The sequence below is a fragment of the Saccostrea cucullata genome, unplaced genomic scaffold (genome assembly GCF_032062105.1).
Source record: "Saccostrea cucullata isolate Sc308-1 unplaced genomic scaffold, CSIRO_AGI_Scuc_v1 ctg2346, whole genome shotgun sequence".
NCBI lineage: Eukaryota > Metazoa > Mollusca > Bivalvia > Ostreida > Ostreidae > Saccostrea > Saccostrea cuccullata.
The window spans coordinates 2,977-75,065 of record NW_026938685.1 but is presented as its reverse complement, the minus strand read 5'-3'; the positions used below and the strand labels follow the sequence as shown (position 1 = coordinate 75,065).

Here is a 72,089-nt window from a genome sequence, read left to right as displayed (position 1 = left end):
TGGGATGTCATGTTCCTCTGTGTATTGCATTAAATCAGTTATTTTAATCTTGTATTCTCACCAATATATCTACCCGGTATAAAGCCTGTTTGATCTGAACTAATTATTGTTCGAGAACAGTTTTTATTCTTTGAGCAATACACCCAGAACCTATTTTATAAGCTACATTTAAAAGTGTTATTGGTCTCCAATTTTTCAAGAAAATTTACTTCTTCCCTCTTTTGGAATACAGGTGATAATACCTTGTTTCTGTGTTACCGAAAATTGACCGCTACTGTATCCAAAATTTAAGGACCTAACCACAAAATGTCCAATTTTGTTCCAAAAAACTTTATAAAATTCTGTAGTAAAGCTATTTCGCCCCCGGGGCTTTTATTATTTGACATATTAGTTAGAACAGATGTTGCTTCGGTGTCAGGTTCCTCTAATGAGACTCTTTGAATATCATTCAACTTTTTAATGTCTGTGTCTGATAAAATTTCATTTAAATCATAGTCTCTCTTGCTTTTCATCATTTGCCTTATAAAGATTCTTATAGAAACTTTCTATTTATTTTAAAATTTCATTTTGATCCGTTATTTCTTCCAGAGTTTCTTCATCTTTAATTAATTTAGGAATTATTTTATTTGTATAATGTCTGTTTTCTAAATTCAAAAAGTAGTTTGTAGGTTTCTCTCCTTCATCTGTCCATTTAGCTCTTGATCTCACTATGTTTCCCATTAATCTATGATTTCTTATATTCTCCTTGCTTGTTTAAATGGATGAGGCTTGTGCCAAGTATATCTTTGTTTTTCTGGGTGAATTTCTCTGAATACATCTGACAAATTTTGGCCAGAAATAACTTCTAATAGCCTTTCTCTTGCTTTCGAATTATTAGTATGAAGATAATTATGATAGTCCTTATCTGGGTTAATAACTAAATTAAAGTCCCCAACTAAAATAACATGATCATTGTTCATATTATCTATTGATTCTGAAACCATATTATAAAACCCAGGATCATCGTCATTTGGACCATAAATGGCAATAAGACTTGTACGTACATCCCCAAGGCTAATATCAAGTGCTAAAAAATTACCTGAGTTATCTTTCACATTGTTGTGAACTTTATATTCAAAATTATTATTTAAAAAAATTGCTATACCTCTGGACTGAGACGAGAAAGAACTAAAATATACATCATATCCCCATTCATTCCTTATATCTTCCTCCATATCTATAGTAAAATGAGTATCTTGTAAACAGAGTATATTACACTTCAATAGAACAGCTTAACTTCATTCAAAATATCAAATTGGTCAGTAATTATAGTTCCATCTTCCTTTTCAATTTTAGGTATAACTTTACTCTGATAGTTTCTAGACTCAAGGCTGGTAAAATATTTTGAAGGTTTTTCTCCCTCTTCTATCCATTTCACTTTTGCTCTAATACATTGGCCTTTAAATTTTATTTTTCTAATATTCTCTAATTCTTCATGTTTTTTTTCTAATTCTTCAGCATGTTCTTGCAACAAATTCTGTTCCAGTATAAAGATTTCTTTTTCTAGTTGCAATTCTTTTTCAGTTATTTTCTTTTTCTTAAAAGTTGAATAAGAAATTGATTTTCCTCTTATTTCCATCAATAATGTATCTAGAAATAATTGATCACTTAGCATAAATTGAATTTTATCATTTTCAATAGAGTCAATGTTATTAAAATTGTAGATAGGACAGGCGTATTGTAATTTAATATTTTTAATTTTTTCTTTTATCAAATTTACATATTCTTTATCTGCTAATAAAGAGTTATTTAATTTCCAAAACCCTCTTCCTTTCAGAAATTCATTTGTTTTAACACCCATTACAACTGGACAGTGATCTGAACGATAACTATTTTCAAATTTTACATAAGGGGCCAAATTTAGTAACGATTCTGATATTAGGAAATAATCAAGTCTTGCCTGTTTTATTGGATTTTTCTTTCTCCAAGTGAATCTTTTTAAATTTGGATTGTTTTCACGAAAAATATCTTTTAAATTTAGTATCTCTATCATCTTTAATACTTCCATTCTTGATTTAGGGTTATTTAGGTTTTTATAGTTCATTGAATCCAAATCCTTATCTAAAATTAAATTAAAGTCACCACCTATAATCATATATTGTGATGAGTAATATTCTTGTATCATATTTAAAATCTTTGTATAGAAGGCTGGTGTATCCTGATTTGGTCCATATATATTCACTAACAAAAAGGAAGATTGTCTATTACTACATCTAGAATAAGATAATTGCCATTGTCATCTTTATATTCATTAATCAATGTCAAGTCACAGTTATTATTGATAAGTGTAGCAACTCCCCGTGAGTTTGATTTGTATGAACTAAAAAAAGCCTTATATCCCCATAATGCTTTTATCATGCTTTCATCTTTTGTGACAAAGTGTGTGTCTCGAAGGAAATAAACATTTAATTTTTTTTCTTTTTAAAATTTTAAAGACATCCCTCCTTTTATTCATGTCCCCTAAACCTTGGCAATTTAATGTAAGTATTTGTAGGAAATTTTCACATGGATAGTCATCCATTCCACAGCAAATGCATAAAAAAGTTTACTGTTCCCCAACAGCAAGAAAAAAGAGTTGATAAAAAAAGTAAAAATCTATATACACTACAGAACAGTAGTTTTTAAGCTCGAGACACACCTGCTGTCATTTTGAAAATGTGCAAAACTAGACCCAAAAAACCTAACTTTAAGTTTATATTTGAAATGAAAATGTTAAAAATATACAAAATTAATTTCAGTTGAGAGGAACTCTATATACTCAATTTCTTTCCTATTCAGTTCCTTTTTTCTAATTACAATTTGTTGTAGTTACCATGTTTGTTTTTTTTTCTATTAAAGAAATATATCTGAAATGTAATTACAACAAAAATTTATCCATATCAAAATGTCGCACTTTGCACTGTATTAAAATTGAAATTATGCACACAGACTCCTCTCTGAGTTGAGTGATAGAATAGAAATTGATCAAAAACTTACAAGTTTACACGATCCATGCTGTACGATATCTATACCGGAAATTGAGTCTTTGAAAAAACACAAAAATAGTGACGTATACACTTGCAAATTCCGGAAAGTATCAAAACCTAAACATAATTTATAATTAATCCAGATATCATGTGCAGCATGAATATAGTCATATCGAAAACCACTAAACCACTAGAATAAATATTTTAGTTTATGCAGAATTACCGTAATAGTCAAATTCGATGAAAGTACACAAATACTAACTAATTGAAAAAGTTATTTACTGTAAGTTTGTATTTTTTGCTAGTGACTTTTCATAATTTACATTTTGAAGCGTCAGACGGGAACCGGCATATTTCTCGCCGCACTCATCCCAACCTCTGTGATGTGCGTGAACCGTCTAGGACCGATCTTACTACCACACCACCGCGAAACGACCACTAGTGCGTTATTTATGTCATTATCAGTCAGTGTCTTTAGTAGCATTCTCCCGGCTCCGTGCTCGCCGTCATCTTCCGATCCCTCGTGTATCGTGCCGTCGTTACTGGTGAACCGAAACGCATAAATGTTATGACTTGCACTGGTAGTGTTATCTGTCCGCATAACTTCCACAAGCGATCGTCTCACCTGTTTATAGGAATCTACTGGCGTTGCGTGGGCAGCAAACCGGTTTCCATTGTCTTCTGTTGTCTTCCCCGTACTGATCGCGATCTTTACCTCTTCTCCACTGATGATCTCATCGGCCATTGGTCTGCTACCAATTTTTTCCCTGTACACCGTCTTGCTCTGCGTGAAAATGAGCTTCTGACCTTTTAGCACCGTTTCTATGTTACGGTCCGCATATTTCATCATATCAATGCTTCCTTTTTTCACGGACTTCTTCAGGTTGGTGTTGAGACACTCTTATTGGGGACTTCTTATCCTTGAGAATTTTAATGTGTCTCATCACAATGTCCTTATGTGATTTATTTACAAACTGGACACAGACTGGCCGAGGATATTTCCTATGTTTGTCGTATATTCCCCCATTCGGAACACTTTATATATCTGTAGGCTATCAACAGTCTCTGCCGGTATCTCCATCTCTACTGCAAACACATTACTAATGATCTTCACAAGGTTTTCAGGATTTTTTATTTCGGGCGCCTTTTCGTCTACTCCACTCACAATGATATTGTCTTCAATTGCTCTAGATCTTAGCTCTAGAATCTGTTCAACTTTGAATCTTTACACAATACTCCAGTCGAACTATGTAATCTTTCATTCGGCTAAGTTCTCTTTCCATCTTCTTCTGTTTTTCCTGCAGTTCAGTGGTTATATATATCGTATCGTTCGCCTGTTCTTGTACGTTTTCTAATCTCTCCTGAATGCCATGTTTTCCTCTAATGTCCTTGGTAACTTCGTCTAGATGGCGACCTTGTCCATCAATCCTTAGTAGAAGGTTTGCAAGAGTATTTTGTATATTAGTTATACCGTGCATGACATCTCTCATCTGAAAATTTTCACATTCCTTTGAAATTTCTTCATCACTAGTACTGGTGTTAATGGTGTTAGTGTCCATATCATCGAGCGCTCTCTTTTTAGACTGGGTCAATTGACTAGCCATATTTCACAATGTAACAGTGGAACGTATGAGTATCGCTCACTAGTGTTCACAAACAGATATGTTTACAGATTTTGTTTACCTTCTCGTTCCTCGCTTCTATTGCATTTTTTTTGGTTAAAACACACTTCAACACACTTTAAAACATCTTTGAATATCAGCAATGCATTTTTCAAGATCTTGAAATTAATTAAATTCGAGGTTTTTGGACTACACTTTGCTCTCGATAAAAACTTACGTCTACATGTCGAGCATGCGCACCTCCGCCCCGGATCTGAATATTGATTCTGTGCCTACTTTTCTACTTTATTTTAACATATTGAATATATATTTTAAATAAAATTTGTATGTTTTCTTTATTTCAGGAGTTATTTCAATTTTTGATTTCAGTTTACGGTTTATCGTTTGATCGCGATCTAATTTAACTTGAACGTTGTTGAAATGTCTCATTGTGAATTTGTAAAATATTCACACATGCAATTGATTTAATATTTGATAAAATTTGGATGTAAATCTTTAGTAAGTAAGTCTGAAACAAAATAGTAATCGAAATTGGGGTATTGTAATCTTTTTAAGATGCGTTCAATTATGGATGTTGTTTTCTTGTCAAAATATCACTAAAACAAATATTTGAAACAAATATTGCAATATAAGTCTATAATAATGTTTTCAAGTTGTGCATACATAAATAAACACTTTAATTGCATTAAATAACATAATTTTTCTAGCGTACTCTAAAGTACTCTATCGTACTCTAGCGTACTCTGTTTCATCAGTACCAGTAATTACACATTCATGTAGGGAAAAAAACGCTCCTACACTAGTCCTACGACCCGGCTTGTGGTATTGACTTGTCCCGAGACACAGTTAGAATACTCTTCATATAACTAGAAACATGTACTGACGTCTTTGTACTTTGAAAATAGAACATTTTCAATGAAAAAACATAAACGAATACTGATAAACCGACAAACCTGTCACTCTTCATGGTCATGCAAGTAAAGAAGCACAAGTAGCGTAAACCGAAAGTGAAACTAAGTTTTAAAAAAATGGGAATTTGGACATGAAAATATTCGATCCACTTGTACATGTAGTTTTATTTTTGAAATATACATTGATAAACTAATTCACCATGATAACACATAAGAAATTTTGTCCTCTTTTAAGGCTTCACGATATTTATATTGATTTTTTAATTGTTCAAATCTGTCGGTTTTTCTTCTTCTTTGTTGAGAAGGGGGGGGGGGGGGTATTTGGGTGGTGTTTATGATTTCACTACGACAATGTAGTACTTAAATTTTCTTAAGTAATTTAAAATTATCCAAATGCTGAATGAGTTATTGTGCTTCATACCTTTTAGACCAAATTAAATTCAAATGATGTCGAATTTTTTTTTTTACCTTTATTTGGTTCCTAGTTTAGATTGAAAATTTACTTTTAAAATAACACGCTATGTATACTAATAGATATATGAACATGATAAACTTACTTGTCAAGCCGAGAAAGGAACTCTTTATAATAAGTAAGACAGTTGACAACGCCTCTACTTATAAGAGTAGTTGTGTACCATACGAACACAGGAAGCCATACTGAAGAAGGGTGACACCAATGTTTCCTACCAGTACACCGTCTACCTGTCTACCTGCCACTTCCACCTGTGTATTTACCATCTACATACTGCCCCCTTTTACCCTTTCACGTAGTGGTTATCGCCAGGGGTACTTAATCATTTCAGGGCTACCCGGGCCCCTGCATCTTAGTCTGGGATTTTAATAAAATTCAGTTCCTAAAAATCTTAATTTTATTGATTATTAAGTATCTTTTGGGAAAACAATTTCTACATGTAATACCATTAGAAACAGATAAAGTTCACAGGCACGTAGCATCGTTTTTGAAAGTGGGGGGGGGGGCCAACCTGAGAAATTTTTTTTCACTCACCTGAAAAAGTTGACAAGCAAAAAAAAACAAAAAAAAAAAAAAACGAAAATTTAAAATTGAAACTCGTGCGGGGGGGGGGGGGGGGGGGGGGGGGGGGGGGGGGGTGGCCACCTTTTTCAAAGCCAATTTAATATCACTTCTAACTTTTCCTTAAAATCCTTCCTATCACTATACTATCATTATGGTTATAAAGTGGGGGGCCAACCATCCTATGAATGAACATTTACTGTAGTACATGTCATGTTGGGGGCAAAGTGGGCCCCCCCCGATGTACGTCCCTGGTTCATATTCAATACATTTGAATACAACTTATTATAATTGATATATTGAAAACCAAGTAAAAAAAAAATGTGTAAAAAAAAAAATATTTATATATAAATCGTGAAATCAACTTACGTGTTCTTCTGTATTGACTGCTTTAAAAGTGTCTGCTGCCTTTTCCTTTTCAAAATGTCTTGTGTTTGTAATGCTATTTTCAAAGCATTTATAAATTAATCTATTTATTTTTTTAAAACAAACCGACGTCGGTAATTACACTATCTGTAATTTAGAGTTAGGACGGGCAATCTGGAAACATAATTAATGATACGATTATTTACCAGGAATTAAAAACTGATTAATTGTACGTAAATAGTTTATATTTAGATCTATATTAGTCGAAAATTAAACTAAATTATGTTAAATGGAAATTTATTGTTTCAGTCATAAAACGTTCTGTATTTTATAACAATCCTATCGTGTTTTGCGTGTATCCTATCGTGAAAACCGTTTATCAGGTCTATCGTGTTTTGCGTTTATCGTGTTTTGCGTTTATCGTGTTTTCCGTTTATCCTGATTGTGCGTGTATCCTGTCCTGTCGTGCGTGTACTCCATCGTATCGTGCGTGTATCCTATCGTATCGTGCGTGTATCCTATCGTATCGTGTATCCTGTAAAGAATAACGATGCGGGTACTGTATAGGGCCAAAATGACTTTTTAAAATTTTACATAGAAATATATTTGAAACGTCTTTAAAATTGTCTTCTCAAGAATAACAAAGGCATGAATGGTAAATTATTTATATGAAGCATCCTCAGGTGTTATAGATTCCGGTTTGTGAAAAAATTATGACCCCGGGAGATAGGGTAGGAACACAATGGCTGATCAGAGTTTTACCTAGAAATTTATAGGGGAATTCTTTCAAAATGTTTTTTTTTTCAAGAAAAATAGACATTAAGTGGAAGCCTCTCCAGGAGCGAAGATTAAAATTTGTTCAAAACATGACCCACAGGGGTAGGGTAGGACCACAATATGGGCAGATCAAAGTTTTTCATATAAATATATAAAAATCTTTTAAAATATTCTAAATAATAACAAAGGCATGAATGGTCATATTTATATGGAAGCTTGATGACCTTAGGTAGTGTAGATTCAAGTTTGTCCAAATCATGACCCCTTGGGGTAGGGGCGGAGCCACAGCAAAGAATCTAAGTTTTACGTAGAAATATATAGATTTTAAAAAATCTTTTCAAGAATGGTAAAGTCATGACAAATCATATTCATATGGAAGCATTATCATGTATTGTAGATTCAAGTCTGTTTAAGTCATGATCCCTGGGGAGGGCGGGGCCACACAATGTTTGTTCAAATGTAAAGGACAGAAAAGCCACAGTTAGTCAAAGAAATATGCAAGCATCCATAGTTAGTGTAGGTTCAAGCCCATGGGTTCTTGCTCTGGATTACAATCACTTAAGAAAACACTTACATGCATAGATAGAGAATGATTGGTAAAAAAAAATCTACAAAACCTCTTCACAGAAACTTTCCAATATTAAAATGGAAACTTTTGGTTTACTAAACATTTAGCACAATTAATGTTACTTATTTTCATTTTTAAAAGATATACCTATAGCTAATTAATATAATCCAAACATCCCCGACAACTTGAATATTTTATATGTCAGTCACATCAACATATTTTTTTTCGCTTGCAACTTCCTGAAATTAATTTTCTGATATTATATTATATTAAGGTCAGTCTTGAGAGGTCTAAATCTTGCATGTACGAACAATGCAACCAAAGATCTAGGTTTGTTTAACATACGAATACAGTAAAAATCTTTCGAGATATCCACATTTTTCGTAGGGTAAATGCATTTCAAAAGTATGCTTGTAGACTTAATTTCAAGCAACTGTGACGGTTATTAATTTTTCCAGATGCAGTGATATTCAAACTGTGACATGGAATGTATTGTTCAGCTATGCCTGCTTATCATTACTGTAAGTATTACTTTATAAGAATTTTCGTTACATTGACTGCTTGATGATTAAACGTTATCTTAGAGATAGTTCATTAAGTTTAAATTTCGATCTATTTCACAAGAATATGGTTGAAATTTTGTAGCTCACTACCTCAGCTGCTCAGCGCTGTCCTTTGTCTGCCAGGACAGAAACAATTGTTATACAATGTCCAGAAAGCGAAGAAAGTACCAAAATAAGAGCACAAACAAAAGCTTGTTATAGGCTTGCACAAGAGCAGACTTGTACAAATTCATCGAAATTCAAGTATCACTGTCTTCCTACTGATCTTTCTGGAAATCTAGTGGAAGTGTGTGCTGCTGAAACATACATTTATGGTAAGTATAGAAATGAATATGTGATGGTAGAGAGAGACATAAATTGCTAACTTTTTTCTCTTTTAGATTGCATTCAGTAAATAAGTTTAGAGAAAAATATACCACTATGTAGAAATGGCGTTTAATATGAGCATGAATTCTGCTTGTTTTCGTCGTATTTCATGGTAATCTTACTTGTACGAGGGGTGATCAAAAAGTTCGCGAACTAATTGAATAACTTTCAAAAAAAAAAGATATGAAATAGGGTTTCAGTGTTAAAAAAGTTTCAACGACGTACTCTCCGAGTTCAATGCACATTTGCAACCATTCTGTCCATGCGCAGATCACGTGATATTGGCGGTCACGTTACATCCTCTATAGCCTTCTGTCACAGAAGCTTTAATTTTTTCAGACCCTTATATTTCTGCCCATGGTAGTTATTTTTTCTAACAAATACAGCCCATTTGTCAGAAATTGCCGTAATCTCAACGATAGTATGGGTAAATTATGATAGTTTTTTGCAGATTGAGCATGGTAACTATCAAAACCCAAGTCTTCTGTCTTTTGAGCGTCATTTATTTCATGTGGATAAATTTTGGGCGCCTTCACTTGATCATATCTGATATGTTTAAATTCTAAAGTAAGCGATCTTTTAAATATTAATTTGATAATCATAAATTGATGTAGAGATATTCATCTATTTCTCTAACTGTAAGTTGGCAATCTTTCTTATAAAATCGCTTAACAAATGACACGCCTCTCTCCCAGTTTGCATTTACTGAACAACAGAACAAATATTATTTTTGAATGTCTCCATTCCTTTACTTAATCAATCAATCTAAATTAATGATAATACGTCTGGAAAGTCTGTTATCTCAATAAACCGTATACAAATTATTATAAACTTCTACAAAGGAATTTTCAAGATATGCATTTAACTTTATAGCTGTTCGTTTCTCGAATACGACTGAGTTAACCATTTTTGTCAGAAGTGATCTACCTTATGACGTCATTTACAAATTGAAACGTCGCAAACACGGGAAAAATGTTCCATTACATATGCTTTTTTAATGAACATGTTTATGAATTTATCTGTGTCAAATTTCATTTTGATCTAAATTTTGGTTTTGTAAATTTAGAAGTAGTTCGCGAGCTTTTTGATCACCCCTCGTAAATGTAGAATTCAAATAATAAAATTACGAATGTTAACAAAAAAAGAAAATAATGCAATCAACTTGAACTTCATAATAATTTAAAAATACAATACAATACGTATTTTCTGGAAGGCTAAATCAAATTTTGAAAATAATTTAAGCTATGAAAACCATTCATTTCATTGAAAAAAATATAGTTTAAACATAGGCACCACTTCTACTTCGATCAAAGTATGGCTGAAAACGTAGCTGATCGTGAAAAATCGCGGGAGAAACGTTGTTGAGTCTTCATAAACGAAGCATGATCGCTGTAGGATCTTTACGGTTGGAAAACACGACGCTCTAGTCACGCCTATTTTGGAATGTTCAAAACAAGCTTATTTTTATTAGCGGGTGGTGGCAAACAAGATTCGGGGTTAATTCTTAAAATGAGCGTAGTCGGAGCGCCTTGAGAGTACAAGCAGCGTAGATGCATCGAGGAGATTTTTTCCTGACCGAAATAAATTAAGGCACAATGTAACAAGTATCTCCGGAACCTTTTGAAATGAAATTTTACACAGCAACTCCCATTGGCCTAAAAAAGACGCTCGTTGATTTTGAGGCACAATGTCAAAGGTTAAAATTATGTATAGATCTCAATTTTCTTGATGTAGTTTAGGTCCTTAGTTTACAAACACAAATCACATATTTTTTTGCATTAGTACGGATTTTAAAAAAAAGATACTACAGAAATATTTATTCTTTTAAAACTATCACCCAAAGGTGCGGTGATAAAGTTTAAACCATGCATTACGGGTTTCAGAACACAATTGGTACATTTATAATGTTCGAATTTCCCACAAAATAATAAAGTAAAAGTTCGCGATCAAATTGAATAATTTCCAAAAAAGAGATGATATTGGAGTTTGTGAATAACGTCAACAAATCTTAGTGATCATAACGGAAATTTGTCTACGATCCTTTTATTTTCTATAGGTATAATTCATTTCTTTTAACGACAACATCGTCATTAAATAAAAATTTGTTATATAGGGACGTTAATAAACAAAGAAACAACAAAGCAAAAAAAAAAAAACTAATTTTAGTTGAAAGGTTGATTTAAGTAAAAATATTTTAGGTCTTTTTCAGCTCAAAAGTCATTTCATTTCTATTACAGGCGTATGTGTGCTTTATAACAACACGGAACTTCAAATAAATGAAAGTATAAATTGTAGCCAGTCTTCTACATGTCCTCACAGATTTCTATCATCAGAAGCACACTTGTGTGAGTAATAGTGATGTAATTTCAATGCTCTTATTTGTAGAAATAAAATATTATTCCTGATCAATGATGTTTAATGTATTACATTTTTAGATAAACCTTGCGAATCAGCCAATCTCACATCAACAACTTATAAAAGAGTGACAACGGTACCCGAGGATGACTCGAAACTGCATACTAGTGTGTATATGTAAGTTCAACTTAAAACATCTGACATCTTTTCTTGGTATTTCAATTTACGTACTAAACAAATTGATTGATTGCTTTTTTTAGATTAGTGGCAGTGACAGGTACAATTTATTTTTCCATTGGAATACTTGTTTTCATAATTATGAGATGGACAAAAATACAGAGAAAGAATAAAAAAGGTTGGTAAAATGCTGCAATATATTTTATACACAAATAAAGTTGAGCATCGAGATAAAAGATACCACAGAGTATGACACATCTGTTTCATACTTGGATATATTACTTAAAAAAGACACAAATGGTAATCTAACAACCAAGCTGTATGATAAAAGTGATGACTTTTACTTTTCTATCGTCAACTTCCCTTACTTATGCAGCAATATACCTTCATCACCTGCATACGGAGTATATATATCTCAGTTGATTCGGTACCCAAGAACATGCTCTACGTATGAAAATTTCTAAAATGAGGTAAATTATTGACAAGCAAGTTGATGAAACAAAAATATCAGCAATGTCTCTTTTAAAGTCATCATTTCGTATGTTCTATGGTCGATGCAATGACCTTGTCAGCAAATACAATTTATCATCAAGTCAAATGCTGACTGACGTTTTTCATACTAATTGTTATTCAATTTTTTATGCACTGAATTGACGACGAATATTTTCCGTTATTTTCTGATCATGACAAGGCGCTCACGGCAGGGGTAACCGGTTGATCTTTAAATTATTCCTATATTTTTCTTCAAACGAAATCACTAAGATCTAGAGTAGAGCTAAATGCCATTACAGACAGCATGATACATTGATCATCTTTCAATAAAATGGACATACATACTATGTATTTCTATTACAAAATTGCCGACCATTTTGAATTTCTAACTTTTAAATAAGTAACCTTGAACTTGCCTAAATAGACTTTGCTGAAGTATGGATATCTGAAATATTATGTTAATAGATGAAGAGTAAGAGTTGTACAGGTATTTAATTTCACTTAGATTTCATTAAAACCACAAAAAAGGAACTGATCTCTTAAATTAGGAATTAGTAGCCCTTAAAAGTTTTTGCCTCATAAAATAAAACTGCAACTATTTGAAAATAACTTCCACTAGAACAGTTGTCCCTTCATATCATTTAATGTAAAGAATTTAATATATTTTCCTATCTTGTGTAGTAAATAGCCAAGAAACTTGTCCATATATATGTAGCCATATTCAGTCAGCAAGAAAACGATTGCTTGTCATGCTATATTTAATAAATTCCGCCACTTTAGATGCTTTTTAATATTTTTTTTTTATTAATGGCATATATAAATTTTTCACTGCTCAATGGCCCTGAGTGCCGAGTATAGGTCAAATTTTGAAGCCCTTCACCGGTACACTGTGACGTCTCCATATGAGTGAAATATTCTTAAGAGAAACGTTAAACAATATACCATCAATCAATCAATTGCTAAACATGCAAGTTTAAATCTTTTGAAACCAATTGATAAAAATATCGAGAGCGTGAGGATGAATCTCTCTCTCTCTCTCTCTCTCTCTCTCTCTCTCTCTCTCTCTCTCTCTCTCTCTCTCTCTCTGTGTGTCTGTGTGTGTGTGTATTGATACAATTTTGTGATAAAAAAAATTTTCCGACGAAAAATTTGTATAACATTAAAGAAAGAAGACTTGTACATGCAATCATATCTAGCATTATTTCCTGAATTAAACAGTCTAAATTCACAAATGAAAATATCAATATAATCGTATATTGTCACTTTCAATATTGAGATCAGTTACGTGTATAAAGTATAAAAAAATAAAACATTGCATATACATGTTCAGACTTTACATATGAAAATAATAAAGTGTGTGTAACGACGTCTTTACCAGTTTACAACAATCTTGTATCATTTAAGAATCAGAGAATTGATTTCAACATTTTCTCAATATTTTCATTAAATTCATTACAGAAGTTAACGACGAAGAAGACATTCTTTTGGATGAGAACGATGAGCCTTTTTGTATATAAATTTATTTTTCTTTTATTACGTAAGCCCTTACTTGTTTTATTTAACGATATACGAGAACAATCAAACAGGAATTACAAAATTATTATATGGCAAATTAAAAACGTACTTTTCTGCTTTTAGTTTACTTTAAAATCACTTTTCAGTTTGTACATTTTGTATACTTCGGTATTTATATGAAGTAATAATATACTAGGATCCGACATTACTCACCAATTACACAGACGGCAATACATGTATATCCTTTCAATTGCAAGTTCGTAGTAATATCCTTGACTTTTTTCAAATATATTTGGGTATTGATAATAAAAATCATAATTTTTTTTATTGTAAGAATAAAATTAATTAAATAAGCATTATTGAAGCAAAAATTAAAAAAACGCATAATATATATATATATATATATGTTTTTATTTTCAAGCTATAGATTTTTCTACAAAATGGGGGAAATTCTCTCATTTTAATTTAATGAAGAATATGTCCAACATACTTAATATCTGTTTTGAATTAAGAAAAGTTTACAAATTTTTATGACTTTTTATTATCTGTTAAAGGTAGTCAAAGAAAAATAAATTTTGATAAAATAATGATAATATCCGACAAAAGATAAAAATACAAGTAATTATTTAAAAAATGTATACACCACTCTGCTTGGAATGGTATATTTTCCATTCAGGGGGATCGCTTCTAAAAATACCTTTGAAAATAGATAAAAAAAAATTTACTATGTATTTTTTTTTAAATCTGTATATTTGCTCCTTAGACGAAAATGCTTTCAAACAGTGTACGACATTATATCTTCACGTACATAAATAATTATCAAAGATATTTTAGTTTGAATTTCATACGAACCCATTTTTCGAAATTTTGGACCAGCCCCAATTTGAATAGATTATCTTTGCCTCCTACATAAATGATTGCATTGAAACTAATTCTTCTTTTTTTTTTTAAACTCACCTTAACATTTATTTGGGGACGACTATTAGCTACTGAAAAGAAAAGGGGTTCTATTTTCATGTTTTCTCGAAACAGAATACTTTTTTTGGGGGGGGGGTGATTTCAAAGATAAGGAAATGTAAATAATTATGTTTGTAATAATATACATTTCGTGGTGGTCTTAAAGTCGTTTGTCTATTCAAACCTCGAAAACACGACAATAAAGCACCCGAAAAAAATGTAATTGTACAGTTTTCAAATCTACATTATCTGAAGATGCCGCTTTATTAATATGACTTATTTTTGCTTTGTTGATTTGAGTGGAGAGAATTGTAAAGACATTTCTATTGTATTCTTTTGCAAAACTTTATCCTCTTGTTTCCTAACCCTTTCTCGGGGGTGTAATATATTGGATAAACCAAGTAGGGTAACCTATGTGAAAATGTCTGCTCTGACTTCAGGCGGAAATCAAAAGACAGAGTCCACCTTTCATCTATAAAGAACTCAGTAAGACTGTTAGACGGAATCCGGACGGAATCATGATGAAATAGGACTCGAAATATCTTTCACTGTAAAAGAAATTTCTTGAAGTGCCTTTCACAGCACATTAAATATATATATCGTCATTACCAAAATGACTTCATGTCTACAAGTTAGTTTGGATCAGTGATTTGTTAATAACGTGCATGCTGTGTAGGACTTAACTAGCAACTATTTTTAATGCATTGGTATGTTTCTTGTTGTTTATCTTGCTACAATAGTTTTAAGTTGTTAAATATTTAATTTTATGGTATTATGATGAATAACAATTTTTGAGCGTCAGAGTAACCATTTCCCACATAAACCAGTAATTAGACCACAACCTCTTTATGCAGACTTATCGATGCTAGATACGGCGTTACATGTACTTATGACTGATTGTAGTCTCAACGCAAAATTGTTAAATTTTACTTCCGACTAACCTTTTGTTTTTCCGGTTTAAAAAAGAACGGGCTAATTTGATACATGTAACCTATAATGGCTGGGACTTGACACCTGTTCCGGATTGATATACTATCATGGGAAAATAGATCTGACGGTACATGTTTAGCATAGCTCTGAAGTACACAGATTTTTTTGTCAAAGCCCGACCCCCAACCCCCACCACAACTTCTATCAAACGGTATTTGGATTGGGGAAATATCATATTATTTTGCAAGCCTTAATCCACAAAACTTATGCCGGTGAAAACTTGTTCTATCTTTCAAAAGATAAAACTTATCGTTGACTGACTTTTTTTATTCAAGTTTTTAAGTTAATGTTTCTATATACTGTAAGTTCTCCCTACTTTTTTGCTTGTGCCATAGAATCAATGTTTAGTTTGTATATAAAAGTATATGTATAAGAATGAAATTCGGATCCGCCAATGAATATATAAATACGATATGCGGATTTAAAAGCGCGATTTGCTAAAAAAAAAAAAATGGTATACTCTCATTCGAAAAGGGCGAATTATTCTACGGGCAATTTGCCTAATTGGCGAACTCTCTAGCATTCTTGCTCTTGCCTAACCTGTCGTTTGCCCCTGGCATTCGGTTTAACCTGGCTTATATATTCACTCCGTGGACCTCAAGGTCCACGCAATTACAGGGTTTTACCAGGTGTCCGTTGCCCTGTTTAATATATCTTTAGCACAATCAATTTCCAGTGGGCATCAGGTTATTCCATGTAATGTGAGTGTTCTATAACGTTGCTATTACGTTTCAGTCATATATGAAAAACTTTTAGTTTTTGTCGTGTTCGTCCGTCTGACTAGCTGTGTGTCTAGCTGTCTGTCAAGTATCTGTCTGTCTAGCTGTCTGTTTGTCTTTAATAACGTCAGTTAAGTCACTCCAGGAAACATGGCTCACAGAAGTCGAAGGTTTATTGTCTGCCTGTCTGTGTCTCTCTGTTTGTCCGAAAAACGTTATTAACCTTACCCATAACTTTTGATTAAGTAGACTATAGAGGTATGGCCTTCATACCGTAGATACTTTTTTTCTTTTCGAGTACTTTTTATCGCGTATTAGCTCTTCAACGTCAATGCGCGAGAATAATAAATCACGAATCGACGGTGGATCAAGAGATTTTTCATAGATTTCAAAGCCATAAAAATAAAGGCGAGTAATTTTATTTCGCGTGTAGTGCTTCGCACGAAATTACGCGATAATTAATTATACGCGCATATTTAAGAATCTACAGTATTTCACATGTGTATTCCTTGTGACAAGAACTTTTTGGACTCTAAGTCCGAGCAGTACAAGCTGTCCCCGGGACTGCTTTGGTCACTCATGTGTGATGAAAGCTCTGAGTGACATGTATTCTGAACTTGCAGGCTCTCAGTTGTTTTGTTTACTTGCAACAAAACTATCATATACACGAAATGTTACAGCATGTGACTACTTTAAATTTTCCATTCTTTCGCATTTTCAAAAAGCTTGAAAAACTCCATTGATTATGTGTTTAACTTTTATGCAAAATTGAGTCTCTGTTAGTATAATAATTCTAAATAAATTACAACTGTAAAGGAACTTTAATTCGCGAACCAAAATTTTCCTCTATATTCATGTTCTTCCTTTTCTTGCGATTTTTTTCCTTCTACAAGCTCATTATTAGTTTGCGTATACAGAAGGAACTATAAACTTAAGTTATCAAAATGAGTCGTTGAAGGGAGATTTAGAATTGACATACAGTACCGACCAGACCCAATCTGACACAAAGCAGTCCCAGAGCAGTCCTTGGGACAGCTAAAGCAGTCCCACAGCGGTCCTAGAGCAGTCCCACAGCAGTCCCAGCAGTCTCAGCGGTCCCAAAGAGCAGTCCCAGCAGTCTCATAGGGCGGAGTTTATTAATTTAATGGGAGGAGCGAATTCAGAAATGAGATTTCCAATAAACAATGGGACTATAAAAGGCAGTAGAAATTGATTCTGGGTAGTATGCCAGGAATCCTTACATGTACGCGAAGGTCATTTATGAACAGAACATGTACGCGCATAAAAATTGGAATAATTTAATAAAATATTTATTGGAGGAAGAAAGCTTTCACACTTACATGTGCATATATGAATTACACTGAACAATGAATATTTAACCACAATGCTTGGGTATATTAATAATTCTTCTGTGATTGATACTGGTTCACATATTTATTTTTTATAACGAAAATTAAGCTTTAAATAGATCTTATCATTATATGGCCTATTTAGACTATCGGGATACTCTAAAGTAAGAGTTTTTTTTAAGTATTGGGGCTTTAAAAAAAAATTCTTTGTTAATTTTGCCAAGTATTATTTTTCAGTCATGATTATTTTTACTGACATGTCAATTTAATTATCGTTAATGCCTAGCTCTATAAAGCTCAGTTTTAAGTGTTTTATTTGTAAATGTTAGAGTGTACATCTGTAATTCACCAGAATGGAAGCTTCAGATTATGTTCAAAATTAATAAATCTCGAAAGAAATTTTTACACATTTTATTTATCACATTTTTTTCGCATTAAATAAATTGAAATTATGGTCATTGTTTACCAGCATGTTCAATGATGTGTCACACTGATACAAATACCCAAATAACATGACTGTGTATCAATTTTTTCTGCCCAAAGGCGATTGAAAAAATTATGGGTGTTGATACCATCTTATTTACATTAATCGGCCAGGTAAACACTAGTAAAACAAAAAGAAAGAAATCACAATTCCCGGTATTTTCATTTTTTTTTTAAATAAATATACGCTTTTAATAACTTGTTTATAAATTAAAAGCTACCGGTAATTCATTAATTCCCCAATAATTATTCACATAGTTTATGTTATGGGAGAATGGTAGCATAATCTTATTTCATGGTCATTTAATAAATTGTTGGGTTTTATTTGAGGGTAGCATGGAATACTCTCTTTAGCGAGGTCCTTATAAAATGTGTAGCATTTTTAATCCAAAAAAAATCTTATATCTAACTGTAATTATAATTTTTAAATAGTACCAATGCAAATTTTGAATATATTTTTGAATTTAACATTAAATAATTAAAAAGGCCCACATGTAGCTATTTTTTTTTTCTCATAAACTTGTAGTTTTTTTAGGGATAAAATTTTTCTCATGAATTCCTTATTTATCAACTTTATTTTTTTTTTTAATTTATTCTAAATACATATTAATTTGTGTAAGTATACAGTCCCTGAAAATATAAATTAACCATAATAGTCTCTACTTATTAAAAGAATGTAAGAAATCCTTGCTTATTAAACAGTTTAATCTCCTCTCTGCTGCAAGTAAACAAAACAACAGAGAGCCTGCAAATTCAGAATACACAAGGGGGCGGAACTATCATGTCACTCAGAACCTTTTGCACACATTAGTGTACAAAGCAGTCTCAGAAAGCAGTCCCATGAAAGCTGGGACTGCTTTTCATAGCAGTCCCAGAACAGTCCAATAGCGGTCCCAGAGCAGTCTCACAGCGGTCCCACAGCAGTCCCAGAGCTAGTCCTCAGTGTCGCTCTTAATAGAATATATAGGGAAAAGAGCGACACTGAGCACTGGCCTCTGCGCATGCCTAGGGATTTCGGTAGCTTCAAATCGAAGCGGTGTCCCACTGAATTTAATTCCATGGTAATAGTATCCAAAGTCGTAGATTTTTATGTTTTATTTGTTTATTTTAATCTTAAAAGAAGGCAAGACAAATAAAATTTTAAAATTTTAGAACTTTTCATTTTTTTTTTACCTCGTATAGAATTATTAAATGATCTTTTAAATTTCTATATTATAGAGAATAAACGGCTACACATTTAATCGCGGTAAATTGAACAGATACTTGTATTTAAAAAAAAGAAGAAAAAACATGCCACAGTCCCTCAGTCATTTCTTAATAGGTTTGAACCACGCCGTGGGCGTTATCTCAGACAGGTGTAAAAAATTACCGTATGTTAATAACTATTCTACCACGATTATTCAAAACATCAAAGGGAACCGCCGGACATTATTCTCCAATAAATCACGAACGTCATCAAAAAATTATCAGATCAGAAACACGTATCAAATATGAACAATTCAAATGCATTTTGGCTGTAGAATAAAATACTTTTTAGACTACATCGATGTGTCGTCTTTTGCAGTATAAACACTGTAAATTGCATCAAGTTGCTGATGAATGTCGGTTTTTAAAGCTAAGCGGGGCTATTCCGAGGACCTCCCTACACATTAAACAACGTGATTTTAGTAGTAAAACAGGAACATGATTTTGTTATTGTATATTCATTCTAACTGATCAATACATATAACGAACAAATTTGTAATCTAAAAAGGCTATTTTTAATGTAACGAAAGCGCAAATCGTCTGCATTCTATACACAGGTAAGCAAACAAATTTGACCTCTGGTGTTAAATGGAAAAGCATAATCGAGACATGGTGACCTAATTCGTTTCTTATAGAGCAAACGATCAGCCGTATTAATCGTTCTTGGTAGAATAGAAATAACGTCCTTGTTGTCGTGAATGATGCAGAATAACCTCCTCGGTCTCGAAATGTTGTTTGAAATATAAAAGCCTCGGCTAACGCCTCGGCTTTTATCTTTCAAACAACATTTCTCGACCTCGGAGGTTATTCAGCAACATTCACGAAAACGCGGACTTTATTTCTTAAACAAACACAGCTCCCTATGGTCGATTGATAATTTGATACCAATTAAAGGTGTGAACGGAGGTGAACCGAGAACTGAGGACTAGTAACGAACCTTAAATATCTGTAATTTATCAAAATATAAGTTGAAAAAAAAATATAAGTTCTATCAACCAGTTTTTATTAAACAGATAAATAACGAGAAACACGCATAATTATGAAGAAGGAGCATCAGTGAAAAGTGTCGCTCTTCAAAATGACAGTTTCACATTTTCTCAGACGTGACTTACATGTGTATATATCGTCTATAAAACAATTATACAGTAAAATTTCTCGCCGGTTTCAGTTTATATAGATGATTTAGGTATAATTTAAGAATTCTAGAAGGAAAAAATGTAGAAAATAATTATTTTGAATTAGTTATAAGCGTCAGTGCTGAGTATCGCTGTTAAAAATGGCAGTTTCCTATTTTCTCACACCAGACTTATATATCGTCTGTAAAAACAGGTATACAGTAAAATTTTAAGCCAGTCTTAGTTGATATAGATGATTTAGGTATGATTAATAATTCTAGAGGAAAAAATCGTAGAAAATAATTATTTTGAATTAGTTACGGGCATCAGGGAAAACTGTCGCTCTCTAAAATGGCAGTTTCCTATTTTCTCACACCTGACTTATATATCGTCTATAAAACAGGTATACAGTAAAATTTTAAGCCGGTTTCAGTTGATATAGATGATTTAGGATGTGTTTATGAAACACTGATGCCCCCATGTGGCAACATTGTGAAGATTAAACTTTTCTTTGATTCAAATTTAATATATTGGTACCCAAAGTAGGGTCTCCTAACTGGAAATACAATTGTAAAACATGAAAGCCCTATCACCATCTGTTCCCAAGTTATGGCAAGGCTAAAATTTTTTCATGAGTACAGAAATCTTCAAGATCAAGGTCAGAAGGTCAAGGTTTTTGGTATTGAATGAAAGGTCTTGTCAAAAGAATTACATATGAAAAATATGAAAGCCCTAGCACTTACACTTCAAAAGTTATTGCTAAGGTTAATGTTTTTCAAAAGTCAGGAAATCTCCATGGTCAAGGTCAAAAGGTTAAGGTTATTGGTATCCAATAAATGGTCTTGCTACAAAGAATATATATGTGAAGTATGAAAGCTCTAGCCCTAACGTTTAAAAGTTATGGCCAAGGTTAAGATTTTTAAAAAGTAGGTAAAAATCTAAGGTCAAGGTCAAAGGGTCAAAGATCTTGATATCAAATGAAAGGTCTTGTCACAAGAATTAAACATGTAAAGTATGAATGCACTAGCTCTTACCCTTTAAAAGATATGATCAAGGTTTATTTTTTAAAGTAGGTCAAAATCCAAGGTCATGGTCAACGATCTTATAATCCTATGAAGCGTCTTCTTACAATGATTACATATGTGAAATATGAAAGCTTAAGCCCTAACCGTTCAAAAGTTATTGCCAAGGTTAAATTTGTTTCGTTATTACGTTAATCTCCAAGGTCAAGGTCAAACGGTCAAGGTTGGTGGTATCTAGTAAAAGGTCTTGCCACAAAGAATATATATTTGAAGTATAAATGTCCTGGTATCAACTGTTCAAAAGTTATGGCCAATACAAAAAAATGAATTTGTTGTGTAAAAGTCGGTCAAATTCCAAGGTCAAGGTTAAAAGGTCAAATTTGGTGGTACCAAAAGAAATCTTGTCAAAAGGAATACACTTGAGAAATATGAAAGTCACAGTCCTACTAAATCAAAAGTTATTGACAAGGTTAAAGTTTTTGCGGACAAACAGACAAACAGAGAGACAGAAAGACAGACAGACAGACACGACAAAAACTATATACCCCCGGAACTCCGTTTATTGAGGCATAAAAATGTATTTTAAGAGAAATTTTATTTGAATGTCAGGTTAAAATTTCTCGAATATCTTAAACAATTGTCAATCTATCGTTAAACACTTACAAAATGTATACAAACTGATGAATTATTTGAATTTCATAGTACATGTGTGTAATTCAAAAGGGATTTCAAATTTAATTTAAGGTGGTACAAAATTGATAGGTCAATTTCTTCCCCAAATTCAATTTTTCTGAAACTTTGATCTTTTGCTCTAGGATACAAAATCTCGACTTTATGATATGAAAGAAATTTAATCACACATTTGAGCTTGAAAGATGGCCTTTCAGACACCTGTAAGAAAATTGTGAAATCAGACATTCAAATTTTATCAACATTATCAATTAATTTATTGAAAACTTGGATGATGCTGTTTATAAAGACAACATTTTTGTTACTGGTACATGAATTCAATAAGTTTAGTTACATATAATAATACTGGTAAATTTGAATAAGATATTACTGTATGTAAAAATAGAATATACATTGTCTCAGAATTGAAAGAAGATGGGCGAACAAGGCGGGCAGAATGCCTATAGTGACAGATATTAAGAAGTCATATTAAAGATGTGAATTGATTATTTAAATTAACTTATAATTATTGAAATTTTTGAAATTATGAGAGAAAAAAACTTTTCTGAGAGTGAAAAAAATCTCGTAAAAAATGTCTTTCATTAAATTATTAGATGGTATTTGTGGGATTCGAACCCTAGCAATAAAAATCCGACGTATCAATAGCATACTGCTTTGAGACTAATGTGTTAACCACTATACTGATGATTGTTGATTTAAGATGATTTAACATGATATGTTTTTTGTTGATTTAACATGATATGTTGATTTAAGGCATTTAGATCATGTTTGTGATATGACCCGCAACTTAATGGACTTAAAAGTATTTCTCGGAAAGATGCTAATGTTGTGTCATAAAAGTGTACTTTTAAGGTATGGTGGGTCTTCTCTCCATGTTTTTGAAAACCAAAAAATGTGAATTTAGAGCACACTTTTAGGATCATCTTTCAAAAAAATGGAGAGAAGACCCACCCATATTGAAAAATTTTGTTTAAGTATGAGAAAATGATCGTTTTTGTTCTTTTTAGTGTGTGTACGCTTTTTCATAGGCAAATATTTTCAGTCCTTGTAAGATTTTTGTAAATTGTAGAGATTTTACATAAAGTATACTTTAATATTAGATGAGATATGACATAAAATTTGGATATAATTGATATTAATTTTTTCCCCTCTTATCTGTCGCGCTATAGGCATTCTGCTCGCCTTATACGCCCATCTTCTTATTCACAAGTAACTATGCTACACGTAAAGTTATCTCATGAGAAATTGTATAATTCAATTTTTACAAAAAATTAACAGAATGATTCCAATGGGTTCCAGAATAATTTGTGTCAAAATAAGAAAAACTGAACTCATTTGATAGTTTCAGATATTTCATGACAATACTTTATTTCTAACTTTTAACTACTTGATATGACCTTGACTTTTACAGTACATTAAACATCTCCTAATATATGTGTTCAAATATCAGCCCTCTACTATATATGGAACATAAGTTACACTGCATTTCGTAACAGACTAACACATGTCTGTACTGCATTTAAGCAGCATTAAGCCATTCTAAAATGTAAGCTACCAAGTGAGTAATATATAGAATTCTCTGATTTTTTTCCACAAAATATGATGTCAAAATTTGCTTAAGTAGCGCATAAAATATCTACTAAACTAAGCGATTTTGTCTTCAAATACTGGGCAAGTTCTTTTAATTGAGAATTGTCTTACAGGTAGCTTGTCTAGCATTGTAGTGCATATGTAAGATGATTTTTTTTCACCGTACTATCTGGTTTCATCTTTTTGTATGATGTATAATTATTGTGTATGGACTCTAGACACTGATAGATGTCTCAAGTTTAAAATCTAAGTTTATTATCACTGTAATGAAAATGAACTGTCCATCTTAACCTTAACAATATTTCAGTGACATTGAATCTTACTGAACGGCACGTTGATTTACCCAAATGGACCCAAATGGACTTCTGTAGACTTTATATAAAAACTAAAATGCATCTATACATTTTAAAATAAAACTATTTATTTTTGCATTTAAATATTTGTTGAATCTTCAGAATAATAGCTATTTAAATAAATGCTATTTCATTTGTTCTATGTTTATGACTAACATTCAAATTTATTACTGGATCAAAAAAGTGTACTTTATTCATTACATCTAAGCAAATTATTTTAAAATATATGAGTTTACCAATCTGAAAATTTCACAAAGTTATATTCTTTTTGAGTAAATCAGGCACGTAGCAACAGGGGGACCGAGGGGCCTGGGCTTGCTCCTCCTACTATTTTCCAGACATAACTTTTTACTATAATATAGAAAATGTTTATTTAAAGGCTGGTTGCCCCCCCCCCCCCAACACACACACACTTTCAAAAAAAAAGATGCTACATCACTATAAATGACATTACTATTTTATCATAATTAAGTCCATTTGTTAATCAACGCATCTTACTGAATGTCACATATCACTGAACATATTATAAAGTAATCTGAACACAACCTTCTAACCAAAAACTACATGTATGATGAAAATTGATTGAAAACTGCTCAATTTTTAATTTATGACAGAGAATATTACCACCTAAACATTCATAGGGAAAATGGGATTCATAGGGAAATCCACATTAGTCTTTGTTTACAAGAAAAAAAGACCAAATTTTCGACACTTTAACAGGTTGGGGACACATCCCCTTTAGCGAGATCATCTCGCTAAAGCGCGATTATCCCTCTCTAGCGGGAGAAAATACATCTCGGAAAACCGAGATTTGTACATGATTCAAACTGTAATCGTGTTAACTTCTGAAAAAGGAAAATTCGGGAGTATGTTAACCCATTCGTCAGAGTTTCCAGGATCTTCTAACAGATACATGTATATTAATTTTTCTGTATATTTTACCCTTGAAAATAATACGTTCAGTGTCATTTTTAAACTCTCGTCCTACGTATGTTAATTAACCCTAAAAATCATTTATCCTATACTATTGCACTGTCTCAAACTTTGAAAGTTATTTTGGAAACGTGATATTTTAGACGACTAGCGATGGTACATGTAGATGGACGGAGGGGGGGGAGGGGTACTAGAAACAAATACAGTAGGTAGGTTCTGCGACTCGATTTCTTTAAATGTATCATATACCAAGACTCTTATCAGGCATGGTAAAAGCTATCAACATAACCATTTTAATTGAAAGTCTTATCGGTGATCAATTAAGACTCGATTTTCTAATAAGGAAGCTATTAAGGTGACAATAGCCTCTCTTATTAACTGAATAAAACAATTACAAGGTATAATAAAATGTAACATTCGAAGTATTCCATGCAATGTTCGTAGATATTCATTCAAAATAAAGATATTCATCTGCCGCCAAAATACGGCTGAAATTTTGCCGACTCGGCATTTAACAATAACAATCAACACTTTTACTTTTTTTTTTTTATTTATTTGAATTTTAAGGGCAGATTTTTCAGAAACCCCCCTTTTTAACAATTATATAAAAATCCCACCTGGTCTGTGTGCTTTCATGTAGCCTATGTTTTGGAAAGTATCTGATTCCCTATTAAAATTTACACATTTTAACTTATGCAGGATCCCAACATATGATTCCAACGCAATTAAAGTGTCCTCAAACGAAGAACTGTTCATTGCTACAGGTAAAAACATTAAGAATTTATGTCATTAAAATACAAATAACTAGGGAATACTTCTTTTAATTATAATAAACAACACGCAAGTAGCAGCAATTTCAACAATGCAATTTCGCATTTCTATTTCTCTTATTTCGTATAGTTATTAAATTTAATTCAAGGTAACATGTTTACATATTCAACAGGCACGTTTCTGTGTTAATGAAAAGACGGGTAAGTGGTAACTGAAAACAAGAGGCCCAGGGGCCACAGCGCTCACCTGAGCACATCAGGCTTGAAATTACTCCAGCCCCCCCCCCTTCCAGGCGTTCATCATTTGAACAAACTAGAATCTACACTACCTGAGGATGATTCCATATAAATAACACTAATCATAGCTTTGAAGTACTTGAAAAGAAGATTTTAAAAGTTTTCCCTATATATCCCTATGTAAAACTTGGGTCGGCCATTTTGGCCCCACCCTAGCCCCGGGGGTCATGATTTGAACAAACTTGAATCTACACTACCTGAGGATGATTCCACATGAGTTTCACCTTTCCTGGCCCATTGGTTCTTGAGAAGAAGATTTTTAAAGATTTTTCCTATATATTCCTATGTAAAACTTGGGTCGTCCATTTCGGCCCCACCCTAGCCCCGGGGGTCATGATTTGAACAAACTTGAATCTGCACTACCTGAGGATGATTCCACATGAGTTTCATCTTTCCTGGCCCAGTGGTTCTGGAGAAGAAGAATTTTAAAGGAACAATTCATCCTAAGTTGCGCTTGTTTGTATTTTATATTTTCTCTGTCTTTTTAACTCTCTTGAGGGCGAGAAGTATTTAGTAAATGATCGTATATTCTTAGATAATCTTTAATTAATCGAAAGTGTTTATTATTCAATTGTATATCATAACCAACTAAGTATGTTCAGACAATGTATATTGGAAAGGGAAATGAAAAATTTAACAATCGTGTGTTCATAAATCAGCTGTAAATTATCGGTTCATGTAGACAGTATATTACAATCGCAAAGTGAGCTGAGATGATGATAAATGGGATAATTGACAACAACTAAATAATTGTATGTAAGTTTATCTCATCTGATATGTAACTTAAGAGACTCATTGAATTACTGAAAAACTTTCAGTCAAAACAGTGCTTCTTTCTGTCTTTGATTTTGAGTGTCTGCTTTATTTTGATTTTTTTGAAATTATTGTTTTTTTCATTTGTTTTAATTAATTTAAAACAATACGGAAATTGATATAGGGCTACTATAACTATTTCACATGATGGGTGTGTAATTAGCATCGCGCTACACGCGGGACTTCCATTTTTGAGGATGGGGCTAGTGGTTTTCTGCACTGAGGAATCCCCTTGGGCTATTAAGAATTTTAAAATACACATGTAATACATGAAAAGCACCACCAGTATTTTCACTCTTTTTTTTGCTATTAAATTCCTTAATATGGAAATATTCCATACAGCATGCTCATATTATCCATAAATCTCCACAACTGCATCCATTTTGCAGTACTACAAGACTGATTTACTTAAAAATGATCTTTTATTTCCTAATTTGAATTCCCCCCCCCCCCTTTTCCTTTGTTTAATATAGCAATATTTGCTTGTACATATATGCTTCACAGATATCTCATTATTAAATTATATACATTCACTCAATCAGGTCAATGATAAGTGTCATGCAATTATGTAGCTTTTTTAAAGCCATATATGGCGTAACTGATCAAAAAATATATTTTTGAAAAATACAAAATTAAGTAAAGAAATATAGTTAATACATTTAAATTAAAGCTTTTCATACAATTCGGAGCACGGAGAACACCTCAATTTATCTAATAATACGATTTTATCTTCTCTGTATTATGTGTTATTTAAATCTTTTGTATTTTCTTCCAAGTCGGAGAAAATTCCGAGAATCCAAATTAAATTTTGATATCTTTATAATGCAATTGACTTAGACTTTGTAATTTACGGAAAATTTCTATCTTTATCGTGTTTATATAAAGTAATAATACAAATGATAAGTTCTTATAATTTTAGTCTAATAATTTTCATTGTACATATGCCATGATATGGCTTTAAATGATTCAAGATGAAACAAAATGATTTTTGCTTCGTTACAATTAGAAGAACTAGTGAATGACCAGAAAAGGAATATTTAAAATCTTTTTTTTTTTAAATCATTAATTTATATATATGATTAAATTTTACTAGCGAAAATTAAATTAAACTTTAATTTTAAAAAGAATCATCTGTAGTTAATACCCTGACTTTTTTCACAATGAACTTTTTTCAATGTTGCTTTTTAATTTTTGCCTCTATATTTGGGCTTGTCACTTTTTACTCGGGGAAAGTAACTTTATTGCCACAAAGCTGTGGATTAGTACTTAATTTCCTTTATTGCACAGCGATGACTATGATTTAATAGAACAAAAAGCTAATGGCTTTACGTATGTGAATTTATGATTAATGCTTACTTGTGAATCTAGGATAATTGGAGATAATGATTCCTTTTTTCCATTGATATTACATAAATATTTTCCTAAGTATTATGTTACAATAAATTGGTTTAGATTTTTTTAAATAAAAGTAATCAATAATTGCAATGGAAATTAAAACCATAATCATGTTCATTGAGGATTTTCAATATGTAACAGGTCAAACAGGAACTTAAATTGTGAACATTGCAGAGAACACACTGAGTCTCATCAGAAGATGACCCTCAGAAATAGGACAATTGTAAGTAATCAGTAAAATGAACAGGAATACTTCATGCCAACCATAAGACATTTTCGCTTCTTAAATTAAAAGAGATAGAGGGAAAAACTTGTACATACTACATAACTACTAGGCAACCAACCTTTAACTGCAGGAAAGCTTTTGGTATGTGAAATACAGCTACATAAAAACTCTTTAGTATTCATGTTAAGTTTGAGAAAGTACCTTAGTATTTTTTCTAGTGTTTGCCAACATTTTCATGCACACTGTTTGCTTGTCTGTACTATCCTTTTATTTTGAATTCTTCAAATGCCCTTTACCTTTGACAGTTTTGAATCATTTGTTTTAAGGGCATCTGAGGGTTGGTTCCAGAACTTAATTAATTGTAAAGTAAATACTGGGGTACTATACGGTCATACTAGGTTATGTTAATACATGTATAACGTTTTGTTCTGATAGAGGTGGCATACAGGAAAAGAAACAATACTAGATATCACTTCAAAGGAATAAAACAGATTCATCTTGTAGGTGTATTTTATTTAAGGATCACTACTTCATGTCTGATGTGCTGAAAGTTATTCAAAATCTGTTTGACTGTTATTTTTCATATTTTCAACTTCTATCCAGCTTAGTTAATTTTAATTAAATTTTGTGCAAAGCATACCCCAGGAAGGGGGGATGGAGTTTCAAGTGTGTCTCTGTCCCTGTCAATATAATTTCAAAGCAGTTAGTAAGGTTTGGGTCAATTTTGAATCCTCTTTAGCAGAACCATTGGGCTAAAAACAATACTAATGTGAAAGCTTTATCATTAAGTGTAGAGATGTTTTTGAAGATTATGTACCCCTAATGTACTGATAGTGTTACATTAGAAGTCTAAAATTTGCGAGGTGCAAAATCTTTTTAAAATCTCCTTCTTAACAATCAGAAACTAACATACTGTCTAATTAATATGCAACATCGTTTTGTGTGTTGAATGATGATTCCATTTTGATAAAATTATGGCGGATGGGGGGTAGGATGAAGATGCAGTTAGACAAAGAAGAAAAAAAAAAGAGTTGATAGAATTTAGTTTTTATTCCGTTTTATTTATCAATACATATTTCTGAATAAGAAATATACTTCTACTTCTTGGTTGGGTTTGATCAACATAAAGGGTGATCTTGCTGTAGTCAAGAAAAACATGTTTTATACGGCAAAGAAATACCTTTATCTAATTGCAGAATGAATAAAATGGACAGAGGCAGAACTGAAGGAGATGCATGAAATGGGGAATATTTCAAAGATCGCCTGAGCATAACCACTGCTACTGGATAAACATATGGCAATATAAAAGAGCAGGGTCAATGGAGGTGTCATACAGTATAGGCCATGAGAGACCCTGAAAAAGAAAGTATTGAACAGAAACAAAAATAAAATCATTTTGACATTTATTGAAATATAGAATAGAGTCTTACATGTAAAATTTGGGCATGTAATGACTTTTCTCTAGCTCTAAGACTTATAACAGTGATGATTTGATTTAATATCTTTATCCTGATTTGTCGAAAAGATTTGGACATAGTGCATCAATTATTTTAAAGTTTTCATACAACGAATTTATTCATTGTACTTGTAACTGAGTTTTCTGGTGCGACACTGTTTTATCGGCTTCAAAACCAAGTTTGTGATTTCCAAACCAGATTAATGAGATCATGCAATATCTTTTAACATCGGTGACTATTTAATCCATTCTTTTACACCTCAGAAGTATTTTTATTATTTCAGGGAAAATATGCATTGTACGAGGGCCGTTCAAAAATTACGCGGACTGTGCTGTTATTTACTCTTATAGACATCATATAGTTATGAAATTTCACAGAAATATGTATCTTAAAGATTCCAATAAATTTTGGGCAAAATTTTTGTATTTTAGAAAAATTCTACTAAAATTATCGCTATGTTGATATCGCGGATGGAGAGGTACGGAGCACGACAAAAAATTTGAAGCAAAAGCATGCGGAATTCAAAATTCAACTCATTAATTTTCTATAATTCGCGATATTTTTCGTCAATTTTCTCAAATGTATCTTTAAATTGCTCTGTTATTATGTATTTAGATTTCTGACATGATATTTGAAGTACTTACAGAAATATAGTGATTTTTTTCTGATGCGATTCCCGTGAAAACGACTGTGAAAATGACGTCTCCGGAATTGACGGCGCACCATACTTTTGTTAAATTATGTGTAGTGCTCGAGATATCGCCAACATAGATCCAAAATATGCATAATAAAACATGTAGTAAACTAGGGTATTCGTGACATTCGTCACAAATAGCTTATTGAAATTTTAGACCGTTAGACCTCTGTAAAAAGGCTATACGGGAGGACGGGAAGAAGATTATCGACGAAAACTTTATCCGGACTATAAAGAACGTGATTGAGAGTGATGAATGTCACACTATATCTCATAAATACCTGCAATTTTTGGTTTTACAACAAAAAAGAGTATTTTTTACTTGTTTAATAGATTTTAAGCTTGACAAGAAATGGTGTTTGGATGTTGATTAGATAGGGTAACTCAAACTGTACTGCTACTCTTGGGAAAATGTTGAGAAAATGAAAGCTCAATCACATATTTTTTTTTATAATGCCCGTGACGTCGAAGATTTTGCTGCTCCGTGACTTAATGATATGTCCTGAAAAATCACTCAAAATTGATACCAATTCACAACATTTTGATATGAAATTTTGAAGACCACATAAGTCAAGTTTCTTTTATATTATGTGTGACATTTTGCCCGATTATGTCGTCAAATATTTTTTCTGTGCAACAAGTCCGCGTAATTTTTGAACGGCCCTCGTACATGTATCTGTAATAAACAGGATTATAGAAATTTTCCATATAATACAACACAATCTTAGCAACTGAAGGCAAATATTTTATCAAGGGTGTGATCTATTTATCAATATGGCTTTCAGCATCTTGCTCTACCTGTAATGACTTGCTTCAAGTTCCAATATTTAAATTTAAATTTTGCAAACATGGTTATAAAATTCTTTAAAAGCCAAATAGTTTAGGCAGAAAATGCTTATATATTTCGTATCATTTGTAAAGTGTACACTGAATGAGATGTGGAATATTAGAATTAAAGTATTAAATATGTTTTGGACTTATGTATGCTTATGCAGATAAATTTGAATTCAACTAGGGAAGGTAAATGTCATACTTATTGGGTTTGCAATCTATTGCAAGAGTATAAATATCCAAGACAAATTTGACAATTTTAATGAAGGGTATAAGTAACCCAAGAAGAATTGGACAGGTAAACATCACCTGTTGGGTTTTATTCTAATGTTGGGATGTAATATTCAAGAAGAGTTGAACCAATGTCCAATACCTATTGGGTTTTCTTTCTTATGAAAAAAAAAATTGAGTAACCCAAGAAGAATGTCCAATACCTTATAGTTTATATACTATTGAAGGAATAAAATATCCAAAAGGAAATGGACAGGTGTCCATTACATGTTGGGTAGTATTCTGATGAGGGGATTCTCAAGAAACCCAAGAATTAGACAAGTGTCCATTGCCTGTTGGGTGGGATGTAGATATCCAAGAGGAGTTGGACGGATGTCCATTACCTGTTGGATGGTATTCTGATGAAACAATTAAAGAAACCCAAGAAGAGTTGGACATGTGTCCATTACCTGTTGGGTGGGATGTAGATATCCAAGAGGAGTTGGACAGGTGTCCATTACCTGTTGGGTTGTATTTTATAAGGAGATTCAAGAAACCAAAGAATTGGACAAGTGTCCATTTCCTGTTGGGTGGGATGTAGATATCCAAGAGGAGTTGGACGGATGTCCATTACCTGTTGGGTGGTATTCTGATGAAACAATTCAAGAAACCCAAGAAGAATTGGACAAGTGTCCATTGCCTGTTGGGTGGGATGTAGATATCCAAGAGGAGTTGGACAGATGTCCATTACCTGTTGGGTGGTATTCTGATGAAACAATTCAAGAAACCCGAGAAGAATTGGACAAGTGTCATTTACCTGTTGGGTGGTATTCTGATAAAACAATTCAAGAAACCCAAGAAGAATTGGATAAGTGTCAATTACCTGTTGGGTGGGATGTAGATATCCAAGAGGAGTTGGACAGGTGTCCATTACCTGTTGGGTTGTATTTTATGAGGAATTTCAAGAAACCAAAGAATTAGACAAGTGTCCATTTCCTGTTGGGTGGGAGGTAGATATCCAAGAGGAGTTGGACGGATGTCCATTACCTGTTGGGTGGTATTCTGATGAAACAATTAAAGAAACCCAAGAAGAATTGGACAAGTGTCCAATGCCTGTTGGGTGGGATGTAGATATCCAAGAGGAGTTGGACAGGTGTCCATTACCTGTTTGGTGGTATTCTGATAAAACAATTCAAGAAACCCAAGAAGAATTGGACAAGTGTCCATTACCTGTTGGGTGGGATGTAGATATCCAAGAGGAGTTGGACAGGTGTCCATTACCTGTTGGGTTGTATTTTGATTATGCATTTCAAGAAACCCAAGAATTAGACAAGTGTCCATTTCCTGATGGTTGGGATGTAGATATCCAAGAGGAGTTGGACAGATGTCCATTACCTGTTGGGTGGTATTCTGATGAAACAATTCAAGAAACCCAGGAAGAATTGGACAAGTGTCCATTACCTGTTGGGTGGGATGTAGATATCCAAGAGGAGTTGGACAGGTGTCCATTACCTATTGGGTTGTATTTTATGAGGAGATTCAAGAAACCAAAGAATTAGACAAGTGTCCATTTCCTGTTGGGTGGGATGTAAATATCCAATAGGAGTTGGACGGATGTCCATTACCTGTTGGGTGGTATTCTGATGAAACAATTCAAGAAACCCAAGAAGAATTGGACAGGTGTCCATTGCCTGTTGGGTGGGATGTAGATATCCAAGAGGAGTTGGACGGATGTCCATTACCTGTTGGGTGGTATTCTGATGAAACAATTCAAGAAACTCAAGAAGAATTGGACAAGTGTCCCTTATCTGTTGGGTGGGATGTAGATATCCAAGAGGAGTTGGACAGGTGTCCATTACATGTTGGGTTTTATTTTGATGAGGAGATTCAAGAAACCCAAATAGAATTGGACAATGTACACATGTTCAATTGTTCTTGGGTTGTTTAATCCCTTCAACATAATGCAACCCAACAGGTATTGGACACCTGTCAAATGACTGTTGGATACTTTCATTCTGTCCAACATGTAATGGGCATTTGCTTATTATTAATTGGTCATGACTCAAAAAGGTTTCTCCTTAAATACTTAATTTTTTTTTATTCAAGAAAGGTTGAACAGAGTCTGAGATGTGTAGAGTTGTGTTATCACAATTCAGTTTTTTTGCACTTAGGTATTCATATATTTTAGTATTAAATATTTTGAAATATACAGGTGTGTATCCTTATTGCTAAGAACAAATTAGTTAGGTGTTACAATAAAAGAGCTATATCACAGAAATTGACAAAAATATGGGTTCAAAAGGTTTTCAGCCTTGTCTGAATTTACCAGCAAATATTAAATATATGATAAATTTGAAATGAATAAAAAACAATAAGAAAAAAACCCAATAAAATACGGACACGAGGATTAATATCCAATAAGATTTGAACAGTAACTACCCAAATAATGCTCTCTCGTGTGTACACTTTTTTGTATCCAATAAGCAGTATCCAATAGGACTTGGACTTGATGCACCCAATATATAACCAAATGTGTGTCCGTCCGTCTGTCTGTCTGTCTGCAAACTTTTCACATTTTCGACTTCTTCTCAAGAACCGCTGTGCCAATTTCAACCAAACTTGACACAAAGTATTTTTTGGTGAAAGGGATTCAAGTTTGTTCAAATGAAGGGCCACGCCCTCATTCAACAGGAGATAATTGGGAATTAATGAAAATTTGGCGGCATATTTTAAAAATCTTCTTCTCAAGAACCACTGTGCCAGGAAAGATGAAACTTATGGGGAAACATCCTCAGGTAGTGTAGATTCAAATTTGTTCAAATCATGACACCCTGGGGTAGGGCGGGGCCAAAATGGCCGACCAAAGTTTTACATAGAAATATATAGGAAAATTCTTTAAAAATCTTCTTCCCAAGAATGACAAAGCCATAATTCATCATATTTATATGGAAACATGTTCAGGCAGTGTAGATTCAAGTTTGTTCAAATCATGACCCCCGGATGTAGAGCGGGGCCAGTATGGCCGACTAAAGTTTTACATAGAAATGTATAGGAAAATTCTTTAAAAATCTTCTTCTCAAGAATGACAAAGCCATATTTCATCATCTTATAATTTATATATGGAAGCATGCTCAAGTATTGTAGATTCAAGTTTGTTCAAATCATGGCCCCCGGGGGTAGGGTGGGGCCAATATGGTCGACCAAAGTTTTCAAAGATATATACAGGAAAATTCTTTAAAAATCATTTTCTGAAAAAAAAGCAAATCCATGATTGGTCATGGGACTGCTTTTTGATTTAAACTTTACAATAAAAAGCCATTTTCTACTTTTTCCTACCCCTAGTGCTCAGGTGAGCGATGTGGCCCATGGGCCTCTTGTTTTTTTTTTTTTGTTTTTTGTTTTTTTTTTTTTTTTGCTTGACAAGAAATTTCTGGGATTTGATAATTTTTCTTTGATTTTTTTTTTTTTATTTCTGGATCTGCGCCCTGAACACTACGAGCTATACCAACGAAGACGACAAACAACAAACTTTGGTCAGAAGAGCTACTGGTGTCATGATATATCTAACCTCTATTAAATTTTTTTTAATAGTTGGCGTCCCTAGTGAAGTACTACAATGGGACCAGGAGGCCAGAGAGCGGTATGTGGAGTACGCTAAGAGAGGAACACAGAAAGTCCACCACGCCCGGGGGATGATTGTAGGATGTGCTGGGGCGGGGAAAAGCACGTTACTTAAACGGCTGCTTGGTTGTAGTGAAGAAGAGATTAAGAAAGTAAAATCTACTGAGGGATTGGAGGTGCATGAGGAAATATTTGAATTATGCGACGAAACAAAGTCGCTAAAAGGTAAGATGCCAAGGCTACTGATAATTGAAATATCATAAAGCTTTTTATCATTGTAAAATATATGAAAAAATTAAACCATTTTTAGCTCACCTGAGCTGAAGGCTCAAGTGAGCTTTACTGCTTACATTTTGTCCGGCGTCCGTCTGTCTAGCTGTCTGTCCGTGCATCTGTCTTCTTCTCAAGAACCACTGAGACAATTTCAACCAAACTTGCCACAAAGTATCCTTGGGTGAAGGGGATTCAAGTTTGGCCACGCCCTCATTCAAGGGGAGATAATTGGGAATTAATTAAAATTTGGTGGTATGTTTTAAAAAATCTTCTTCTCAAGAAACACCGTGCCAGGAAATATGAAACTTATAGGGAAACATCCTCAGGTAGTGTACATTAAAGTTTGTTCAAATCATGACCCCCAGCGGTAGGGCGGGGCCACAATGGCCGACCAAATTTTTATATAGAAATATATAGGAAAATTATAACCTCGATTGACGTTAATCAAACTTTAAATATCAAATGTTAAGGGGGGACCTATGTCGTTCTACGTCAAAGCAGCGTTATGTGACGTCACAATAGCGACCTTTGTTTTTACCTGTTGACTTTTGCAACTGTGATATATGCATAACATTGTTATAATAGATAACGTACACAATTAATACAAAGAAAATTATTCATCAGTAATAACAGTTTTACTTGATTTATAGAGTTTGTGAATATTAGAATTCTCTTCCTTTGGTTGATAATTCATAGCAATTTCAGTTGTGAAGAAATACCTCGATGAATATAATATGAAATGCTGATATATCAGTGTAAAAAGATAAGATAAAATTCAGCAAAGAAAGAAGCGGCTTAAATAAGGATTATATATTTAATTTTATGTTTACCATTAATTGTATTTTCTGGATAAAACTAAATAAATTAAGAAATGCACTTGTACCTATATTTGCTTATTGATTTATAGTACAAGTAGATTTTATTGTACAAAGTCATTCCTAGGTTCTGATAGGTGTTAGTTGTTGACGGGGAAATGTGAGGGGGGGGGGCAGAATGATTGGAATGAAGAAGAAAAGAATTAATTTGTTTAAATTATTTCTAATCAAAACAAAATTCTCGTTTTTGGCAAAATAGTATAATATTCAGATGTTTGCTAGTGCTTACTTACTTTTGTCTTGGTGAAGAAAGGTCAATGATTAGGACACAAGAGTACGAAAATAAAAGGGAACTTCATATTTCTCGTTTATTTTATCATAAAGATATACTTTTTTCTTTGCTAAAATACAGAGACGAATCATTTCTTTAAAAAAATATGAATTACAACATTTTCACACAAAGACTTTTAAAGATATTACCTGTTATGCATGGCGGAATTGTAAAAAAAAAAAAAAAATACGACAAAACGGGGTGATACCTACATTGTGCTACATTATAATTTTTCATGCGAGGTCAATTACAATGAATTTGCCTTCATTTCAAAGATACAAGTCATATAAATTAGATACATGTTGAATTAGAAAGTGATTTGACATTTTGAGTTCTTTTTAGCGCATATTTAGGGTGGAACAATAATGTCTGAAAAAAATCTATTTTTAGCATTTCACACTGTTTTTGCACGTGCTCCTGTGTAAAAATAAGCATATAAAGGTATTGTTTTTAATATCTAAAAATTAGAAGCAAGTGGTCAGGAAAGAAATGTCAAAGTTTTGAAAATTTCACACAAAGACTTTTCGGACATAGGTCCCCCCTTAAATTAACGTTATTATCATGTTAAATTACCGTTAGGCACAATTGGCTGTGTATAGAAATGAAACGTAGACTGTGACTTCAAAAACCAATTTAATTTCCAGTTATTCGTTTGCAAAAATACTTCTCTCTTACATTTTGAATTTTACGGTAAAACTTCATAGGTAACTTTTCTATAGCTAGGATCAAAGAAAAGTAAAAGAAAACTTTGTAAATAAAATTAAAGTTCTACTGATCCGTACTTTTAGTTTTATAATCAAATTACATCAAGCCTAGAATTGTCTTCTTGTTTTACTGTTGGCATTGCTAGTAATATGCTTTGAATTCTAGTTACATTTCGTAACTAATTCTATTATGCATTTTAGCAATACTGATTGCTTCCCAGTTTATTTTTCAAAAGCTAATAATTTTTAAAATAACAATTTATTAGACATATGAATATGCTTTCAGTAAGACATGCGGATCACAGAAGTAAGAAAAAGAAGGCAACAAATATTGAACCAAAGACTCTAACTTTATTTGACTTTGGGGGACAATGTGCGTACTACGCCTGTCACCAGATTTACCTGACCAGGAGAGCTTTCTATGTTGTGGTGGTGGACGCCTCTAAACGTCTTGACCAGAAGGTGGATAAGGAAGTATGTGATCAAGATGGTAGTGTGTTCTCTGGATGGACCTATGGAGGTATAACTCTACTAAACTGCATATCTTTCTTTACATTTGTTACATATTTATATCTAAAGAGATATTTCTTGCAATAATTTCCTTAATTTAACCAACATCTAAACACTCGGTTAATCGGTTAATCCTTTTACAACCGGTCAAGAGAGAGATGCATATACAACTTGAGGTGGAACGAAACAGAAGAAATGTGTACTCATTTTTAGCGAAGTCCTAGGGCAGTCCCAGAGCGGTCCCACAGCGGTCCCAGAGCAGTCCCAGTCCAGGGGACTGCTTTCTGAGACTGCTTGGATGTCAGGTTGGGTCTGGTCGGTACTGTATATAATGTTCTACATTTCTACCGTTGCCATGGAAACGAGCAATAAGTGAGAATTCTTTGACAATAAGTGACAATTTCTCTCAGTAAGCATAAATTTTAAAGCTATATTTGTTCTACAGTTTCAAAGTGGTTTCCTGATAAAAAAAAATGAATTCGAATACAGCAGGTCTAACACTTCTGCCATCAGAACAAAGCTGTATTTTGGATAATCAAAGTTTTGTATTCGAGTGTTCTCGTACATCGCTCTCAAAATCTTTCTGATACTGGACAGATATAACAAAATGTGTTCATTAAAAGCTACGCACCCGGTGGGTAGAAAAATCGAAAAACTATTTTTAGCATGAAGGTCATAGTCGAGGTCATAAGGCCATTGCCTTGGTGACATTTGGAAAAATTTATAAATTCTGTACGAATACTAAATATGAAGTCTATATCTCTAATGGTTATAGAATTATGGCAAAAGTTATTTCAGGTATGGTTAGTTTACAGCGTTCGGCGCGTTTTCTCGACATGCATCAACTGCATAAAAACATGCAAATCAAAGACGCTGCTTGTTCCATTCAAATGATAAATAATTTCGAGATGTATTACATGTAACAAGTTTTTTCTTGCTTTTTTAAAGTTTATTTTAAATATATTGACAAATTGTTAAAATAGGTACTCGCTCAACAATATTTTTCTTCCAAACTTGCATTTTCTTCTTATTTTAAAATCGTGATTCAAAACAATGATTATTCACAAATATCGTTATGACTGTTTTATATGTTGTAGTAGATATGTCTTGAAATGTTTTCAAATGTTTTACTATTGGAATTAAGTACAAGTCTGTAGCCAAGTCAAAAATCCATCAAGTGTAACGAACGCATTGGGTTACATATTGTTACAGTATGATTAGGTATATGTATCTTAAACAAATATGGCAGAATGTGGCTATTAGTAGGTATAAAACAAGTCGTACATAGATGAAAATGCTGGGTTTTTAGAATTCATGTCAGCTTTGCGAAAACATGAAATGAATGTTGATAACGAACTGTATTAAAGCTAAAAAGTCCATAAAACAATGCAAAACAAGAACATGCAGAGCAAATAGAGACCCTCGAAACATCAGGTGTAGGATCAAGTGCAATAGAGAAGTGAGCATCCCCTGCAGACCAGTCACTTTTGCTGTGTAATTTAAAATATACACACTGAATAACAACTTAAGAAATTAAACTTCACATTTCTGAAACAGAGAACTATTACTGCAAGTACTCAAAAAAGTGAAACCTAAAGTATACATTTTGGTTCCTTCCTAAACACAGAAGTGGCTTCTACTAAAGACAACATTAAGCCTTGAGTAGAACACGCTAGGAACACATGCATCCTGTATAGGATTGCTTGAGAAATAAAACGAATGTAGCTTTTGTACATCTAATTGAACATTTTCGGAATCTGACATCGTACTACGGACAGCAGACTTCAAACAATAGGGAGCGTATAAAAATACATTTTAAAGCATGTGTATATACCGTACATTGAATATCTTCTCGTAATTCGTTTTTACACTGCTAGACTTGTTTTCAACATGTCGAGACCATTAAATTTCCTGACGTCAGCATAATTTTGCATGTAAATTTGCATGTAAATTAGCTATCTGTTTAGTTTACCTACTGCTGAATGAGCCGCGATGCATAGTGGGATATTACAAGTACCCATCTGTGTTGAAAATAAAGGCAATTTGAATAGTTCCTAGGAAAATTATTATCAATTCTTTTTTGAGATTCGTGAAAGGAAATTTTTAAAATGATGTATAATCTTTCATTTCTATGCTCATATTTACAAATCTCGGTTTTTTGAAGACTTATATCAACTTATAATACATCTGCCTAACCCATTGCTCAAAGAGACGTAGGTGCTATCGTGTCGATAAAACATAGTGTTTTTTCACGTGATATACGTGTACATACTGTTAGAAGGTAGTATATTTGTCCTTGGTTTCAGACAGCAAGTGAAGGTGTGCAATCATTATTTAGCCCCTCAATTTTATCAAAAAGTGTTTTATGTACATCCAAACGTCAAAGCGTTTGTACGGTATTTGAAGCAACTATTATATAATCATCTAAAACAATTCTAATAATAAATGTTGGCATGGAGTTATATCTTTAGAATATAATCTTTCAATTACGGGCTTAAAAGTGATCAAGGAGCTCTACAGTTGTTCCGGTGACGAGTTAAACATTGTGCAGTAAACCGATCAAAATCACGTTTCACGTGCATTTGAATATTAAACACGCAGTAGATTGTCATGCTTTGGGACTAATTCACTTGATTGGAGAACGGGTGTGACGAAAACATCGTCACATGATGAAAATTGCCTTCCATACACTGAGCCAAACTTCTAAGTGTTCACCTAACATTTTTGAAGTTTTAAAGAACAAATGCAAAGTATGAATAATTTCTTTAATTCTTGGTTAATGATGCATATTTAAGTTCGATGTAGCGTAAATTTCATTTGAGTATCTCGTCAGACTTTTAAGCAAAGTTTCATGGAAATGATGTACCCTCAAAATGAAAAAAAAAGAATGAATCCTCTTTACACTGCAATCTCGCCCCTTTTTAAATGCAGAATTTTACCCTTTTAAATAAGAACAGTGTTATCTTATAGCTAAAGTCTTCAAGTATAGTCTGTATAGATACTAATAAAATTTTTTTTAGGAAAGAGACTTTGAATATCTACATGATATCGATTAAATAAAGTCGCATATTTCACAGTAAAACTTCGCCATTCGCTATATATAGGCCATTGTAGTATTAGCATTTGAATGGGAAGGCGGGGCGTCTATCAAGCGTGGATTAGTATGAATAGATTAGCGTGTGTTCGAAGTGTACTACTTTTTATGCTGAAGTGACACCTAGAAGCCCCCTTTTTAGTGCAAGAGACTGAATCATATAAGCATTCTTTTTTTTTTAATTTGTCAGGCTTAATTTTTTTTCTGCTTAAATTACGATTTATATTTGATATTATTTATTATAAATTCGTCAAATTATTTATATATAAATACACACAATGGAATTTGTGATTAGAACGTATAATGCAGGATTCACTCTTTTTCATACTTATTTTTATAGAGATAATAATCAATCCATTAAAGCTTATAATTAATTTGCTTTTTACTTGCGAAGTTGGTGTGCTACAACAAATGCGGTTGAATTGTGATATAAAACTTCTCTCTGTGTATGAAAAATAAATTCGCAAGAAAGTGAAAATTAAACGTCAGTTTAACGTCAATATTATTGTTGCTAGATATAAAAAAAAACCTTCAGTGTTAGACAAGTGTACTTTGTATATTCCAGATTGCATTGTGGCAACGCACTTTGAAAAAATTACGCACTTTGAAAAATTTTTTCAAAGTGCGTAATTTTTGGGACAAAATCAACGCACTTTGAAAATTTTTTTCAAAGTGTGTTAAATTTGGGACCAAATCAACGCACTTTGAAATTTTTTTTCAAAGTGCGTTAAGAGTCTACATCAATACATTTTACCATGGAGACACTTAACGCACTTTGAAAAAAAATCATATTTTATTCATGGAAAGATTTTATTTGTTATTTTTCTTTCAAAAAACTAAGACTAACCCTAACCTCAAAAATGAATTGATTTACTCCCGTCAAAAAGAGGAGAAGAAGGGTATAAGATCCCTAAGTCCAAATCTTTATCTTTCCAATACATAGGTGTCGGTAACAAACGGGGTAGGGGAGCTATAAACCTAGAAAGGGTATGCTGCATTTTCAATGTTTATACGATGTATATATCTTTCCAAAATAAGAGGAGGGGCTTAGCCCCCATCCCCTCCCCTGGCCCTTCGCCCAGTCTCGATGTCTATGCTATACTCAAAGCATTCATATAATTATGTATTTACCTAACTGGTATGACTTTGAAAACTTTCAATAATAAATGAGTTAATCAAAACAGATGAAAACTATAATTTTTTAAGTACAGTAAAACGTATGAGAGAGAAAGAATTTTCATAGTTTTGAACAATCAAATTGGCCCCTTTTTATTATGATAAATGATAAGTTGCTTGAAGCTGTCCTCTTTTAGTGCCCCCTATACACCTTAAACAACTACTTATCAAAGACTAGAATTAAAAAAAAAAGAAGAAACAAATTAATGAACTTAAACAATCGTCACTCTTTTTTTTCAAGACCCTTTAATTTTCCCTTTTATTTTATCAAAACTTTAAATATTTAAAACGTCAATATCTCAGGTCCTACAGTGACTTTATCATAAAAAAGTTATAAAACCAGGATCTGTTATCTATCATACTGATTATTTGAAGGAATATTGATCTATCTTTACATTTTTTCAAAGTGTGTTAATATGGTCGATATTAACGCACTTTGAAAAAAAAATATTTTTTTCAAAGTGCGTTAGCTTGGTCCCAAATTTTAACGCACTTTGAAAATTTTTTTTCAAAGTGCGTAATTTTTCAAAGTGCGTTGTAACATTGCATTATTAAAAAAATTCTCGTCCTCTAGTGAGATAAACAATGAACCATTTCAAAAAAAAAAAATTACGCCCTTTTTCATTCGATTTATTGTTACATACTAATATTTATATTTAAATCTTTCATTGATGGTAGATTTTGTGCCGATGTAATTAAAAAGTTAAAAAAATTTGTAGTGTCGTCAGATGAAACCCGGAGTTTCCCTCTATTAATAATTATAACATGTAGGGGTGCATTTTGTGTAATGTGTTTCATCCGATATATAAATCTTTATTGCCTCACACATCAATTTCTTTTCCGTAAGGATTCTTTAAATGGAATAACGCATTTGTAACAAACGGTTTATTTTCTAAAGATATGATAAATTGGTGTTTTTTCAAATAACGATCGTAATTCTTTTTTATCTTCCAAGGGTCAATGAACGTAACGCTGATGTGATGTACATGTACATGTATGCAAAATGATAATATATATACCCTCGGTATTTTTTTTTTCAAATTCTGTATTAATGAGATATAAGCAGTTAGTGCAAGCTTTATGCTACAAGCCTATAAAATATATTGAAAAATACCGGGAAAAAATCAAACAAAATTGACTGAAATAACAAGTAAATCAAAAATGTGAACAAGTCTTAAATATACCGTTCTAAAGAAATTTTATCCCATGGTACTTTAAATTCTAATTAGTAATTACCTTTTTGAAAAGGATTTGACCATCGATAGCTCGCAACACTGGACGCGATGTCTCATTGATCTGCTCAAAGCATGAAAGTGAATAGATTTGAGTCACGTGTTCAATGCTTTGTTATTCATGAGGTCAAAGGCGGGTTGAAATTTGTAAACAAGGTGCCTTTACTATAGAGACAGGTACCCGTGATTTTGCACCTTTTTGGAAAATAACATGTGAGCGCACGACTGTTTCAATTTCTTTCATGAATTAAAATGACAAGTTTAACTCTTTACATTGACCCTATTTACTACAACTTGAAACATGAATGCGCTCATATAAAAATTGGGCTTTCAAGATGGGGGTGTGGCCTAAAGTCTATAGAAAATCGATGTAAACAACGTACCCCTGCTATTTTAATCAGGTAAATACCCAATTACAGTGCAAGTAAGTGAAAATTGAAAATGAAATTAATAAACTACAATGTTTGATGAAAAGATTACGACAAAAATATGCAGAAATTTTTTAAACTTATTTTTTGTAAATTATCGGGGGGCCAAATGTGGACGTTTTAACGATTCATTCTTTACACAAAAAATCTCGAGGGAGTAAGACCCACTACTCGCTCTAATTACTACCAGACAATGTTTATTGTTGGATACCATGTATCCCTGAATAGGAGATTGACCCATCTGCTGCCAAACCTACATGTACTGCATAGATCTTTCCAAAACATTGAAATTGTTAAGAGGGGGGGGGGGGTTGACATTTCTTTTAAAATCCCAAATGTGTTCAATGGGATTCAGATCCGGGAGTTTGACAGTGTATCGTCATACAAATGCCTTTTGGTCAATATCCTCGGGTGTTTAGCACGTAAGTGTGCCGCTGTAAGGATAATTCAGACTGCTTGAGCTGACAAAGACTGCCACGAGTACCGATTTCTTATCATTTTCGTACTATCGAAATGGCTTGTTTCCATGTTTCTAAGATTTTTTCAGGACACTTTAACACTTTTTTAACCTGCTGTGACGCTAGATTTTCTCTTCAGAAGAGGATCAAGGTCACTTCCGGTGTGGTTAAATTTTGTCAAAAATTTCAATTTGTGATAAATTAGTGATGAAATTTGGGCACAGCCAATAGAAAAATGTGTTTAACTGGGTTTTGATACTGTTTGATAATTTTTAAAAGTAATATCAAGTACAATTAAGCACTAAAATTAAAGTGAGTAAAACGTGGTGCAAAGATGGTTTAGATATCAACATTCCAATGGCTCTACCTTTTATCTCAATGGTCATTTTGCCAATCTTTTGTGTTTTTTTAGTGAAACCAGTATTTAGAATTTGATTATGATCGATCACAAAAAGATGCTAATTACACAAAACACGTGTCGCAATGTACAGATTTTTTTTTATTTTTAGCTCACCTGAGCCGAAGGCTCAAGTGAGCTTTTCTGATCAAAATTTGTCTGTTGTCTGTCGTCAGCGGCGTCGACGTTGTTGTAAACTTTTTACATTTTCATCTTCTTCTCGAGATCCGCTGGGCCAATTTCAACCAATTAAAACTTGGCACAAAGTATCCTTGGGTAAAGGGGATTCAAGTTTGTTCAAATTAAGGGCCACGCCCTTTTCCAAGGGGAGATAATCATGAATTTGTTAAAAATTAATGGCATTTTAAAAAAAATCTTCTCCAGAACTGCTGGGCCAGGAAAGATGAAACTCATGTGGAAGCATTATCAGGTAGTGTAGATTCAAGTTTGTTCAAATCATGACCCCCGGGGCAAGGGTGGGTCCAAAATGGCCGACCCAATTTTTTCATAGGAATATATAGGAAAAATCTTTCAAAACCATCTTCTCCAGAACCACTGAGCCAGGAAAGATGAAACTCATGTGGAAGCATCCTTAGGTAGTGTAGATTCAAGTTTGTTCAAATCAAGACCCCCGGGGCAAGGATGGGGCCAAAATGGCCGACCCAAGTTTTACATAGGAATATATAGTAAAAATCTTTAAAAATCTTCTTCTCCAGAACCACTGAGCCAGGAAAAATGAAACTCATGTGGAATCATCCTCAGGTATTGTAGGTTCAAGTTTTTTGAATCATGACCCCCGGCCCTGGGGATAGGGTGGGGCAAAAATGGCCGACCCAAGTTTTACATAGGGATATATAGGAAAACCTTTTAAAATCTTCTTTTCAAGTACTTCAAAGCTATGATTAGTGATACCCGGGGTATTTATATGGAATCTTCCTCAGGTGGTGTAGATTCTAGTTTGTTCAAATGATGAACGCCTGGAAGGGGGGAGTAAATTCAAGCCCGATGTGCTCAGGTGAGCGCTGTGGCCCCTGGCCTCTTGTTAAGCTTCGTCATTGAACATTGGTTTTTAAGGAAAGGAGTGACATGATCAATTGGCGCCAAAATCACTAGTCGGTTCCAATCGATACATCACTCAGCATTTTTCGTTAAATTAAGATATTAAACGATTTTAATTAAATGACTAAAAACAATTACTGTAAATCACTATTTATTCGCGAGAACTTTATTTTCACGTAATTACGCGAGACAGTGTGCTCGCGAAAATTTAATTCTCGCGTATAATAGTATTCCTTTAGATTATATAGAGCAATAACACAATTCGTGAAAATTTTGTCTCGGTTATCAAGAGTCAATGACTATCTCGCGAAAAAAAGGTGTCACGAAAATTTAGTGATCTTCAGTATATTTCCATGAAATTATATAAAGTAAACTTCGTTGTTGAACTTAAGGTATTCAATGTATAACGACCATATTTTGTACCTAATAAATGAACGGTCCAATATTTTTAATCATGGTAGCAATTTGAAGATATTATCAAATGAAAATGCTCCACCAAAGGAATTTACAAAATTTTGATTACTGTCCAATTAATATCACTTTGAATTTTACATTGAAGTCTATGGGCAGTGCATGTTTTTATAAGATATTGTAAAAAGTAATTTGAATTTCAAAGAAATCTCTTGGTGAAAATATGCATAAACTCCCTCTTTATTAAAATATAAAATAAAATAAATTATTTACCGCAGAAATTTTGTGAAATCAAAAATTTTCTTCTTTTCATCAAGGGCAGATAACTCTTCAAAAACTGTAAATGTGCAAAATGACCGTCTCCTTACATGTTATAAGTCTTGTGAATTTGGTTTATTTCACTTTTATCGTTTTCTAGCTGTGTGCTTTTAACTAGTTTAAAATTATTTAAAATCAGTCAAAATCCCTTCGTTATACATTGAATACCTTAATTCTCAAACACAAGAATCTTTATTTTGATAACATCAGAAGTGACGTATCATTGAATCTAATATTGACTGGACACACGAAAGTAACGATTTTTTTATCTTTCAAAAACTTTGATGTTTTTTTTAGGGGGGAGGGGGTATATTTTTCCCTATTTATCCTGTACATCTATATGTCTTTACCTTTTTATATGCCCATAGAACGCAGCTCCCCCCTGATTTTTCTGAAGAAAACAAATTTTAAAAAATGCTGTAAACAGAGTAATTTTGGCCTCACGTTATTTTCGTCCTTTCACACTTGCAAACAATTTTGCCCTGTTAATTTTCGCCAATTCACTTTGTTATGAAGAATTATTATACTTCTTTCTTTGAATTCCTCCTGTCTTAAATTCGCCCACTTGGTGTTTAGGGCGAAAGAAACGAAAATAAAAACTGGGAAGAAAATTTCCCTGTATTCAGCAGTTTGGAGAAAATGTAAATTGTGAATTTGAAGTTCTTGCCCTCCTAAACCCTCCTCCCCGACCTTTTTTTTGTTGTTCGTTTGACACCGAAAATTTTCAGCAAAAATTAATAAAAAAGGTGCCGAGATGTTACAGCTTAACAAGCCAACCAACCCCACCCCCCCACCTCTCCCCGCCAAGAAAAAGGGTTTCGAGTTCGAACACTTTGTTTTGCAAGGGCTCTACCCCATCCCCATTTGAAAAAAAAAAAATTCTAAGAATTGTTGCCTTATAAATTGTCTTCAAAAGTAGTGATGCAGAAAAGGATACCTTTTAAGTCAGTCTCAATTCAAATATTAATTTTTAAACTATTCAGTTTGATATTATATATATATGTAAGTTCCGATTATATTTTCAGCTGTCTTGCATCATTTCTGATCTCCTTTCTATTTGATCTAAGTTAATTCATAAAGTTTATAAAGCCACAGTTACCTTGCTTTATTCCATCACATTTTTTTCTAATGATTTTATCCTTTTTTTCTTCATTTTTGATAAAAGAAATCTATTTAACGAATCTTAAAAATCATTTCATATTATTTTCATTCAAATGTTATTTCTAATTTTATCCACATGCATGCTCGTTCTTCTTGTATTCCTTTTGTTTGCGGTAAAATAAATATCTACCTTAAAGCCATATATGGCGTAACTGTTCAAAAAAAAAATATTTTTGAAAAATACAAAATTAAGTAAAGAAAAACAGTTAATACATTTAAATTGAAATTTTTCATACAATTCTGAACACGGAGAACACCTCGTTTCAACTAATAATACGATTTTATCTTCTCTGTAATGTGTTATTTAAATCTTTTATATTTTCTTCCGAGTCGGAGAAAATTCCGAGAATCCAAATTAAATTGTGATATCTTTATAACGCAATTGACTTAGATTTTGTAATTTACAGAATAGTTCTATCTCTATATAAAGTAATGAAACAAATAATAAGGTCTTATAATTTTAGTCAAATAATTTTCATTGTACATATGCCATATATGGCTTTAAAATTTAATGTTCATGAATAAATATCCTTTCTTCTGATGGGTAGTAAAAATGTTAAGACAAAAAAATCTAGCCGCTAAATTCTGAATAAACTGTTTGCTAATCATAGTGTACTCCCAATCTTAAAACCAAGTTTCTTTCCTGATGTTTGGTATAAAGTATTCAATTTGTAAGGTTATGAAGCATCCACCTCCCGGAAAATGGACGGATCATACTATAAGCGTAATGATACACGCAAAAACATTTTCTTTAAATATTGATTGCTTCGTCATTTTTTTTTTTAAATATTAGTTGGTGCTATTAATTAATTAAATGGAACAAGCTATCGGAAGGGATGGGGAGGAAAAAAGTATTCTGAGAAAAAGAAGAGTAGTCCCTTCTCATAACATTAAATGTATATACTGTTATAACTCGTGCAAATTGAGATTCCTTTTTCGATATGTTCCCTTTAGTAAAAAGTCTGCAGTCCGCTGTACGTTGTAAGGGGTCCGACATTCGGAAAATGTTCATTACTAAGTAGTGATGGTCGTACGACGCAGTACCACAACAAGCAGAACTTTTACTTATTAGCTTGCAGAGTCTTTCAGTAATGGCTTTAAATCCGCCACTTGAATTTCTTGGAATAAAAACATGGACATGGGAAGGGGGCAGCTGACGGTGTCAGTGCAGTTGTGAAGAGAAGAGCAGATGTCTTTGGGAACACGGGAGGAGATCTCAACAAAGTAGCTGATAATGTCAAGCATTGGAATTATACTCATCAGTTAAACTAACGACTGTTTCGGAGAAAAACACTAGTTACCGAGAAGATGAAATCTGAAACTAATCGGATTAATCGATTTGGGGGTAAATTAAAGTTATATCAAATTCCTGTGTCGTCAAATATTAGAGCAAAGGCGGATCATACCCAGGAGTTATATCAGCATTTGATGAAAATGTTAATTTAGAGGTCAAAACCATGCATAGAGTAAGGGTAATCGTTTTTGGGCTGTGTTTTTGGGACGTCAAAATAAATATTATGCGACCACTGAAGAATCAATCTAGAGCAGTTACCAAAAGGCATGCTGAAGTTGTCTCTCTTATCCAGGAACCAGTACATATAGACATCGACGAAGATTAGATTGATTGGTTGATATGATGTTGTTTTACGTCCTATTCGAGATTTATTTTACTAATGTAGAAACGTTTCCATATACTGATGAAGGACTGCACATTCTGAGCTTTACTCGGCACTCAGGCTCATCGATCATTGAGGGATCTTTATCATGTCAACGCCTGCCGATAGGGACCATTTCTAAGGTTTCATCTGAAAAAAAAAAAAAAAACTTCTTTTCTAGTGTCAAGCGCATGGCGAAAGAACGATTGATATCCATCTTATCGACTTGTGTCAGTCGCGGCCAAGATTCGAACTAACAAACTTTCGATCATGGAGTAAGTGCTCCTCCAACTGAGCTAACGTGAATGGTAAATTTTAGATGTTTGTAATTATATTGAATTTTGTTGATTATGAAAGAGTTTTGATTTGAATTAAATACTATTATATTTTTATTTTAAACTTATCTTAGATTTGTTTGTCCCCAATCCATAGATCAAAATCTAAATATGCCAATGACAAAAGTAATACTGGTTACCCTTGCTTACTAGGATTTTCATGGCCATAACAATTTATCTTTACCGCAGTGCACATTGATTTATCATTCATATTTCACAGAAATTCCCTAAATGATATACTGTAGATTGGCAAATAATCACGATGTTTTTAATTTCGCCATGTTCGCGTTTTATCATTTTTCCGCAAAAATAAACCAATCGTGAATGTTATTTTTAGTTTTAGAATGCTTAGAACTTAATTTTGAATTAATTTCTTGCAGCGTGAAATTAAAACCATCGCAATTGGTACGTACTGAGATATCGTGAATTTTTAACACCGTGGAATTAAAACAACTTACAGTATTTTAAACTTCGTTAATCTTGAAAATGGTAAAATAGATATGTATTCAGTAAAAATTAAAAGATTGCTACTTTTGAAAAAAAAAAAAAAACTACATTCATTTCTTTGATGACAAATATTATTGCATTTAGTTAACGATATAGCTCTCTTATCTGCATACTATGATGTATTTTGAATGATTAAAATATCTTATATTTGATAATCTCTCAGTTTACCTTCAACTCCATTTCATATTCGAAAATTAAACAATATAATTAAGTTATGGTTGAAAGAGCAACAAGATGAATTATCTTTGTGTAATTGTCATAATGTTTTCTTTCACATAGATCTGATATTCAAAAAAGAGTATACACAAGAACGCATATGTTTACCCGTTGCTAGAATTGAAAATAAAGAAATGTGTATACGCATTTGAAACACATTACATGAAAAAGATCTTAAAAGACATGGATTATTATTTTTTTAATTAGAATTACAATTTTCGTAGCATGACCGGCTTATGCTCGACCTCAAGCTTTGTGCGATTTGCTTATGCATTTTATGCAAGTTGCTTATGCATTTCATGCAAGAGGAACAAATCTGGTAATCTCACAATGATATACTTATACCAATAGAATGTTTTATATAATTAATTTTTTTTAAACGAGAATGTTTGCATTTATATCTTTTCAGACTACTTTGTATTCTGGATCAAGTCTATACACACTTACTGTGGTTCTGACAATGAAAAAGATCCAAAGCCCACAGTTCTGATAGTAGCAACCCATTGGGACAAAAGAAACAGGCAGTTCCATGTGAGACTATTTTTTATGCAATATAATTATCATTTTATAACCCCACTCCGTTTTAAACTTGTGTGTCTGTCTACCAATGAGTCTATATGTCCATGTGTCTGTCCATAAATTTTCATTTTTTTTCTCAACAACTACTCACACGAAATTGAAATTTTAGCACACAAATGAAATAGTGGTAAGATTATTTTTTATCACATCCGATGTAATCTTTCTTTTAATCAGTGTGTTTTTCCGTACCGATTTTTCATAACAGTTTTCTCAACAACTACTCATCAGGCGTTATTGAAATTTTTAGATACTTGTTGAAAAGCATTTAATCTTTTGAAGTTCAGGTAGGGATTGCATGATTGGCAACAATATTTTCTTATTCGCAATGTCTAGGAAAAAGGTAAATACCTTGCCTCTAATATACATGTAAAACCGTTCAATTTAAGCTAACTGATACAATCACTGAGTGATATTGTCTTCTTGACTCTGTGATAATGTCATTGATTTTTGAATACAAGGATTGTAAGAGGAATCCTATGTTAAGTTATTCGTACATGTATATGTTGCAAAATAATGTTTTTGGATCATTAATGCAATAGAAAAAATACTTTTTTACTTTTACACTAATAAGATTGATGTTTAAAAAAGTAAATTTTGTCTAATTTTGAATTATTATTATTATTATCCGGAGGCCACTTAATCATACAGTTGTGTTAATTGATTTAGTCTCCCTTCATGTTGATCACTTGTAAATATAAAGCTCAATTTTCTTTACATGACATTTTTAAAGGCGTTTGAACTAAATAACTCCATGAGCTTTTATAGGAGGCAGATGAATATCAAAACAGCATAAATAGAAATATAGTCATATTATCCCACATAAAATCTTGACAGAAAACGAGAACAGTCCATCTACTATAGTGACTTGATATCATTTTTAATTTAGGATGAAAACCAATTGATGGAGAGTCTAAGCTGTCAGATTCCAAAGTCATCTCACTTAGCACAGTACATAAGAGATGATAAATTTTTTTTAGCAGATTTTAATTTGCCTCTCCGTGATCTGGAAATTTCCTTCTTCAACATAGCTTCCAATCAACGATGGAACGAGAAAATTCCAAAAGAATGGTCTTTTTTTGGAATAGAAATCAATCAGAAAAAAATATTACAGCGGATCATAAATGTCTCGGAAATAAAAACAGCAGCTTCAAAGATTACTGATAGAGGGGAGAGAGCTTCCAATAAAGTTAAAAACGAAACTCTAGATATGCTGAGATACTATCATGATGCAGGGAAAGCTCTATATTTTAATGAAAATGGGCTTGGTGATAAAGTAATAATTGATGTACAATGGTTTATTGACGCCTTCAAACATATCATCACAGACAAGCTACATTTTAAAGGTATTCCTGTGACTCAGAGAGACTGGAATGAATATTATAATACTGGAAAACTGGGAGACCAACTCCTTGTAGAGATCTGGAAACACAAAGATGAAGAGTTATTCGAAAAGTTAAAAAACGAAGAAAAATCCTCCGAAGGCGATGAATACGAAAATGAGGAGAAATCATATGGGGATGATAAACGATATCTACAATCTCACAAAGAATCACTACTTAGCTTTATGCAAAGACTTGGTTTATTGGCTATTGGTACGGAATCTCACTATGTCCCTTGCATGAATCGTAAAGAAATAGAAAAAGAATTTCCAGATTTCATCAAAGAATCGCAGTGTAAATCATCTGTCCTCGTTTATCAATTTGATTTTCTTCCATTTTTCTTGTTTTTTCGCCTTGTTGTTGCTTGTATGCAAGAAGATGGTTGGAAAGTCTTACAAAATCAAGGAACATCTTGCCTCTACAAAAATGCTGCGTTGTTTTCAGAGGTGGGAAACAACATTGTTTTATCCGTCACTGAAGAATCCATACAACTTCAAGTATTTTGCCCGGTACAAGGATGGTTTTTGGAAACAAGAACTACACACAGAATTCAAGAAAGAATTGAAGAGCTGTTAAATGATCTAGCAGGGACATTTTACAAAAAAATACTGTTTGTGAGAGGATTTAGATGTCAAATGGACAAGGAAAAAATGATTGCATTCGATATAAAGGAACATTTTCTACCTGGAAAAGACATTCCAAACGGAGATCTTAAATTGATGTGTCCTTTGCATTCTGTTAATGATCGGCATATCATTGATACTACTGAACTTACTAGATATTGGAAATTGTAGAGAAAGGCATCCACCAATTTTAAATTATTGAAAGAATTACAAAATTCATTCCCCAATATTTCAGTATGGTTGAAAATTATACACAATATACGTATTTTTTCCAACAAATTTTGTCTAAGTTTTGAGAAAAAATTTTGAATTTAAATGTTTTACATTTTTGGACACTCAACTGAGAATGAAAATATGTTTAGAATGCGCATCTGTATACACATGTATACTAGTATTTCCGTTTGACAATTGGTTTATCATTGGCAAACAAATCTCAAATTACTTTTCACTAAAAATTAGAACACTTTTTTTAAGTGTTCTAGATTAGCGAAATAGGTTTAAACTTGTAATCTTGAATTATTTATTGTGCTTACTTACTTTTGTACAGAGAGTATTTTTATCAACCTTAAATCTAAAAATTAATGCAATGTTTGAACACGTAGCTGAAAAAATAATATGTTCTAATAAATTAGTAATTTTTACAGCTAGACGAGGAAACGCCATAACCAGAGATTATGCTCTCCCATGTTTTGGTTTTATTTTGCCCTGTTTGGCTGTGATCAAACATGAAAGGATGCGGCATGAAGGAGGACCATTTTAGAAATATGACGTTATTATGTTCCCCAAACGAAGTTGGGGAACATATTGTTTTTACTCTGTTTCTTATTATTATTATTTTTCTTCTTCTTCTTCTTCCTGGGTACTTTTTTGTCCGGGAATGATCTCGTAAACTATACATCCAACTAAGGTGAAATGTTTTTAGGGTCAGTAGGCATGTTATGTAGATTAGCGGAACGAAGGTCATTTTGCGCGCACGTGCTTGCAAGAGCGTGCACGTGCAACATGTGAAATGACCGATTTAATTGATATAGGCGTAACTTTTTAAATTTTTGATGAAATGCTTTGAAACTTATAATATAAGGATATATTAGAAGCATAGACAATATGACATGGTCAAAATAGCAAGATCTCACGCGCATGCACGTGCGCTTTGCTCTGATTGGCTGAAACTAAAGTCTCAACATCTTTCTTATTTTTTGACGAAATCCTTTGAAATTTTGAAAATAGCCATGCATTAGGATATCCTACAACAAGATATATAGCAATTATCATGAAAACACGTGCATGCACGTGCGCTGCAATCTGATTGGCTTAAACTTTAAATAGCTATAACTCCCTTGATTTTCAACCAAACAGGATGGGATTTTGAACATAGATAGATATACTGGACTACTAAAAGAAGGTATGGCCACCATGCACATGCATACACATGCATGTACGTGCGCTGCAATCTGATTGGCTGAAACTTTAAACAGCTATAACTCCCTTGGATTTCAACCAAACGGGGTGGGATTTAGAACATAGATAGATGTAACGGACATCTACAAGAAGATATGGTCACCATGCTCATGTATGCACGTGCGTGCACGTGAAATGAGCAAAATAAAAAAACACTTGAATGAGCGTATCTTTTTAATAGTTTTGGATTAAATGCTTTAATATTTAGTATATAAAAATATATAGATTGTGTAGACAAGATGATATGGTCATTACGCACATGCATTCACATGCGCACGCAAAATTTGAATGACCTTTGTACACTTCTGGGTAAACGTTGTTAAAGTCTCAAATGCATAGAGTTTGTCCTATTTAATGAAGCTTACAGGGAATATGGCACCGAAAGGGAGTTGGGGAGCGTTTGGGGAACATCTGTAACGGTCCCCGTTACAATTAGCACTAGTTAGTATTGATAACAATTTCTATTTCAAACCAAAAAAAAAAAAAAGTCCCAAATTTTTAATAGGGGTGGGATGGGGGTAGGGCCCGAAAGAAATAGTTTCGACAACCTTTGTATTTTTTTTCTTATTTTCAGATATCGTTTATACATGTACCAGGGTTAAGGTAGGACTAAATAGATAGGTCAATTTTTTCTTCAAATTCCTTTTTTTTTTTTGAAACTTTGATATCTTGTTCTTGGATACAAAATCTCTCTTTATACATGATATGAAAGAAATTCAACTGCACATTTTTTGCCCACATAGTCTGAAATATGCCCTATCCTACCCCTGTTAGAAGATAGCGAAATGAAACATTCGACTTGAGAATGAGACTTATTTTAGAATTTTCAATTGATCTATTGCAAATGTGTGTAATACTTTCAATAAAAATAACCTTTTTGTTACTTTAAATCAGTAAGTCACATTGATACTGGAAAATTTGGGTAAAATATTAAGCAAAATAGATCATACATTGCATCATAAACTCAAAATTCACATGTAAATATCCCACAGTATAAGTTTTCTTAAGAGAAAATGTATAATTTAATTTTTACAAAAAATCAACAGAATGATTCAAATGGATTCTAGAATTAAATGTGTAAAAATAAAGAAAATTGAACCGGTGGTTTAAGATATTTTGGCGATTAAAAAAGAATTCAATGGCAAAAAAAACTGAAAGATTCAGTAGATGACGTCACAATATTTGACCTTTGACCTCATGATATGACCTTGACCTTTGTAGTACATGAAGAATAGAGACTCCTTATATATGTGTCCAAATATCGTCCCTCTACTATTTATGGAACAAAAGTTGCACTGCATTTTATAACAGATTGTTACATGCTTGTTTATTGCACTTAGATAGCGTAATCACATTCCAAAATGTAAGCTCCCAAGTAACCAATATATAGGATTCTCTGATTTTTTTTTTACAAAATATTACGCAAATATGCCAAAACTTATTATTTTTCTTTCAGGGATCATAAATTTTTGTCAATGAAGTAATATTATTCTTTTTTCCTCCAGTAATTTTTAAGAAATGGGTTAAAATAGAATTAACAGGTTTTTTTGTCCTACCTTAAATACATTGAAAACTCATATTTCTCCTAATCTTTGTTAATGATACATGTTGTCTGTTTTATTCGAAAGAAAATTTCACTACAAATTGATGTCATTCAGCATTTTTTTAAGAAGGTATGGTAAAATGCCCAGTTTTTGGCGTTGTTTCAGTGACTCAAATAGTAAAAATTTTATTTCTTACTAGATATATACTGAAAACCTATTTGCTTTTCACGCTCTTTTTTGTATTTGATTGTTCTATAGCTTAAGGTTCATAAAACCTTCTGCTAACTCACATAAAACGATTCTTTATGATTTTCCAAACGAAATATATATGCTGTTTAAATTACAAATTATTATAGCATGGCTTGCAGAAAAATTCAACAAAAAACTTTAACTTCACAACTTTATAAAGGGATAATACACATTTATATTAATATTAGTAATCTCTCTTATAAGAGTATCAATACGTGTATACCTTGAGATAAAGATATAAAGATTTAACTATAGCATCTAAAATTTTCTGTAAAAATGAAATAGATAAATATCTATAAAACTCTTTTTTAAAGCTGTAATATGAGGATGCGAAGATCTGTATAGCAAAAAATATTATTTTGTTAACTATCATAAAAAAAGGAAAATAATGTTTATAAGTGTGCAAAAAATAGATTTTTTGTATCGTATGTCATTGATTTCATGGAAAGTCAAAACTGTTTGTATAAAAACGGAGTTTTGAGATGTACGAGGGTTGATCCAGAAGTAACGTCACAACTTCGATAAAAGTGCTACTAGTCGACGTAAATAAATGAAATCATACATGATGGAAGCTATATATATATTACAAATACTTTTCAAAATATCGAATTATATATAAAGTGCAATTATGGTAGTCGCCGCACCAAAATAACGTCATAATTATGATGGATACGCGCCGTCATACTCTTAAACGCTTCCCCTTCGTTTCATTAAAAATATTTGATATTCATGAACACATTCACATATATTTCTCTTTTTAAAAGAATTATTGGCACCCGTAGTAAACTTAGTCTATACAAAATTTAGTTATCTGTCTTTGAACAGTACCATAAGAAAAACTTCAAGTTTCTCATATCGCTCTAACTGTTTAATCGTCTCTCTTTTTGGGCAACGTCAGACCATTTCAAGAACATTCCGCCCGACCTCCCCTTTCCGGTCTTTTTGTCCTCTGCTGATCATTCAGTGACACATGACCCGCTAAAAATCGCTGAAACCATCTACAAACAAGTCTCTGATCTACATTCTATCCTCTGTGTGTCTGATTATCATCGTAACTTTTTCTTCGGGCGATTTCCCCATTTTGAAGCAAAAACGCATTTCAGATCGTTTCAGCGGTTTTTCTCCATTTCGACTTTTCTTTTGTTCAATCCAGCAGAATAAAACAACTATGTTTATGATCAAAAAGCAATGACGTCATTATATTTTCAACTTAAGACTAAAAAATGTCATAAAATTTTGTCTTTTAAAATATTGGAAGATTACAGATGTTTTTTAGATGCTTTTTAATGCGTTTGTCTTTTTTCATTCTAACAATTTACAGTTTAAAACGTGACGTTTATTTGTGACGCGGCGACACCCCTTATGTTTAATATTTTAAACATCTATAAAATTAATTAAAGTAAACATTATTAAATAAAATTTTCAATTATGATTAGATTTATTTTTATGCTTCTTTTGGTATATTATATTTGATAATATGACGCCAAGTATTAAAGATATTGACACAGTGACATTACTTTTGGATCAACCCTCGTAAAAGGACATAATTATATCGATATCTGCTAAGAAGAACCTCAAATAGTGTTTTGGGACCTTGTAATAAAATTATTGTATATAGTGGCTCAATTGTATATTGCACTCAAACGAAGTTGGACAGAACTTCAACTGGACAAATGCATTGCAACAGTTCGATTGCTTTCCATTGTTAAGTAACTATTACTTTAAAGGTACTTTAAAAATAAATATCTACATTGCTTGCATTGCTTTGTGTGTAAAGACCTTAAAACTTTGTCAAAATGGAATAAATGAGTCAGAAGTATGTTAAAATCGACGATACAGCGATTAAGGGGCAATATGGAAACATATATCCTTTTGTACTCAATAATCCAGAAGTGATAAAGGATTAGATATAATTCATGATCCGTGTAGTACTTCTGGTCCTTGCTGATAAAGCACGTAACAACACTGTCTTGTGTGTGAGGCTCATATAAAATGTATTTTAAAGAAAATAGGATTTATTTCTACAATTGGCAATCCAACGTATAATCATTGCTCCTTCTCTAAATCAAAATCGTATATTAGTTTTGTCATATTTTTTTTTATTTGACGTCATGTGCTAATCAAATTTGGTAAAATATTTTAACATTAAATCAAAATTATTTTTATTAAAAATGATTAAATTATGATGATTTATATCAAACATATTAAGAATCGAATTTGAAACTGCAAAAATCGGACCACAGAGCAAGTCACAATTTAGTAATTCCGAAACAACAGACGAAATATATATGACAATGTATGTAGTCATATTTTCTGTAATATGGAGCATAAACGGGGGAAAAAATTCTAGTATACTGAAATTAAGAAATCTTTATTTGATTCGTATTCCAAATTATTGTTTATATAATGAATTGTTGAAAGGAAAGCAATTTAGGAAGATGGGTCGTTCTCATTGAAAGCAACAAAATTAATGACGTTGTTGAACGTCATGGAGCAGCAGTTTTGGATTCAATTTTGTAATACGGGTTTCGACCGTTATGCAAATTATCCCATGTTTCCCACTATTGCTATTGTTGATGCCTTGGCATACTCTCCTAACTAGACAGTGATTTTTTAATTACACCAGGGAAAACCTAAACAAACAGTAAAAACGTTAAAGGAATCAAAAAATGTGTCACAAGTAAGTCGTGCATGTGTTTATAAATTGTGCAAGGGGTATTTGAATGACAGAAACTCTGTATCGTACGGGAACTATCTGTGAAGAAACGGTTTATCTGATAAAATATGATCAAAAACTTTAAAAATTTCGAACTTGTGAAAGCAGAGCTAAGTGGTAAAACAAATTTAAACATTGACAAAGGAAATTATAGAACTAAAATAATTGTGATAAAATGAATTTCAAGTGCTAGAAAAAGTTATTTGATAAGTGATTATTGAACTTAACTGTTGAGATGTATAATGTAATTCTTTACGCTATGTTTTGACCCTAAATTGTCCTTAAGTATGTTCCGCGGATACAAAACATATTGCTTTAAAGTTATAAATTATTTTTTTAATGAAATGGAGTGAAATATCACACATCAAAAAATAAAACATACTTTTACACATGATGTTGTGCTTATTTTAAATTCTTGAAAGTAATGATAATGAAGAATGACATCGTCCACTAAACTTTAGAACAACCCTCGTACATAGCGGGTTCCAGTACATGTTGTACAAAATCTTTAGACCCCACACGGATATTTATTAGTAGTAAATGAGAAACATCAAGAGTACGAACAGAATCTAAAAATGTATTCGAGAAGTGATGTAAATCAGATGTGGATACTTTACATTCGAAGGAACTTTTTGGTACATTTGAAATCACAAAGTTTTATCACAATTACCAACATAAGAACATACAACTTTGCACCTTTACAACTATTCCCCGCGATAATTTAAGGACATGTGATACAAACAAACTTATGCCCAAAAAATTGAAAATAACAACGTGGGTCTTGTTTAAATGAGTAAAATGAATAAGTTTCACCGCGTAGTTTTTAATTTTTTTCAAAAATTTCACAAAAATGGGAATTGAAGAGAAAAATATTTGTATAGATTAATAAGGATGGTTTCAGAAGGGCAGACTTTTGAATATAACAGAAGATTTACAATTTTTTTATATTCTAGAAATGTTTTATTTGCATTATTTGCAATGAAATAAGGCCAAAAAATATGCCGATCCATGCATCCGATTTTTGTTTGTATCATCTGTCCTTAAGTCCAGGCTTTCTGACATCACTGAGAGCTGCTTTTTCAAGAAAAATGGAACTCGTAAATTCACTTGTCTTGTCATTGGTTATTTGCAAAATTTTCAAGACGTTCCGATGGTACACACAAATACTTTGAAGTTCATATCAAGAAGATACTTGAGTCTCTGATTGAAATACCAGGCATCATCCAACAATCAATTGGAATTCCAATCGTAACCAATTGCACCCAGTTGTGAGCAGAGCTAATTTTGCATTCATATAAAGAAGAATCTGTTCAAATCGGAAAGGAAGAAAACGCTTGCAATGACCTTCAACTTAGCAATAAGATATATTGACGACTTATTATGAATTAACAATGGTGATTTACATTTGTATTTCGACATGATATATCCTGGTAAACTCGAAATTAAAGATACCACAGAGTTTGACGAATATGTTGCATATTTGGATCTTTATATAGAATAAAGACTTATACGAGTAAGACTAAAGACTAATGCTTATACAACAATAACGACATCTTCATGATAATGGTGGTTTCTTTGATGTTTTTTATCGTCAACTCCCCTTACTTATGCAGCAATATGTATCTTTGTAATATGAAGTTTATATCTCTCAGTTGAATCGATACGTTGTTCTACTTACAGACAATTTCTAAAACGAGGTAAGTTATTGACAAAAAAGGTGTCAAAGCAAGAAAACCAACAGTCTCGTTTAAAGGCATCATGTCGATGATTGATTTTGTCAGGAAATACAATTCATCATTAAGTCACATGCTGCGCGACTTTTTTCATACTGATTCTTAGGTCATTATTTACACACTGAGTTGTTTAGGGATTTATGACAAGGAGCACATGGCGGGTGTGCCAGGTCGTCAGGGAAAGCTTACTCTTCCATGGAACCCGATCCTACCTCTGAAGTTTTGGAAGTTTGTTCCGCTTCTAAATTGTTAAGTTTATTGGACTTTTGAGATGGGATACCGTTCATTTTCTCCACATATTTCATAGGTTAAAAATTTGGTAAAATCGAAAGGGTGATCAAAAGGGACCTGTGAGAAAATAGTGCTTGACTCAGTAGTACTCGAGCAGTGAACGGCTGTAAAGTTAAACGTATATCTTTGAAATTCCTTTGCAGTAGGAGATAATAATTTTAAGAAGCTTTTTGAAGACAGAAGACTTGCCAAAAGTTCAGACATTATTTGGAGTCGTTTTATACAGCTATATGTACATTGTAAAAGAATGGAAAAGAACAACTCCAGATCAAAGAAAACGCAGAGTCAAATTAAGAAAAGAACTTCTATATCAACTTTTTCTGTTAAAATTTTGAATAACCTAAGTTTAAGATATCTCTACATATTTTCTGCTTCTTATTTTCTCTTTAGATATAAACAGTCACCATTACTCTATTTTTCTTAAAGTAATGCATTACATTACCATTACTTTAGTAAAGTAATGAATTAATGCATTACCATAACCATTACTTTGGAGGGTTTTAAAAATAGAAATTTATACAAAACTTTGCATTTTTTTTCATTAGCATGTATCCATCCCCATCAGAAAAACATGATAGATATGGAGATAACTAACAGTATTTAATAACAAAATCCATAAAACTATACAATATAGGAGCAGGTCAAACACGGACCCCCGAAATATCAGAGGTGGGATCAGGCGCCATGGAGGAGTGAGCTTCCCCTGCTGACGCGTAGTTTTTAATTTTTTATTCAAATTTGCACATAAATGGAATTGAAGTGAAAAATATATATATACATTAATAAGGATGGTTTCAGAAGGACAGACTTTTGAGCATCACAGCAGGTTTACAATTTCTTTATATTCTAGAAATATTTGCATCATTTGCAATGAAACTAGTCCAAAAATTTAAACCAATCCAGGCATAACATTTTTGTTTGTATCATCTGCCTTAGTTCTGAAACGACGTTTAGAAGGAATCGAATAATTCTTTATCTCAGTTACATCACATTTATCAATCCCCAACGCAGACCTAATATATTGACAGACAAAAAGCTGTTCGTCAAAATATTCAAAGTATTAACAAGGATTTTTAGTGAACATTACCATCTGGACATCTGGATATCACTTTGTCTGCTCGAATCGAAAAACATCTATCTAATTAAAATACACGAAAATTTAAATTCAAATTTCGCCTCAGTCCTTCGTCACAATGTTTCATTAAAAAACAAAGACCTATTTGACTTGAATTTATTTTATTAAACAAATTTTAACAGAATTGTAATTTTGTATATCGCTTTGTTTCAGGGCCGGTGAACCGATTGATATTGTGAGATAAGGCGAGGAAAATTATTCAAAATTAAACAAAGAAAAGTTTCATGTTTGTTAAGATACAGAGAACCGAAATGTATCTTCTTTCATAAGTGCCTATGCTTTGAGAATTGTAATTAAAGAAACGTGTTTGTTCGAAATTGGCATCCATTTTTTAAAATTTTTTTCGCTGCTGAAATCAATTGTTGCACTTGCCTTTGTTGTTCCGACTGCTGTTTTCAGATGCAGGGATTTTCTTGTCAATTTTTTAAGTACTCTTATTACAGATAGGAGTAAACTATCAATTAATACACATCTTCCGATCAATGTGAGTGCCCTGAAAGAGTGTAATTCTGGTGTACACATTGTACACTTTACTCAAAGCAATGATTAACCTGAAAGTCCAGGTACGAATTATGCACCGTTGTAGACACGCCTGTATTCATATGAAACATACTTTTTTTCCAAAAACCTATACATTAAAGAAAAGAAAAAAAAATAAAATACTCGTTGTGACCTTCAGCTAGATATTTAGATATATCAACGATTTATTGATAATTAATAATAATTTGTTCCAATCATATGTCCACTTGATATATTCCAGTGATTTTTAAATAAAAGATACCAAGAGTCTTACAAATCTGTTCCATTTCCAATATAATACCAGAAAAAGATATCATTGGTATGCAGCCTGACAACAAAGCTTTAAACTAGCAATATATACACTTATCACCTGCATACAGAGTAAATATTTCTGTAAGGACATATGATACAATTTTTTCTTTGGGGGAAACAATATCATGTTACAAGTTTAGATGATTGGATGATACTTTTAAATGAAATTAAAAAGGAAAAAAAAGAATGACAAAAAAATCAGCAATTTTACTTAGCTGATTTTTAACAATTTTATTTTCCTAATAAAATTCACTTGGCTTGGTATTTTTTTCTAAAGTTTATACACTGTATTGCACACTTAGCATCAAGCTAACATATTCTGAAATTTATTTTCATCTGCAAACCTTCACTGTGTGTCACAGGGTCTAAAAATATTTGCCCTTTGGACCCTGAACTAAAAGTTCGGCCCACTTTATAAAAAAATTTTAGACATTCACCATGACTTTTTAATTGTTAGTGCTAGAGTTTTCATATGCATAATTAACGCGTCACAAGTCTTTCCTTTGGATACCATTAATTTTTACCTTGACCTTAAAGTAGAGTATTTATTAACTTTGATCATAATTTTTGAACAGCTTTTACTATAGATTTTCATAGTTCACATGTGAAGACGTTTTCCTTTTGACAAGACTTCTTTTATACCAACAATTTTGACCTTTTGACCTTGGGGTTTGACTTTCAACCTACGACATATAACATACGGTGGCATCAGTGTTTCACAAACCCATCTTATATTTTTTTTCTTTTACAGAGCAGGTGAACCAATTGATATTGTAGGATAAGACGAAGAAAGGAAAAATATTGTAAAAAACGCAGCATTGTTAAGGGCTACCGTGGGAAATCAATGGAAAATAGAAATGAGAAAAAGGGTATTGTTTTTAAAACCGAATTTATTATTCAGCTGTTTTATTATCACGGAACTTAAATACTTATGGAAATAACATAGCACAACCTACTCTGTACTGTATGAAGTTTGGTCCTATCGATGGAACGTCACGTGATGAATACATAGTACGTGTATTGAATGTAGGTCATTAACAAATTTCACTATTGCAAGAGCATATCCTATTTGAAAACAAAAATTCAAGCTATTAATTGTTTCTGCATACTTTGTATTTTCTGGAAAGCTGCTGCTTTAATAAGAATCGCGTTTTAATAGTTAGAATTTCAAGTAAATAGGCCAATGTCGAAATATGTTTGACTTTTAACAAATATTTTGTGTACTTATAAAGTCACACTCTCGATTTAAAGAGTTCAACACATGATACACGTAAGTTTCAATGGTTTTTTTTTTTGTTATTTATAAATTAATAATTTATAATGTCCATCCTGAAAAATATTTTTTTTTCAAAATAACGGGTTTAGAGATTTTTAGGCAAAGTTAATCAATCAATTCAAGAACGAACCCAACAATACATATTTACTTTGTTAAGTAGAGAATGGAAAGGTGGGGGTGATTTCCTCTTTTGGGATGATTCAATTTGTTAATAAAATTTTGATTTTTGGCAGATTTAGAGATGATGGTTTCGTCATTTTCAATGGTTCTGAGACTGATACTCTCGATTTCTTTGAACTTGGCAATCAGTGTCATTCGCACCTAAAATTCACTTTTGGAATCTCTGTTTATTCAGTAAACTTATTGGACACAGAGATGTATAAAGTAAAAAAAAAATCATGAATCAAACAAACTCGATATCAAATCTTACATAAAAATAACAAACAATTTCCAATATCTACACAGAGAAAGCTCTCACAAGCCTGTGGTATTCAAAGGTTTCATTCAAGGAAAATAAAAAGATACGTGAATAATACCAATGACACTGCTCTCAGTATTATTCTACAAGCCTTTAATAAACACTTGTCTAAAAGAGTGCTACTCTGATTAATTTCACTCTGATACAGAAATAAATCCTATTGTCACAGTTATAATTACCCCGGTAGAATAGACAAAGTAACAGCCATTTTAGACCCTACAAAAAATTGGTTATTTTTACAAAATATGATCCGAGAGTCAAAGAACTAAAAAAATGCATCTCGAAATACAGGCAAGAAACAAAATCAGACACAAGATGCCAAGAAATATTTACCTCGGAACCAAGTAAAGCTAAGTAGCAAAGACAAAATCAAAGGCGATTATGATGTAAATTTTATTTACCACAAGAATACCTGCTACCTAATGTTTTTTTTTTTCCTTTTGTTTAAAACAAAGTAAACTATTGGAATTGTTTATTTTCTTTCGCCTGTATTTATTGCACCCATTTTAATCGTTGTAGTGCATGGCGGTTGGTCAATTTGGGGTCCATATAAAAGCTGGAGTGACTGCACAGATATCTTTGGAGGAGGAGTTCAACAGAGTGTGAGGACAAGGGAGTATAATAACCTTGAACTGGAAAATGAGATACGCGGTTGTGAGGGGCCTCAGGAGGATAATAAGTAGAAAACATGCAACTCACATTCATGTCCTTTTAGGTTCTTTTGTTAAAATTAATTCGGAGGTGAATGCCGATATATGTAATCTTTGTACAAAGAAGGATGTAAGTCACTTTACACAAGAGACGTTCTATTGAACTAAAATTACTTTTAAAATACTTTTGCAAAATTCCAAGTAAGGAAAGAATTGATGAGGGTTTATACATGGATAACAACTGGAATTATAAAATTTCACTTCATTTTTAAAGGGGAGATATAAACTTTCATTGCAAATGTCATCATTTCGTTATAGTCGATGGCCAGTGGTCGTCATTTGTTCAATATGGAGACTGGGCTCAGTGTTCATCTTCTTGTTACAATGGAACCAAGACACGTATAAGAATCCCTACTTGTTCTGAACAAGCGCCACTGTATGGTGGTAAACCATGTGTTGGTCAGAGCCTCTCTATGGAATCCCTGACATGTAATTTAAAACAATGTGTTGGTAGGATTCTTTTTCTTCTATACGCATAAATTTAATGCTTCAAAATTAAAATTTGATTTTCAAGGAGGTTGTTTTTTTTTCTTCCGTTGCAACATATTTTAGAGTAAAGTTTAAATAAACATGTATAATGAATCGTCGCTGATATAGTTTTCTTACAAAAAGTTATCGAAATGGTAACGAAAAGAAGACTGCGTACATGTATTGTGTTCTTAACTTTCTTAACTTTTATTAATATTTAACAAGAAAATAAAAATAACAAGGTTATATTAGAGAATACGCAAGAATTAATTCGTAATAAAAATTTTCAGTACATAAGATCACGATGAAAATTATTATAATTCGATTCCTTAATCAATTTTGTCGTATTTATAGAAATTTCAAGGCATTTGGTTAGTTTTTGGCAGATTACCGAGCATTCGAAATGGGAAAGTGGTAAACACAATACACGAAAAAATTGCGGTTATTGATGACGTTACGGCGCACCGGAGAGCAGTTCAGTTAGATTAGGATGTTGTAATGACACCTTAAGAGACTTTAAATGAATACAGAAGAAAGTAATATGACAAAAATCACCAGATCTTTATTATATAAATGAAATGGAAGTTTTCTTAGCGAAGTCTTTTTGATTGAGTCCCCAGGTAGTACAAAATATACGGACAGGCTGCTATTGTAATAGCAAAAGACTCTGTGACTCTCGACCGTTGATATGTGATTGTCTGTTACTTGACTAATGGTGAGAATACTGTCCGTAATAACTTTATAATAAATCTTTAGAAGATCACATGTATGTGCCAGATTGGTACCTTAACTGGATAAAAACACTCACGTATGTGAAACAATGGAATTTCTAAATTTAAGTGGAACTTATCCAACTTTATTTTTAGCAAAGATGAAACTTGGCGCCGTTTTAGACACTTTGACGTTATCATCCGTGCGCCGTAGGGCGATACAAGAAATAAAATAAAAACAAATAATTTGTTTATTTATGCATATATCGATTTGAAATTTGCTCTGTTTATTCATAATATATGTACTAAATAGTAGTGAAAATTTCAGAACGCAGTGATGATTATTTTAAAAACTAGACAACTTGTCAACGATTTTACGGGACAACCCTCGTATTTAGGACACAATGTGAAAATGTGCATATTACCAGGAAATTCCGATTCCATTATTTTTTCCGGGAATTTCCGCACTTTTAACTTAGGCATTTTGCCATACCTTGAATATAGAGATGAACAGTTTGTCAGCGCAACTCCTCAAAAACCGCTGCACAAAATTTCGTCAAACTTTGCAGATATTTAGGACACAATGTAAAAATGTGCATATTACCAGGAAATTCCGATTCCATTATTTTTTTTGGGAAATTCCGCACTTTTACTTAGGCATTTTGCCATACCTTGAATATAGAGATGAACAGTTTGTCAGCGCAACTCCTCAAAAACCGCTGCACAGAATTTCGTCAAACTTTGCAGATATTTAGGACACAATGTGAAGATGTGCATATTACCAGGAAATTCAGATTCCTTATTTTTTCCGGGAATTTCCGCACTTTTACTTAGGCATTTGGCCATACCTTGAATATAGAGATGAACAGTTTGTCAGCGCAACTCCTCATAAACCGCTGCACAGAATTTCGTCAAACTTTGCAGGCATTTAGAACACAATGTGTAGATGTGCATATTACCAGGAAATTCCGATTTTATTATTTTTTCCGGGAATTTCCGCACTTTTAACTTAGGCATTTGGCCATACCTTGAATATAGAGATGAACAGTTTGTCAGCGCAACTCCTCATAAACCGCTGCACAGAATTTCGTCAAACTTTGCAGATATTTAGAATACATGTACAATGTGTAGATGTGCACATTACCAGGAAATTCCGATTCCATTATTTTTTCCGGGAATTTCCGCACTTTTAACTTAAGCATTTTGCCATACCTTGAATATAGAGATGAACAGTTTGTCAGCGCAATTTCTCATAAACCACTGCACAGATTTTCGTCAAACTTTGCAGGCATTTAGAACACAATGTGTAGATGTGCATATTACCAGGAAATTCCGATTCCTTTATTTTTCCCGGGAATTTCCGCACTTTTACTTAGGCATTTGGCCATACCTTGAATATAGAGATGAACAGTTTGTCAGCGCAACTCCTCAAAAACCGCTGCACAGAATTTCGTCAAACTTTGCAGGCGTTTAGAACACAATGTGTAGATGTGCATATTACCAGGAAATTCCGATTTTGTTATTTTTTCCGGGAATTTCCGCACTTTTAACTTAGGCATTTGGCCATACCTTGAATATAGAGATGAACAGATTGTCAGTGCTACTCCTCATAAACCGCTGCACAGAATTTCGTTAAACTTTGCAGATATTTAGGACACAATATGTTGATGTGCATATTACCAGGAAATTTCGGTTCCTTTATTTTTCTGGGAATTTCCACACTTTCCAACTTAGACTTTTTGGCGATATTTTAAATATAGAGATGAACAGTATAGCTTCGTCAACCTATGCTGATATTTAGAACATATTCCATTATTTTATCCCAAAGAGTTTTGACTATTATTCAAGAAAATTTCTCAAACCCCCCCCCCCACTTCAAATTAATGTGTGGAAAACTTCATTCCACATTGAAATGTCCTCATATGCAAGACATTTTGATGAGAAGATCTTTTGCAATTCTTGCCCTTTTTGATATATTCTATGTATTTAAAGTGCACTGTGCCTTTCATTATGTGTTTCACCGTCAAGTTATGGGGGAGCATGGGGTATGTGAGCTAGCTCACTTTTTCTTTCATTGTGTCTTGGAGTATTGATAAAAAAAATTGCACCACGAAACATGGTATATTATTTCAAAGTCAACAAAGTTCACATGCTTCATGTTAAGTGCATGATATGATAATCATTGATGTATACTTAGTATGTTCAGTTTACCGCATTGAAATAGTAAGGACAGAATTGTATAATGGTCCAGAAGCCATTTTGGGTTGAAAAAAGGGACGGTACCAAATAGCATAAAAGAGAAGGATTGCAACACTATGCCTTGCCTTGGTGAGTGCATTTGTGAGAGTAAACGTCTTTTATTCTTTTTTTTAAATAAAAATATATCAATGAAAATCTCATTACTATTTTTTTGTAGAATGTGGTCTTTATTCGTTTCATTTGGAGACAGGGGTCAATGTTTCCCTTTCCGTTACAATGTGACCAGATTATGTAAGGATCCATTCAACTGAAATAGAAGCTGATACAGGAAGTGCTAGAAATAGTCAGAGCATGTCAACAGAAACCATGACATTTAGCAAAGTTCTTTGTGCTTGTATGATTTTCCCGACATTGACGCATAATTGAAATGCTTTTAAGACTTCAAAATGCAAAAACTAAATATGTAGACAAGGAAATGAATGTTATTACCAGATTTATTTATTTTTTTATACATACATGAATATTCCCAGATACATTATTAATTAATGGAAGTTTACTTTTTTTGTTGCTTCTTTTGCATTTTAGATAAAGAATTCTTTTTACAGTTATTAAAAAAAGGGATCCACCATGAGTCATGAGGCAAGGGTCATGCTAATGTTAATTTGCAACGACAAAAAAATACTTCCTGTTAAGAATTTCTTTTTCCACGGGTAAAGATTTATGTCCATCAGTTTTATGTATAATATTCACTAACCTTCTATTGGGCTTCATTTTAATAACTTTTCTTTAAAATTATGAAAACAACTTTTTATTACGATACGTGCAATTGGAAATATGGATGGAAATACATGGTAGATTACTTTATCGTATAAAACATATATTTTTAACTTACGTTTGGAAAAAAATAAAAGAAAAACTACATTGAATGGTATAAAAAGTCACATTGGCCACATTGCTCAACTGAACAACTAAGCTAGGTAAAAGCAAAAATCAGTTGAACATTGAAAGGCTTAGATGTAAAAAGTGGGTTGGGGGTATTTGAACAAGCTTAAACATACATAATGGCTTTGATATTTATCTGATGAAAAAAATTATTAAAATAGCCTTTATATTCCTTTGTATACTACATGAAGAAACTATGATTAACTTTGGCTTCTCTTTTCTCATTATTCTCTTGGTTGGACTTGACTTGAACAAATAAATCTAATTCACCTTTTTTGATGCTTTGGTATTTATGTTAAATCATGGCTTTGTTGTCCGCGTAAAGAATTTTCCTCGGGTTCCTATGTTAAATCTTGATCACCCCTGAGGCCCGGCCCATTCTACCCTTGGGGTCATGTTTTGAACAAACTTAAAGTTTATACTAACTAACTGCAAGGATGTTTCCATACAATTATAAATACTTGCAGATTTGCTGTTCTCTAGAAATTCAAAGATTTTTTCTATATTATCCTTCTTAAAACTTTGATCTCCCAGTATGGTGCCACCCCTGCCCCAGGGGTCACGATTTGAATAATTTGAATCTACGCTGACAGAAGATGCTTTCATATAACTAATGCTTTGCTCTTCTTGAGTAGTTTTGTAAAGACCTTTCTTATGTATTTCTATGTTAAACTTTGATATCCAATTGTGGCCCCAACCTACAACCAGGGGTCATTATTTGAACAATTTTGAATCTACACTATCAAAGAATGCTTTCATAAAACTATGGCTTAGCCGTTCTTGAGAAGATTTTTGGAAATTTTTCTTTTGTATTCATATGTTTAACTTTAAATAACTTCAGAAAATATTTTCGACACCTAAATAACCTCAAAAAATTCGTTACTTGCAGAACTGGAGAAGAACACAATTGAGTCAATTGATATCAATAGAAAATTATGGATATCTTTTTCCATATCACATTCTGTATAAGCCCGAGACACCGATATCAGCTGAAGGGCCGAAGAATTTGATGTTAATAGAATATGCTTGTTTATATTTAATGCAAATAACAAAATTCATTACACTTCAATTTGAGAAAAAAATAATGTATATAACTCTTATATGTGCATAGCTTATATTGTCTCACGCTTTTCGGGTATGTTTCTATTTTTTTCCGTTTGAACCAATCTTTTATCAGTTAGGTGATCCTTAAAATCAAACAGTCAAACAAAAAGAATGTGTATTAAATCACAAATGCTGTTTTTGAAGAATAACTTAGGGTTGTAATATTGATCCGTATCATTCCTGTAAATCCGTATCAGCCCTGTTGATATGGCTATTATGACCTCACGTAAATCGCATTTCTAAAATCCTATAATTATTTCTAAGTACATTGCTTGTAATCAAAGGTCTCATTTCCTTTATTCCAATTCCCATGCCTCCTCACCCGCCCCCTCTTTCATTAATTTTTGATTAAAAGAATGTATCATCATTTTTTCATTATAAGAGTTTAATGTAGTGTTTATTTTTTCCAGTTAATTATCAATTAAATCTACATGTGTAATACCCTAAAGAAAGCATAATAGTATTATGTCAACCCGAAAGAGCCGTGGAAATTAAAATTGCAAGCGTTCTACCAACTTTTTGTCTGCAAGTGTTCTTACGGGTCTCTCTATCAGTATTGAAGAAACCTTACACAAATTGTATCCCCTTTTTTGAGAATATTAGCATATTAAATGGAATAAATTTAGGATAAGCAGTAGAGTTTTATCATTTATTGAAGTATTCCTTGCGAAAAATTGGCCTTATTGTATCTCTTCAACACTCAAAAACCTAGGTTCTTATACGTCCATTGATGAAACTGTTATTTTAATAAACTTGAAAAGCTGCTCTGCAGACATTTTGTCAAGGACTTGTATTCTATATGTATGTGGTTCTTTCTGATGTTTTATGTGAGAATGAATACACTTCTTTACACAGTTTTCTGTCATAAAAATTGCACGAATATGCCTGGGGTTTGATATCATGTTTTGGGGATCATTTTCTAATATATTTGTTTTTTTTTCTGAATTCCTAAAAAAGTTTGATGCTGATCAGTTCTCGCATGGAACAAATGAAATGAGAAGGACAATAGCAATGATATGATAAAGTTACTACTGCCTGTAATGAGTTGGGCATTTTGAGCATACGGGATGATAT

At 32.6% G+C, this 72,089-nt stretch overlaps 3 protein-coding genes across 3 annotated transcripts; 2 read left to right on the top strand and 1 right to left on the bottom strand.

Annotated features, from left to right (window-relative positions):
• Positions 1–2,797: 2,797 nt before the first annotated feature.
• Positions 2,798–4,659, bottom strand: LOC134250924 (uncharacterized). The gene is made up of 2 exons (XM_062733290.1): positions 4,222–4,659; positions 2,798–3,812 (listed from the first exon to the last, which is right to left on the bottom strand). Exons 1-2 carry the CDS (start codon positions 4,607–4,609, stop codon positions 3,340–3,342), a joined length of 861 nt encoding a protein of 286 aa, XP_062589274.1. The 5' UTR covers positions 4,610–4,659; the 3' UTR covers positions 2,798–3,339.
• A 4,079-nt stretch (positions 4,660–8,738) lies between these two features.
• On the top strand, positions 8,739–13,774 carry LOC134250925 (uncharacterized). Its single transcript, XM_062733291.1, has 6 exons — positions 8,739–8,803; positions 8,928–9,159; positions 11,449–11,556; positions 11,647–11,743; positions 11,827–11,921; positions 13,694–13,774. Exons 1-6 carry the CDS (start codon positions 8,765–8,767, stop codon positions 13,750–13,752), a joined length of 630 nt encoding a protein of 209 aa, XP_062589275.1. The 5' UTR covers positions 8,739–8,764; the 3' UTR covers positions 13,753–13,774.
• Positions 13,775–34,878: 21,104 nt separating this feature from the next.
• Positions 34,879–53,342, top strand: LOC134250926 (probable serine/threonine-protein kinase pats1). Its single transcript, XM_062733292.1, has 5 exons — positions 34,879–34,891; positions 35,481–35,735; positions 37,920–38,153; positions 51,000–51,121; positions 52,056–53,342. The coding sequence occupies exons 1-5, from the start codon at positions 34,879–34,881 to the stop codon at positions 53,340–53,342; spliced, it is 1,911 nt and encodes a 636-aa protein (XP_062589276.1).
• The last annotated feature ends 18,747 nt before the right edge of the window (positions 53,343–72,089 follow it).

Coding starts and splice junctions, on each gene's coding strand:
- LOC134250924 (XM_062733290.1), bottom strand. CDS start 4,609: ATGGCTAGTCAATTGACCCAGTCTAAAAAGAGAGCGCTCGATGATATG. Junction 3,813..4,221: donor GTATTGTGTAAAGATTCAAA/GTTGAACAGATT, acceptor CGGTGCTAAAAG/GTCAGAAGCTCATTTTCACG.
- LOC134250925 (XM_062733291.1), top strand. CDS start 8,765: ATGGAATGTATTGTTCAGCTATGCCTGCTTATCATTACT. Junction 11,557..11,646: donor ATCATCAGAAGCACACTTGT/GTGAGTAATAGT, acceptor TTACATTTTTAG/ATAAACCTTGCGAATCAGCC. Junction 11,744..11,826: donor CTGCATACTAGTGTGTATAT/GTAAGTTCAACT, acceptor TGCTTTTTTTAG/ATTAGTGGCAGTGACAGGTA.
- LOC134250926 (XM_062733292.1), top strand. Junction 35,736..37,919: donor CGAAACAAAGTCGCTAAAAG/GTAAGATGCCAA, acceptor ATATGCTTTCAG/TAAGACATGCGGATCACAGA. Junction 38,154..50,999: donor CTCTGGATGGACCTATGGAG/GTATAACTCTAC, acceptor ATATCTTTTCAG/ACTACTTTGTATTCTGGATC.